Genomic DNA, 72,089 nt, shown 5'->3' on the forward strand with positions numbered 1-72,089 from the left:
TTTCTTATTGTCCCTAGTGATAAACAATTTTATTTGGCATAAATGTATGATTGAATTCAGTTCCTTTATCAATGTAATGCTATTAAGAGTTGTGAATCAATTAGAAATCAAAATAACAAGACCATATAAGAATGTGTGTGGGTTTCACTCAAATTTTATACCAGTCTGTGGTCTTATATAGGGTGTTAAAATGTCCATGGTTTCTAACATAGTTATTTCAGTGATGATGGATATTGTAATGATAGATGTGCTCGGTGATTGGGGGAGACTCTTATCTAGGAAATGGTGTGCTTCCATTGGAGGACATCTATAAATGTATTTATCATATGCTACTATACATATTATAGATGGAGTGCCATCATCATTTATAAAGAGCCACACATGCTTGAGCATGTGGAAGACACAAAATCTTTTCCATTCCCTCAACCTGCTAGAAAACCCAAAGGTAACATGAATCGAAAAGACTTATATATCAAACAAAATCACTTTGAGCCAAAGGGCCATGAAAATTAAAATAAGTTGGATCTTTCGAAAATGTTTTCCAAGTTAACAACACACATGTAAACAAAACAAAAAGGACAACATTCCAAAAAAAGAACAAGCAACAACTTCAAAGTCAAGGTAAATATTTTCAAGTAGCTGAGTTTGTCCTGGTCAATAAAAATCCCATTCCATTTAGGGGAAAAGGAAAGGTAGGAGTTGGATACATTTTCATTGTTAAACTTGACCTTGAACTCCTACCTTCCTCATTAGGAGGCAACCACCTTACTTTGTTCAATGGAACCTAATGTAATTTAGATAAGTAGTTGCATTGAATTTATGTGTTTCATATCGTGTGATAATCCTACTTATTGCATTTATAATGTTGTTGTGTGGAATTCTATATTAGATTGCATTTAGTTCGTTTTTATTTTTAGTATGGATTTAATATATGATATAAATGCTAGTGTAATGATTGTCACCTTGTACACATGCTAGAAAATAAGTTGATTTAAGTGTGTACGTAATTTATCTACAAGCCCAATCCCAAGGATTGTTGGGGTTCTCATGAACTGCTCGTTTGAGCATATGGATCATGCACTCTATGGTGAGCACATGTCCCTGTGTTGGAGCCAAATGTTACCCACCAAAATGGGTGACCCTATAGAAGAATTTTTTTCTCTTATCTTAAATAGCTAGCCAACAATCAACCCCACACATTACTTTGTGATGATGATATGCCACACTCCTTTTCCATGTACATTAGTCATGCACCTCTCACCATCCGAAATTCCTCTTGAATAAAGGTGGACTACCACTCGATAAGGAATTTAACCATTTTGCACTTGAGTGTTTTTACTTAATGTTTTGGGCATTTTAACCTAGATAATGGGGTGATCTAGATGATTGTCTGATATTGATTTTAAACTTGTTCCCTTACCTTACTAGGGTGGTTAGTATTTTTCCATAGTCTAGTGGGACCTCCTATGAGGCCTTAGGGTTATAAGAGGGACACTACTTGGAAAAAATGGATTGAAGTAGTGTGTCCATTACCCTTTCCATATTTAAAATTTTCGATCCATCATTCCCTTATACCACCTCCATCCTTCGAGTTAATTTTCATTAGACCATTGGTTCATTTGGATTTGGAACTCGCATAGCCACTTCATTTAGTAAGGACAAAAAACTTTTCCCTAGAGGTTTATGCAACTAAATGAATGAAAAATCATAATATGGCCACAACAAATGAAAAAGAAAACTTAAAATGCAACAAATTTCTAGGAAAAAAGATAACACATGGGAAAAATCATAGCGTGACCTCTACCCCCTTAATAAACCATCATTTTTTCCCTGAGAACATCATGCTCCATATCATCATAAGTGATCCTTGCATGATTGAAACTTGATGAACGTGAAACAAAATCATCTTAATGAGTTAAATAAATATTATATCATAAAGGGCAATCTTTTATCCTTGAACTATGCACCATAGAATCATTATGAAAAGGAAATAAAAGGTACACTAGAGGGGTGGAAAAAGTAGGCCAAGGAAAGAGGTAACTCATACATCCATGATTTCTACCTCCATTACATCTATACACTTAAGATATGGACTCTCATTAGTTAGCCCCCTAACCATGAGACTTGGCCATGAAGTATTTCTCTTTCATTTCCAACTATTCTCACAAATACCTATTAATTAAAGGGTTGACCTCGAAAATCCCATAGTGCATGTCCCCAAGGGCTAGAAGCACCTAATAGGGTTGATTACCTAGCCACCCCCATAATGGTATGGAACCATTTTACATGACATGATCTAGTTAGATATTTGAAGGTTATCCACGTTTGAAGTATTATTATGCCCTTAACATTTAAGTATGGTCCACTTAGATGCATTCATGATTATTGTATCTAACGAATGACTGCTTTCATTAGAGTTTGAGATGGTTTTTCTAGAGCAACTGCGGCCTTGAATTCACACTATTCATTTAGAGGAAATGTCATCCTAAAAGTGGCCTCATAAGGAAAAATAATTAAATAATAAATAAGAGTTATGAATTTTGGAGGGAAAAGAAGAAAGCTACATTTTTTAATTGTATTTTTGGCTTATCTCCTTACATGTTTACTCAAATTTCAAGTTTAGACACTCGTTGGATGCAAAACTAAACTCCACATCCAACAAGTACCCATTATGCATACTTTTGAGAAGACCCACATTGATAAAAAATTTAGATACATTAAATAAGAGCGTTGAACAAAATTTTTAATGTATATTTAGCTTTTATTAATGTGGGTCTTCTGAAAAGTATGCATAATGGGTAACCGTTGGATGTGGAATTTAATTCCGTGTCCAACAAGTGTCGACACTTGAAATTTAAGAAAACATGTAAGGAGATAAGCCAAAAATACAATTAAAAAAATAATTTTTTTCTTCTTTTCCCTCCAAAATATTTACATGTACTTCTTTTTAAATTTAAAGGATCTTGATTGTTTTACATATTATGACATGGAAATTACTTGAAATTTTCATGGGCACTTTTAGGCTGAAATTCCCTCTAATGCCACTCTTACTCCACGTGATGCCCATGCCATGCTACATTTCTAGAGAGCATGATGACCTTCATGATGCAATATTTCCCTTATTTAGCATAACATTGGGAACATAGATGATCTTTCATGTTGATGGACACCCTAGAGCACCCATAATTGCCAGAATGTTGAGCTTACCTTTCATAGCATTAAGGATTCTTGATGATGCACCAATGGACCTAGCATGTCCCTAGGTTGGCCTTAACACTACTTGGTGGGAATGTCTTGATCCAAATCCTAGATGAGGATGATTATCCCCCATGATGATTGAGGAGGGATTGTTGCATCTGATGGAGCCCCAACATTGGAGAGAGAGTACACCACAATTCCTGCATGGCATCCATATAAATGAGGCAGGGCACCCAAAGCTAGATTTTGGACCATGGAGATGCTTTGAGGCTTGATTTAAGGACCCTTCTTCAAATTGAGATTGATCATGATTCTTGTAGACTCATCCAACTATTAGAGTGTACTTATGGACCATTTTGGGCCCTAAAGGGGCAAGATGTCAGGCTTGTTAAGTTCTTACAACTCACATGTGGGGGAATTTATTGGCATATTTTATTTTTTGATCTTTTTGGCATGGATTCTAACCCATTTACTTTGTGTCTACTCGAAACTAAACTTGTTTTCATTATAGGAAATTTCACCTAAAAGTGGCCTTCTATGAAAAAATAATAAAATAAGAGTTATGAATTTTGGACAGAAAAGCATAAAACTATTTTTTATTAATTGTATTTTTGGCATATATCTTTGTAGGTTTACTCAAATTTAAAGTGTAGACACTTGTTTCTTGCAAAATTAAATTCCACATCCAACGAACACCCATTATGCATACTTCTGAGAAGACCCGCATTCATAAAAAATGAAGATACATTAAAAAAATGTGTCCAACGAGTACCCATTATGCATACTTCTAAGAAGACCCAAATTCATAAACTTTGAAGATACAATTTTTATCAATGTGGGTCTTCTAAGAAGTATGCATAATGGGTACTCATTGGATGTGGAATTTAATTCCACATATAACGAGTGCCTACACTTGAAATTTGAGTAAAATGACAAGGAGATGAGCCAAAAATACATTTTTTTTTTAATTTTCCTTCCAAAATATTTACATATACCTCTTTTTAAAGGATTTTGATTGGTTTACTTATTATGTACATGAAAATTTCGTGGGCACTTTTAGGCTGAAATTTTCTTTGACAAGGTGATTTTAATGGATTACTAGAGGTGATAGACCTTCTATTAAAGGAGTATCACTTCTTTTCATTTATCATCATCGCACTTGTGGATTTAGACCTCTCTAAGAGAGCTCAACATCACCTATTATACTTTTCTACTTGAGGAAATATGATCTTATATGGGTTTTTTCTATTTGAGACTAGTTTTTGTATTAGAGACATCTTTCTGGGATTGAAAGAAGGCATGTTCTTGAATAATTTGGTAGTATTTACTACGTATCTTTTACGATTTTACATATAATTAAATATTTCTAGGATCTCTACTTATTCCTTATCTAAATGGAAACTTTTATTGGAAATTCTTCGTAAATTGTTGCATGTTTAATATATTTTCCTTGAACTCCCTACAAAATCTCCTAGTGAGCCTTTTTCTACTTAATTTCACCCCTCATAAGAAGCTAACTAAGGTTAGAAAGTCAAATATAGGTTTTTCTCCCTTTCTCCATGCAAAAATTTGATATCGCTATGGTTTAAGTTCCCAATACTTTATCACCCAAGTATAGAAAAGCCACTAGGATCCAATTTCCGATCAAAACTCTTCAAAACATTTAAATTTTTCCTCTTTTTCACTTTTTCGCCCCTTCCAGGCAATCCACAAGGGCTAGCACTAGGGTTGAATTCAAATAAGGCTTCAACTATTAAAATGTTGGGGCTGATTTGGCATCTTTCCACCTTGTTTGACCTTACAACTAGCATTTTCATTGGTGAAAATTACCTCATTAGGGCAGACATCATCAACTCTAAGAAATTTAGGGCCTCACAAAACCCTATTTTTTCAAATAGGATTCAACTTAGGGCTTCTTTAGGGTTTAGCATTCCATATTGTTTTCATTCCCTTAAAATAAATATTTTCCTCATACTTGTGTGGTTGTATGCCCTCTTATTGAATCATATCTTGAAACCTTGGGCCTCAAGTATCCTTTTCAAGGCATATTTGATGGTATATTGTTCCATAGCATAAATAATTGTACCATAATCCAAGTAAGAAGTAGGTTGACTAATCCTTTCTCTTACATCACCATAAGGATATTGACATAGAGTACCTTTTAGGTGATATATACCAGTAAACCTCCTATGTGATGAAATTTCAATAAGGAGCAAGAGATTGAGTGCTAAGGTGAGAATGGAAGTCTCCTCATTGTTATGTGTTAGTTTGGCTCTTGCTTTATGAGGCCTCTCACAAGGCCTGTTGGATTATGAGGCAATAATACCCAATGCATAATCTAGACCCAATCCACAATCTAGATTATTTACATACAAATATTTGATTAACATCAGTGTAATTAATATAAGTAATTCATTACAATTAAAATTTGTTGTGTAGATGTGGGGTTTGACTTTGTTTACCCTACTTACACAACTCAATGTCTAATCCAAGAAATACATATCTACATTTATAACTACATTGCTATTCAATCTTGACGTCCTCATTTCTTGGCTCTTAGGATAATGACAATTGTTATTCACTATACCCAAATATATCCCATAACCATTTCAACAAGACTCTTGTATATAGATACATAAGTGTTATATTTGATGAGTAAATGTGAAGAGTAATTATAATACATGTACAATTTAGTTTGGTGTCCAAAGCATGAAATAGGTGTTGAAATGAAATTTTTGGTCAAACCATAAGTATAATTTGTACTCATGATTTCCAAGACTTTAAGTGAAGATATTAGTGTGGACAATAGGGATCTCTAATGAGGTTGCTGAGAAATTCAAAATATAAATTTTGTTTTGATTGATTCCCTTAGATTATAGTAGTATGGGGTGATAATAGAAACATGCTAGTATACTAGTAGTAAGTACATAGATGCATTGAAGTAACACATAGGAACTCTTGATGATATGCTTGGTTTCTAAATGGGGATTTTGGCATCATTTGGATGTTTTGAGCACTAATTATGGTTGTTGAGGGCCTCAAAATCATTGCAAGAGGAAAACACACCTTAGGCACTAAATCATGGGGCTTTCACGTAGTGAACCTATGCATAGCACATATGTTTGTGGCATATTAAAGAATACCCCCAATTTTAATAAATATCAGTAAATATCTCCCAAAATTATTTTTTTGAACATCCTCCCAATACATATTTCTAATAAAAATTCCCCTTATTTTTACTAGATACCTCTTTTTATACCGCTCAATATATAAAAACCACACCATACTCATGTCATACTCCCAATCCCCTTGCAATATGTACAATATGTTGACTTTATCTTTCATAATTAAAAAACCCCTTTTATGAATGAATGAGGTAAGATATTGGGAAACAATTGAAGCCCCCATGACCTAAACATGGGTTATAAACACCCACAAACATTAAAAATGTCTCAAAACATCATGAATGACCTCTTAAGGGCATGGGAAATTATAAGGATCCATAGATCTTTTAAATTGGAGAAACCTTGAAAAATGTTACTAATTCTTAAAATTCTAGCCATAGAATGTTTCGTGATATATTTGTGTAAATGTTAAAATTTCTAAGTATTTTATATAGTTTCTAGAAAATTTTGACAATTTTCAAAGCAAAAGACTTTTATGCTATAAATTTTGGGCAAATAAAATGAAATTGGTGAATCATTTTTTGGAAACAAAACATGGAAAATTAGCTTATAGGTGAGAATTATGCACAGGGGCTTCACTCAATTAACCTATGAAATATCATGTGTGTTTTTTGAATAATAAACAATACCCTTAATTTGGCTACATATTGGAAAATACCTCTAAAAATCACATTATTTAACCCCCTACCAATACGAACCCAATACGACCCCCCAATTAAAAAAACCCCTACTTTCACTAGATATTGTAGGTATCCATTTTTTAATTAACATTTTTCATACCCCTTTATATTTTTTCATTAACTTTGAGCTCCATTTTTATACCTTCCAATATAAATATCCTTTACCCCCTATTATATGCTCAATATATTATGTTTTTTTTTCCTCAATATATATCCCCGAATATGAACGCACGTGCTATGGTATTTCTCCCCCACTAAAGCCCCCGTGAAATTATCTCCTAATATTTTCCTTGCTTAATGGTCTTCTCATTTCCTAAGGATTTTAATGATTCTCTAAGGATCCTTACATGGTCCATGATACTTATTAGAAATTTATAGGACTTAATTTCTTGTCTCTTATTCCTAAACATACTCACCTAAGGTACAACAATTGTCAAAGTGATTCCATATATCAATCATCAGTAGAAATTTCCCAATCTAAGGAATTTATGGTGGTTTAGGACCCCTTGTCCACCCTATGGGATATAAAATAAATAATTGGGCCTTAATTCATTGGTTCTGGGCATTAAAAAACTCCATCAGGCCATTAGATCCACTAAATCTATAATAAATTGAAAATTTTGCAAGTATATCACTTTTAGGGAAATAATTGCTTATATAGTTCATTTATGATAGTGTGGATCCATGTGCATGAGCCATGACTGTTAGAGGAAACCCTTAGGGTCCATGTCTCTATATTTTGACCCTATACCATGGCCTAGATGACAAGATCCATCCTTACTACATAAAATGCCAAACTCTTAATCCTACCACAGATGTAGGTGAAAGGTTATTCTTTACATGAACCTTTTGGAGCTTCGAGAACCTATATATGACTTGTGAATCATAAAATAAACTATTATGGCCTATCTCCCTAATTTATGTATATAAATGATATCTTAGGTCACGCTAACTCTATTATGTCTTAAGATTTAAGATTCCACTTTTCATACATAAATTATGACCTACCCTACATGATCCATCAATGTTATAAGAAACATCAAATTTGTCATGAGCTTGAACATGTAGATAAAAAATGTCCTTTATAGGGGATTTTTATTGGTTCTTACCCCTATGCATGTCTTCTGAGTCCTATAAGAAATTATTTGAGCATAATCACCAAACCATAAATCTAAAGTTCAGACTCATACATGGTCGAATAACCACTACAATAATTACCATATCTCACTTATAACCTAAAAATTACATATATAGGTTCTTTTTTAATGATTTAGTGTTATGTGGATGGTCCTTGAGTGTTAAATGTGAATGTTTTTTTTTTGTCAAGGTGTCTGTGATCCTCTAGGCTTGACCTGTGGCTTGAGAAACCGCGACATGGAGGCATCTAATCCATCAAAATCACTCGTGGGTCTCACATGGCTTGGGACGCACGAGCCATAAGTTGAATGGATTTTTTTCATGTATCCTCCCCTTGGCACATGCACAACCACCCCAGGTTTGATCCTAGGTCGCCTTGCTGACAAGGCCCTTCTTGACGTTAAACATGAATCTTATACATTGTTTCATTTGTATTTGTATTTTATTAATGAAGCATGCTCTAGGGTATAAGATTCATCTATAGAAAGTCCAAATGGATAATAAATGTGTATTATATGTCTGCATATTCTTTCACTTACACCATTCAAAGATGAAGAGAGAAGGAAAATGTGACATGCCCCACTCACGAAAGATACCTATCTAAGTTACCTTTAGATATTTGATGTTGGTAAACCATAAAATGTTGATACATCATCCATGACATACAAAATGTGAGGGAACGAAGAGCTTCTTTGAACAATGGACCACATATCTAGTTGTTATCTAAGGGTAAATATAAATAATAGGTTTATTTGTGTAGGGCATCATTACAATTGTACTAGAAAGCCCAAATTTGTCTCAACACCTCTGTATTTCTCATCATCTTCTTTCTCACAACCATTAGTATCTTGTATTTAGTACAAGATAATTAATTTTTTTAATTTATTATAAATTTACACCACAACAAAATCTTATTTCAATAACACATTAAAATAACAATTAAATATGTCATTTCAAGTTATTAAAAGGTGTGTTTGATTCTATAATAAAGGAATGCGCACTTTTATGAAGGGTTAAATAAGTATTTTAATGAATTAAAAATAATTTTATTTAAGCAAACTACATATCGACATTTTGATAAAGTAAAAATAATATTACTTAATTTAATTAAATATAACATGTTTTTGGCTATAATACATATTAATTTACTTTTCATGTTTGAAATTATAATTTAAGTTGCTTATAAAAAGTCCACAACATTGTACCCTCACCCTTACCACCTCATCAAATTGAGGTGATCATAAATTTGACCATACATAAAGCATGATCAATGCACTTTTATAATAACATTTGATATGCTTTGAGAAAAAAAACAACCATGGTTATAATACTTAGAAAAATGAGAGAGTGAGAATTGTTCATACACTAAACAAAAGTCACTCTATATATTATAGACAAGTAGAGGTTAGATATAGTTTATATATTATGGATTTCTAGTAATTTAGATCCTAAGAAAGTGGATCTGATTAACTAATAATAGTAACCTAGAAACTCACAAACACAACCTGTAATACACATGCAACACACATGTAAGCATTAATTATAATTCCCTCTCTTAATTATTACATTACAATTTATATTAAAATAATAAATTACAATAATCATATTGATCTTTGCCTAGTTGGTCTTCATTAGCACTTACACCTACTCTAGAATCTCATACACAACGCTCTTTCTTCACCATCAACTTTGAGCTACCACTTGACCCATTTAATATATATTTGCTTCTAACCATTATTGATGTACTTGTAGAATTGACAATATTGACATACTCCGATCATTAAGGCTTCGACCAGAAACATGTGAGTAACTGAAGAAGTCTATGTACATAAGTCCATTTATCAGATGCTTAGCTTTTGGATATCTATTAATTTCTAGGAAGGAAATAGAGATATTGAATGTATTCAGAAGTAAATCATACAACTTGACCTCTTAAACACACAAACATAAGAACTAATGTTCCACAGAATAAACCTTTCTAGCTTATATCAAGAAACACTAGCCCTTCTGCAAAACACACAAAATATAATCTATAACTAAGGCTACCAACTTATAACAAATTGTAATGATAATTAAATCAACATTATGTTCTCGGGGCTTCCAAAACTATTGGATTAATTATGTTACTATGTTCATTGAATAGTTTTTCATTTAATATTTGCACACTTCAGTAATAATAATATCATACTACAACATAAGAAAAGTACAACCCACACCACACAATAAATCTGGATATAGATGTTGCAACCATGTTCTCTCCTAGTTTGAGAACATCATTCAATGTTTCCTCTCCTCCATCCTTCACCAAGTATATTCTAAATATTGTCCCAATTGACAATCCACAATTGACGTTGGAAGAGCCATTGAGTGAATCAAAGACTACACAATACTTTCCCCAATTTGAATTCTCCATAAAAGTGGTCTCCTCATCCTCGTCTATAACTAAAATGCATGTGTGCCCATTTCTCACGCGATGCATGAAAAATAATTCATAGGAAAGCACATCTATATTCTTTATCTCTTCGCCTTGAATGTTGGTCTCTCCTACAAGGCCAATGAGTTTAGACAAAACCGCTTTGATGACTGTAGAGCGTACAAAGTTGCATTTGAGGAAAATGTGACTGAGAAAAATGGAGAAATCTCTTCATGATTCAGGATGCTTAGACTGCTCATTCAGAATGAATTGTGTTATGGTCATGAGATCTGTGCAATGGGCATCTCTTGCGTGATCCATGTTCTCCCCTTGAGATTCACTTTAGTACTACTTCCTCGTGCTTCTATGAAGAATTTTTTGACAATAACAAGAATTAGAATGTGTCAACTCCTGTTGTGTTATAATATGTTGCTCAAATTTGAGGTGTTCAATATACATAATACAAACAAGTGCATTTGAGACTTTATTTGACCACAAGAAAACAACATATTCTAGCAATCACTCATACGAAAGCTAAACACTCACAGACACTAACCTATGTACAATGATTTAAACTTACTGAATTAGAATGATCACAGCCCATCTCTTGAGAGAGTGAGGGTTGAACATACTCTCATACCTACTTAGAAAAATGGGAGAGTGGGAATTAGACACACAGAAATCACTTTATATTTCATAGATAAGTAGAGGTTACATATAGCTTATAAATTATGAATTTATAGAAATATAGATCTAATAAAGTGGATCTGATTAGCTAAAGTCACCCTATATTTCATAGACAAGTAGAGGTTGCATACAACTTATAGATTACAAATTTCTAGCAATATAGATCCTAAGCAAGCGTATTTGATTAGTTAAATATAGTGAAAAAGAAACTCACAATTACAAGTCACAATCATAACTTGTAATACCCACGATTTGTAATACACAAGTAACACACATGTAAGAATTAATTCTAAGTCTCTCCCTTCATGCTTACATCACAAATATTAAAATCACAAATTACAATAATAATACTGATTTTGTCTAATTGGTCTTCATTAACACTTACATCCACTTTGGAATCTCATAGACAATGCTCTTTCTTCACCATTAACTTCGAGCTATCACTTGAACCATTTAAAATATATCTACTTTTGACCATTATTCATGTACTTACAGAATTAACAATATTGACATATTCGGCTCATCAATGCTTCTACAGGAAAAGTTTCCAAGTAATTGAATCATTCTGCAGACATATATCCATATGTATCACATAGAGAATCATTTTTCGATGCGTTTCGACCCAACTAGTGTGGTTCATCGTCAGGACAAGTTGAGGAACAATCCTGAGCGATCAGTTAAATAGTGTGTGCAGGTCCTTCAACGGCTATATGAACGGGCAACGGTTAAAAAGACCCTTAACGTCTAGGGGAAAGGGTCAAGGTTCGTTAAATTATTCAAATAATATAATAATTTCTAATCATAATTAAAGAGACCATGGTTCAATTTATTACCACAATTATTAACTTCTAAAATAAATATTATTAATTTAATAATAGACTAGGGTAAATTTTATCTTATTTTCTATAAAATAAGATAAAATTTACCCTAGTCTATTATTAAATTAATAATATTTATTTTAGAAGTTAATAATTGTGGTAATAAATTGAACCATGGTCTCTTTAATTATGATTAGAAATTATTATATTATTTGAATAATTTAACGAACCTTGACCCTTTCCCCTAGACGTTAAGGGTCTTTTTAACTGTTGCCCGTTCATATAGCCGTTGAAGGACCTGCATGCACTATTTAACTGATCGCTCAGAATTGTTCCTCAACTTGTCCTGACAATGAACCACACTAGTTGGTTTAAAACGCGTCGACAAATGATTCTCTATGTGATTTTGCTGAAATCATTCTCACAATCAAAGTATGGATCACAGAAGTCTAAACTCTTTAATATCTCCACCTCTCAGATACTTGGCTTTTGATTATTTGCCAGTTTCTAGAAAGACATTCTAGATACCGAATCTATTTAAAAGCTAGATCTAATTAGCTAAAAATAGTAACCTAGAAACTCACAATCACAACCTGTAATACACATATAACACACATAAACATTAATGCTTAGTATAATATTTCATATATTTTCACAAACAACTTTAAGAAACAACCATTACTACTAGGGAATGCTATAGAGAATGTATTAACATATATACAAATAAAAAGAGAGAGTGAAATATTCTCATGTATTGATACCAGTGACACCATAACTATGATCGTTAGAAGGCTAACAAAATTATTGTTTGTATAGAATGATTCTTCACATAATGGGCAACCGCACACAAACATGAGGAATCACTTAAAGCACATTATTCGATTTTATTTATTTTTTCACCCCTACAACAAGGCTAAATTGAATAGCATTTGTTGCCAAATTGTAACCCAATCCTCCACATGCAAGAGGTCCACGTGGCAGGGTTCTCACAATCTTAACAATTATGGGCTTGATTCACGGGTGTCATTGTTCCTCAATCACAAGAGCTTTGAGATGCAGATTAATAATCGAAAATATGGGGTCATCCTCTACCCAACCAAAGCTGGAACATAAACAAAAAGAAAAGAAAAAGAACTCAAGAAGACGTTAAAGTGACATTATACAAAAGATAAAGCGTGAAAAGCTAAAATAGTAAATCACATGACATTCCTATGTTATTGAACTAATTAACCAACTATCTCCTATTCTTCAACATAAAACATGATTATAATTTTATTTAAACATTTAAAACAATTAATATATTTTAACCATTTTAATTTAACAAATCTAATATGCAATATGAAAAAGTGAGAATAATGATAAGGTAGTAAAAAATTGTTTATAAAAAAATAAAAAAATAAAAAAATTAACCATCCACTATACTTTTAAAATATATTATTCCTTCTTATTGATAATACTTTGGAAATTAAATAAAGTGACAAAAATGATTCTTAATTCACCTACTATTATATTAATCTACCAAATATAAATTTGGTAATATCACTCCTCGGGTAAACATGGCCCTCATCAATATTATCTTATTGAATTTATTTCTTTAAATTAATAATATTTAATTGTTTCATTTAATCTTTTAAATCTTCTTATTATTATATTTATACTTAAAACTCACCATCACTTTATTAAAGTATTTAATATATAAAATTTCACTTTAATATATAAAATTGAAATTGGTTAAGATATATTGTAACTTTCTTAATGGTAACCAACCAAACCTTGAGCGCATTATATATGAACCCTCGATGCATATCACTAATTTCTAAACATATTCGAAGTGCTAATGGATATATTTCATTAAGTAGGGGCGCCTGCCACGAGCTTGATGCGTCTCTTCGTTTGGCTCTGATAGCCAACTCCTTGTGAACCAGTGGTGAACCTACTCAGAACTTTCACGCTCTTACGGCCTCAACAACGGCTTCCTCGCCTAACAACGGCCTTGGCGTCCCTTCGTTCCTTTGGCGAACTTCCTGCGAACTTCGGATGAAAGCACAGAGACAACTACTACCGCAGCAGACAATGCTAAAGCGCAGACAAGGTATTCAGATGCAGAATGGTGTACTCATTTTATTTCAGAATGGATAAACTGATTACAAAGAGATTCTTTACAGAGATAGACTATCTTTGCATTTATCAGACTTTATGTCGTTCTCAAGGAACAAGCATTATCGAAGGCTACCTGGCGATAGATAGGCTCTGCCTCAGAATATGACACAACTCATTTACAGAATGGACGACTCTCTAAATGATTCGACCACTTTAGGTTCTCACCAGTGCCGAGCACACTGATGCGCAGGCTCCCAAATCACCTAAGGACTTGAGTTCTTCTTGTGTTGCAAGCAGACCAGACAGAATGTCCGCAAATGTAGAGCAGGAGATGCCCTCGACTCAAAACACACAAAGACTCTAACTGACTCAAAATGTGAATGCCTTGGTCATGAGCCTTACCCTCCTTTTATAGGAAATGAGGGGGGGCAAACATTACTATAGGTCATCCGTGAATTGTCCTAAAAATGGATGGTGGAATCATTTCTTTTCTGATAGTGCTAAGGCAACGTCTGCACAAATATTCCAGTCCAATGGATGGAATGATTTCTTTCGGGTAATGCCAGAGCATCATCTGAATATAGATTCTCATCCGAAAAGTAAATCTTAGAGAAAATAATTTTGATAGAACACAGTGGATACTTTTATCAAAGCCCACGAGAAAAGATAAACCCGACAAGACAAAGTGGATGCTTTTCGTAAAAGCCCACAGGAAAATAATGCATGAATTATTTACATAGTGGAGGCTTTAGTACAACAAAGCCCATGAGAAATATGGTCACAATTAAGCCCTTGTGATTGGTACTTGTGTTTACAATATGGATACTTTTATCGGAAAGCCCATGAGAACCGTCAAAATACTGTTAAATCAAGGAATCTACCTCTTTTATACAACATTTCGTCCCAGGCTTTTGTATAAATCCTGTGGACAATCATCGGTTTCCCTAGTACAATCTGGTATTGGACTTTAGTTAATACAAGCCATTCCATATGTTCTCTCATATATTCTTCTAGGGATTTATTATAGGGAGATGACCTGTAGGTCGTCCATTCTCTTTCTGTCATTTCTTTGACAGTATTGTAAGCAGGATGCATACATTCTGTATTTTGATGATTACATATATTACAATGGGTCTTACAATATTTTTCATGCCATACTGGGTCCATTGTGGTCCTACTTACACCATAATCAGTCCACCAGTCTCTGAACCACTTACATTGTTGATATCCTTGATAATGGCCAATGGTACTGAATTTTAATTTGGTGTAGTGGGTTCCTACCTTATCATCGACATTCAGGAAAATTGTAAATTGTGTCTGGAAAAATGATCTTGGGATCATTTCTTGGCCATCTAGCAGCAGGTTGTGTTCTAATATGTCTTGGCTCATTCCAGAGATCTCTTGTCCTGTATATGCAAACATATCTTTCATGAATTCTTGTGCTGGGTCCACCATGGTAACAAATAGTGGCAATGTCATGAAAATTTTTCTCTAATGCCCATTGTGCAATGTCAACATCTTGTCTTGCTTTGTCATATATCATATCATGAATCCACTTGCCTCCTTTAGGGTACAATTTTCTTTCTGGGACAAAGTGTTGAATGTCAATATGAGGCTGCAAGTTGGTGTCCAAGACTTTTGTGTTTCTCGGCTGCCAAGTGGGTCTTCAGTTTCTCTTATAGGTCTCCCAGTCTTGGTCATCTGGGATAGTCCTTAAGACTTCTTGTTTCTAGTGTTGGTCCCACTCAATGATGAACATCATGACATGATCTCTTGGTTCAATGTATTCTCTTCTTAAAAAGTTAGGGAGATTATTGTCTTTACCTTTGATATGCTCTACATGAAAATCAAAGTTTGCAAATAAAGCTTTCCATCTGGAAAACTTGGCTTCTCCAGCCTTCCTGATGTCTTTTGTTAACACCTTTTGCAGAGTACATGCATCAGTCCTTACTAAAAAAAGTTTATTAATAAGATAAACTTCAAACTTACTGATGCAGTTCCATGTTGCCTTGACCTATTTCTCCATTGTGGAGTAATTTGATTCAGGTGGGTTCCATACTCCAGAAGCAAACTGAACAACTTTTTCATCTTTTCCAACTTTTTGCTTCAAGACTCCACCCCATCCAATATTACTTGCATTTGATTCAACAATTTTGTAAGCAAGATCATCAGCAACATACAAGATAAGCAAGGATTTTACCTTTTCTTTGATGTTCTGGACTGCTCTTGTATGGAATTCTGTCCATTTTGGAGGATTCTTCTTTAGCCTTTTGTTTCAGTATCCTTCTGTCACTGGCACAGTCCTGGTAAAAATTGTTGACATAGTTGAGGTAGCCTAAGAACCCTTGCAGTTGGTTCTTATATGTTATGACATCTAGAAACTTGTCTGCAAACTCTAAAGCATGTTTCTATAGAGACATTTGCCCATTGCAGATTGTATGACCCAAAAATTTGATAGTGGTCTGAAAGACCTCTATCTTCTTCTTGCTAAGCACCAAGCCATTGTGCTTAACTAAATTATTAAATATGTTTACATGTTTAAAATGTTCCTAAATATTCTTAGAAAATATTAATACATCATCAATATATACAATCAGCCAGTCAAACTATGGCTTGAAAATACTGTCCATTACCTTTTGAGATTTTGATGGTGCATTCTTGAGCCCAAAAGGCATGACATTCCATTCGTAATGTCCTGCTGGTATAATGAAGGCAGTTTTTAATTTATCTTTTTCGGCAATGGCTACTTGCCAAAATCCTGCTTTCAGGTCGAACTTTGAAAAGATCTTAGCTCCAACTATCATTTTGATTAAATCTCCTTTGTGTGGTATTGGATAGGTGTCATCAGCTAAGACGGAAATTAGGGGCTTGTAATTAATGACTAACCTTGGGATGCCTCTGATTTGTTTAGCTCTTTTGTTCACATAGAACCCATAACAGTTCCAAGGACTGCCAGATTCTATGATCAATATTCTGCTAGGGAGCTGCTGAATTTCTTTCTCGCATAGATTTCTGTATTCTTTGTTCATTGGGATAACTCTGCTCTTACAAGGCTTACCAGCATATCTTTCCTTGTAAGGGAGTTCGACTGTGTGCTGCTTCCTGTGCCAAAAGGCATTGGGTTCCTCTGAGCATCATTCCTCTTCTAATTGTTTCTTCGATTCTCCAATTTTGGTCTTGACTTGGGGTGATTTAAGATGTTCTTCTACTCTTAGAGTTGATTTTAGATCTTTTAGATCTGTTAGTCTGGCTTCGGCTCTATCCAGATCTTGCACAGTGTGTACCATTGTAGAAATTCTGGGATTGGAGATATATGGAAGTTTAATTTTCTTTCTTGTCCCTTTGGAAGTGGAGACAGAAATAAAATATCCAGCTTTGCCTCCTTTGAGTCTGAGTGACCCATGAGGTTCTACTGATGCAAGAAAGACATTACCATGTATGCAGTCTACTGGAATGTCAGCTACTACAAATTTCAAATAAATACGATGGCTATCAAAACAAACAGATGCCTTGGGTACTTCATATCTGAGTTTTTTATTACCCAAACCTACCACTTCTCTTTCTCCAGTCACCCAATATTTTGTTGGAATATTTTTCATATTTAGAATGTTAATATTTGCTCCTGAGTCAATGAGAGCAATCATTTCAAACATTTTCCCTTTTATGCAGATATTTATCAGAACATGGTGCTGTTGGTATGAGATAGTTAATAGTCTCATATCTCTGAATCCAAAATTTGGATCTTTCATACCTCAGAAATTTGGACTTCTTGGTTACTACCATATGAGGCAGTATTCCATAGCTGATCATCATCTTCTTCTTTTGCAACATGTTTTTCTTTTCTCATTTCTGCAATTTGAGCTTTTATTGCAGAAATTTCTGTCTTGAGATTATAAATCTCTCGACTGACTTCTCCTAGAGTAATTGATCTTACTCTATCAGGTTTCTGTTGATGCTTTTGAAATGATTTTGTGTTATGTTCAAAAGAAGCATCAAGAAATAAAGATTTCTTACCTGAATTATTTGAAGCTTTTGCTTTGAGTTGATCCATAAAAGCTTCAGTCAGGCAGTTTTTCATCTCTCCATCCTCCATGGCACGGATCTGGGATAGGATCTTCAATTCTTCTTCTTCTGTTGCGGCCATAAGTACTTTTTCTTTTTGGGGCGTAGGCTTTTCCCCTTCTTCATAACTGGATTCACTGAAATATTCAGAATCAGAATTATATTGAATTTGACAAGCACATTCTTTAGGGTCAGAACATAAACAATCTGAAGAACCAGAGTCTGAATATTTTTCCATATAAGCATGGAGTTCTTCTGCAGATTAAGAACTCAAAGAATCATAAGAAGATTCTTCTATTTGATGCTATTGAGCTATATCTCTGATTGTGACATTCGATCAGCATTCTATGCTGTGAGCATGAGAACCACATTTCATTCACATGATTAGTCTTCTTCCTTCCTGTTTTAGTTGTTGTTTCTTTGGGCAAAGATTTGGGATTTCTTTCCCTTGTTTAGCTTTGACTCTTCACCCTCTGGACAGCGAGAGGAAGTGTGTCCAGTTTTCCCACATAGCCAACAAGTAATTTTGTTCCATTTTTCCTACTTACTGGTGTGTAGGTGAATATTTGAGGGATTATAATAATGTGTTCTGGGAACTTATTTATAATACCCTATTTTTGGTCTGGAGGCTTGAATTTTCCTCGGCTTTGAATATCTTCTTTTGGTTTTTGGATAATTTCTTCGGTTTTTATAGAAAGTTTTTTTAAACTCTCTTTTGGCTCTTTTCTTAGCCTTCCTTCGTTTTACCAAAGGATCATCCAATGTTAATCCATACTTGCTGTATATGGATTTTCTGTCAGGAAACCTGGAAAGTTTTTCCAGAGACTTATTTGCCTTTGAGCTAGTACAAAGATTGACCAGTGTCTTTGTAATGAGAGCATAAATCTCTCCCCATGTATATGACTCAAAAGGTAATTGAAAGACTTCCTGCATTCTTATATAATCAACAAATTTAGATGGCAGAGCTGCAAGATATACCTATTTCCATAACAGGTTCTTTGAGTCTTTTACTTCATATATCCTCTGCATCCAATCCCTATGGAAGTCATCATATTGAGACATTTTATGGCACTTTAAATTCATCAAAATAACTTCATTTTTATCAGCAATTTCTGTTTCACTTCCACACCAATGTTCCAGAATCATTGATGTTAATGCCCCTATCATGTTTCTGATAACTGAGCCATCAGAATTATGTATTACATCTCCTTTCTCATCTTTAAGAAATTCTACTTCCATTGTTTCTATGAGCTTTGGAGATGACTCTGTCTCCCACCACCTGAGGAGTGTCCCTGTAAAACACTAAATAATGGTCCTGCAAGCATCTATTTCAGATTTGCCCCTGAGACACATGAGTTTATATTCTGTATACATCATGTCAATCATTTGGCATATTTGGCCAACACTCATGTTATCTATATTCCACTCTCTGTGGGAATCTGCAAAGAATGTGTGTGCTTCAGGAAGTTTTCCTTTTCCTTCTATGTCAGGTGCTGGATATCTTGTGAACCTATGTTCAAATGGTTCATATATAGGAAAGATTTGTATCTCCTGGTCTTTGTGTTCTTTCCCTTTTTCTGGTTCTTCGTCCTTGAATAAGGATGCTATTGTGATTTTATTTGTAGCCTTAGTATCTGAAGATGACATGGCTACCTCTTTAGGAAATAGAGCAGGAAACTTATCTACAGATTTCACAGGATCCTGATTTCTTCTGCTTCTTTTTACAAGAAAGGAATTTGGAACTGGTTTCTTAGCTTTAAACAGATTCAAATTTTCAACTTTGTCTGTTAAACCAGTTATAAGTTGTTTAGTTGTATCCAAATCATCAACCAACTTTTCTTCGACTCCTTCTATTTTATTCAAAGAATCTCTTGCATAAGAACGAATCATACTAGATTCAAATTGTACATTATTTAAACATTTATTCACATCATTAATTGATACTTGAACAATATCAATTTGTTCCTTGACTTCTACAGATTTTGCAACATTCATTTCTAAGCCTTTTACTGCAGTAATCGTCCAGTTTAGCTATTCACTAGATTTTTGTATCCGACCATCAATGCCTAAAGCATTGTCATATTTCTGGATCAAAGGGGTAGCTTTGGCTGCATTTTGATTTTCTCCTATGACAATTCCTTTGTAAGGAGGGAAGTTCCTAGGGGTTTCAACTTTAGATCCATCTAGTGCAGTCCAAGCATGTTTGCTTGCTGAAGTGCTAGTAAAACCAGTAAAAACTTTTAGTGGCGCAATACTATCTTTCCATGAATAGAAAGATATCCAAGTGTTATTCATCTCCATATAATGCTTCCAATCTTCAGCAAACTATTTCTTCTCTATGGGTGTATAATTTTGATCAAACTCATCAGCCCGAGTATTAGTGTATAGATCCCAATTTAACATAGCTTTCATCCATTGGGCACTAATCTCGGATTTCAAGCATCCATCCATAAGAGAGAAAAATTTATGTATTTCCATTACTGCAGGCTTTTTACAGTCAGAAGGAACATGGCGAAATCTGCAATCTAGAATCAGGCCATGTGCCTGCTCAAGGTATCCCAATCCATATCTGGGCTTGGCTGGTCTCATTGAACACATCATTTCGGTCATCCTTGGATGTTCTCCTTCTTCAGTAACAATTTCATGCATCATGAGTACATGATCAACATCTGATTCATGCGGGAAAGGGATGTCTGAGCATTTGGGATTTGGGCATGAATTTACAGATGTGGAAGGTGGGGCTATACCAGTCCTTGGATTATGATTTGCATGGATGTCAGATTCTACCAGAGTAAGCAGATTTACATGTTCTTGACAATCTGGGCATTTGACCTCTAAAGAACAATAATTTACAAGCTGGGCTAATTCATACAAAGAATTATGTCTACAAGAAGATGAAGTAGAACAAGCTGTATCTACAGTGGAAGGATCTCTGTAATACTTAGATTGTTTACAGGCTAACTCTATACCTCGTCTGTCAATGGTAGATCTTCTGGGGAATGATATAACTGCAGAAGACATATTTTCTGTAATATCAGCGGAGGTAATATTCTTCGGAATGAGAGGCTTAGGATTATTTACAACCCAGTGTTCTGGAAATGTCAAGTCTTCCCAACGGATGGTCTGATGCTCAATCTTCTGGTTTTTGGCATCTGTGAGGACAACTATGCTTGACTTTTAGTCTCTGCTGGGTGTATGGCGGATGGCTGGCCAAAGGGTATTGGTGTGATGGAAACAACCTTTGGACTGGATGGCGATATTATTTCTCTTCTTTTTCATATCAAAACCAGTAGTCTGAATTTGGAGTTGTATAATCTGGTCTATGGTTTCGTCAAAGGTATAAACATAAAAATTTGGGTAACAGTCGAAATAGACTAGGCCATCAAAGAGAGGAGCAACAATCCCACCTATTAGGAATCTATATACTTATTGTGCGTCATATCCCTGACAGTACCAAGCACAAAAGTATTTAGGCATTTATGGGTTAAGGCATTGATCCCTACTCGAATGCATCCTAAGTGCAAATAGTTTGTCTTTAGTTTCTTTGCCTCAGCTTGTAATTCTTTAGGTTTCAACAGAGATATAGTCTGTATATTATCTTAATTCTCCTGAATTTGGCTCACAGACTCTTTGATTCTTATTCTAGTAGCGGCTATCAAATGGAAAGCTGAAAGATCACTATATACTTCTAAGGGAGCTATAGCTGGTAGTTCCCATCGAGCCGAAGGCTAGGGTTCTTCATATGAAAGTTTAGCAGAATTTAAAACTCTACTGGAACTAGTAGCAAACATATCCCGTAAAGGGTTTTCTTCAGCCTTAGAATCTCTTTCTTCTAATTCTCGGAAAGACACAGATTTCTGGAAAGATTCCATTCTATATGAGTATAAGGATTTGAATACCGACCTTATGAACCAGATGTCACTGGCTCTGATACCAATTTTAAGCAGGGGCTCCTGCCACAAGCTTGCTGCATCTCTTCGTTCAGCTCTGATAGCCAACTCCTTGTGAACCAGTGGTGAAACTACTCAGAACTTTCATGCTCTTAGGGCCCCAAAAATGGCTTCCTCACCTGACAACAACCTTGGCGTCCCTTCATTCTTTTGGTGAACTTCCTGTGAACTTCAGATGAAAGCACAGAGACAACTACTACCGCAGCAGAGAACGCTAAAGTGTAGACAAGGTATTCAGATGCAGAATGGTGTACTCATTTTATTTCAGAATGAATAAACTGATTACAAAGAGATTCTTTACAGAGATAGACTATCTTCGCATTTATCGAACTTCATGTCGTTCTCAAGGAACAAGCATTACCGAAGGCTACCTGGCGATAGATAGTCTCTACCTCATAATATGACACAACTCATTTACAGAATGGACGACTCTCTAAATGATTCGGCCACTTTAGGTTCTAACCAGTGCCGAGCACACTGATGCGCAGGCTCCCAAATCACCTAAGGACTTGAGTTCTTCTCGTGTTGCAAGCAGACCAGACAGAATGTCCGCAGATGCAGAGCAGGAGAGGCCCTCGACTCAAAACACACAAAGACTCTAACTGAATCAAAATGCCAATGCCCTGGTCATGAGCCTTACCCTCCTTTTATAGGAAATGAGGGGGGACAAACATTACTATAGGTCATCTGTGAACTGTCCTAAGAATGGATGGTGGAATCATTTCTTTTCAGATAGTGCTAAGGCAACGTCTGCACGAAGATTCTAGTGCAATGAATGGAATGATTGCTTCCGGGTAATGCCAGAGCATCATCTGAATATATATTCTCATCCGAAAAGTAAATCTTACGGAAAATAATTTTGACAGAACACAGTGGATACTTTTATAAAAGCCCGCGAGAAAAGATAAACCTTACAAGACATAGTGGATGCTTTTCATAAAAGCCCATGGGAAAATAATGCATGAATTATTTACATGGTGGAGGCTTTAGTACAGCAAAGCCCATAAGAAATCTGGTCACAATTAAGCGCTTGTGACTGGTACTTTTGTTTACAATATGGATACTTTTATCGGAAAGCCCATGAGAACCGTCAAAATACTGTTAAATCAGGGAATCTACCTCTTTTACATAACATTTCATCCCAGGATTTTGTATAAATCCTGCGGACAATCATCAGTTTCCCTAGTACAATCTAGTATTGGACTTCAGTTAATACAAGCCATTCCATATGTTCTCTCATATATTCTTCTAGGGATTTATTATAGGGAGATGACCTGTAGGTCGTCCATTCTCTTTCTGTCATTTCTTTGACAGTATTGTAAGGAGGATGCATACATTCTGTATTTTGATGATTACATATATTACAATGGGTCTTACAATATTTTTCATGCCATACTGGGTCCATTACGGTCCTACTTACACCATAATCAGTCCACCGGTATGTGAACCACTAAAATTGTTGATATCCTTGATAATGGCCAATGGTACTGAATTTTAATTTGGTGTAGTGGGTTCCTACCTTATCATCGACATTCAGGAAATCCCACCAGAGCTGCTTGTATTCTGCAAAATTGTACACCGTGTCTGGAAAAATGATCTTGGGATCATTTCTTGGCCATCTAGAAGCAGGTTGTGTTCTGATATGTCCTCGCTCATTCCAGAGATCTCTTGTCCTATATATGTAGACATATCTTTCATGAATTCCTGTGTTGGGTCCACCATGGTACCAAATAGTGGCAATGTCATGAAAATTTTGCTCCAATGCCCGTTGTGCAATGTCAACATCTCGTCTTGCTTTGTCATATATCATATCATGAATCCACTTGCCTCCTTTTGGGTATCATATCATGAATCCACTTGCCTCCTTTAGGGTACACTTTTCTTTTTGGGACAAAGTGTTGAATGTCAGTATGAGGCTGCAAGTTGGCGTCCAAGACTTTTGTGTTTCTCAGCTGCCAAGTGGGTCTCCAGTTTCTCTTATAGGTCTCCCAGTCTTGGTCGTCTGGGATAGTCCTTAAGACTTCTTGTTTCTGGTGTTGGTCCCACTCAGTGATGATCATCATGACATGATCTCTTGGTTCAATGTATTCTCTGCTTAAAAAGTCAGGGAGATTATTGTCTTTACCTTTGATATGCTCTACCTGAAAATCAAAGTTTGCAAATAAAGCTTGCCATCTGGAAAACTTGGCTTCTCCAACCTTCTTGATGTCTTTTGTTAACACCTTCTGCAGAGCAGATGCATCAGTCCTTAATAAAAAAGGTTTATTAATAAGATAAACTTCAAACTTACTGATGCAGTTCCATGCTGCCTTGACCTCTTTCTCTATTGTGGAGTAATTTAATTCGGCTGGGTTCCATACTCCAGAAGCAAACTGAACAACTTGTTCATCTTTTCCAACTTTTTGCTTCAAGACTCCACCCCATCCAATATTACTTGCATTTGATTCAACAAATTTGTAAGCAAGATCATTAGCAACATACAAGATAGGAAAGGATTTTACCTTTTCTTTGATGTTCTGGACTACCCTTGCATGGACTTCTGCCCATTCTGGAGGATTCTTCTTTAGCCTTTTGTTCAGTATCCTTCTGTCACTTGCACAGTCCTCGTAAGAATTGCTGACATAGTTAAGGCAACCTAAGAACCTTTGCAGTTGGTTCTTATCTGTTATGACATCTGGAAACTTGTCTGCAAACTCTAAAGCATGTTTCTGTAGAGATATCTACCCATTGCAGATTGCATGACCCAAAAATTTGATAGTGGTCTAAAAAACCTCTATCTTCTCCTTGCTAAGCACCAAGCCATTGTGCTTAACTAAATTCTTAAATATATTTACATGTTTAAAATGTTCCTGAATATTCTTGGAAAATATTAATACATCATCAATATACAATTAGCCAATCAAAGTATGGCTTGAAAATACTCTCCATTACCTTTTGAAATTTTGATGGTGCATTCTTGAGCCCAAAAGGCATGACATTCCATTCATAATGCCTTGTTGTTATATTGAAGGTAGTTTTGAATTTATCTTTTTCGGCAATGGCTACTTGCCAAAATCCTGCTTTCAGGTTGAACTTTGAAAAGATCTTAGCTCCAGCTATCCTTCTGACTAAATCTCCTTTGTGTGGTATTGGATAGGTGTCATCAGCTAAGACTGAATTTAGGGGCTTGTAATTGATGACCAACCTTGGGATGCCTCTGATTTTTTCAGGTCTTTTCTTCACATAAAACCCATAACAGTTCCAAGGACTGTCAGATTCTCTGATCAATATTCTGCTAAGGAGCTGCTGAATTTATCTCTCACAAAGATTTCTATATTCTTGGCTCATTGGGATAGCTCTACTCTTACAAGGCTTACCAGCATATCCTTCCTTGTAAGGGAGTTCGACTGTGTGCTGCTTCCTGTGCCAAAAGGCATTAGGTTCCTCTGAGCAGCATTCCTCTTCTAATTGTTTCTTCAATTCTCCAATTCTGGTCTTGACCTGGGGCGATTTAAGCTGTTCTTCTACTCTTAGAGTTGATTTCAAATCTTTTAGATCTGTTAGTCTGGCTTTGGCTCTATCTAGATCTTGCACAGTGTACCATTGTAGAAATTCTAGGATTGGAGATATATGGAAGTTAAATTTTCTTTTTTTGTCCCTTCTGAAGTGGGGATAGAAATAAAATATCCAACTTTGCCTCCTTTGAGTGTGAGTGAACCAGGAGGTTCTATTGATGCAAGAAAGACATTACCAAGTATGCAGTCTACTTGAATGTCAACTATTCTAAATTTCAAATAAATATAGTGGCTATCAAAACAAACAGATGCTTTGGGTACTTCATATCTCAGTTTTTTATTACCCAAACCTACCACTTCTCTTTCTACAGTCACCCAATATTTTGTTGGAATATTTATCATATTTAGAATGTTAATATCTGCTCCTAAGACAATGAGAGCAATCATTTCAAACATTTGCCCTTTTATGCAGATATTTATCAGAACATGGTGTTGTTGGTATGAGATAGTTAATAGTCTCATATCTCTGAATCCAAAATTTGGATCTTTCATACCCTCAACAATTTGGACTTCTTGGTTACTACCATATGAGGCAGTATTCCATGGCTGATCATCATCTTCTTCTTTTGAAACATGTTTTTATTTTCTCATTTCTGCAATTTGAGTTTTTATTGCAGAAATTTCTGTCTTGAGATTATGAATCTCTCAACTGACTTCTCCTAGAGTAAATGATCTTACTCTATCAGGTTTCTGGTGATGCCTTTGAAATGATTTTGTGTTACATTCAAAAGAAGCATCAACAAATAAAGATTTCTTAGCTGAATTATTTGAAGCTTTGGCTTCGAGCTGATCCATAAAAGCTTCAGTCAGGAAGTTTTTCATCTCTCCATCCTCCATGGCATGGATCTGGGACAAGATCTTCAACTCTTCTTCTTCTGTTACGGCCATAAGGACTTTTTCTTTTTGGGGTGTAGGCTTTTCCCCTTCTTCATAACTGGATTCCCTGAAATATTCAGAATCAGAATTATATTGAATTTGAAAAGCAGATTCTTCAAGGTCAGAACATAAACAATCTAAAAAACCAGAGTCTGAATATTTTTCAATATAAGCATGGAGTTCTTCTGCAGATGAAGAACTGAAAGAATCATAAGAAGATTCTTCTATTTGATGTTGCTGAGCTATATCTCTGATTGTGACATTTGGGCGACATTCTGTGCTGTGAGCATGAGAACCACATTTCATGCACACGATTGGTCTTCTTCCTTCCTATTTTACTTGTTTGTTTCTTTGGGAAAAAAATTGGGATTTCTTTCCCTTGTTTAGCTTTGACTCTTCACCCTCTGGACATCGGGAGGAAGTGTCTCCAGTTTTCCCACATAGCCAACAAGTAATTTTGTTCCATTTTTCCTGCTTACTAGTGTGCAGGTTAATATCTGAGGGATTATAATAATGTGTTATGGGAACGTATTTATAATACCCTCTTTTTGGTCTGGAGGCTTGACTTTGCCTCGGATTTGAATATCTTCTTTTGGTTTATGGATAATTTCTTCGGTTTTATAGAAAGTTTCTTTAAACTCTCTTTTGGATATTTTCTTAGCCTTCCTTCATTTAACCAAAGGATCATCCAATGTTAATCCATACTTGCTGCATATGGATTTTCTGTCAGGCAATCTGGAAAGTTTTTCTAGAGACTTATTTACCTTTGAGCTAGTACAAAGACTGACCAGTGTCTTTGTAATGAGAGCATAAATCTCTCCCCATGTATATGACTCAAAAGGTAATTGAAAGACTTCCTGCATTCTTATATAATCAACAAATTTAGATGGAAGAGCTACAAGATATACCTATTTCCATAACAGGTTATTTGAGTCTTTTACTTCATATATCCTCTACATCCAATCCCTATGGAAGTCATCATATTGAGACATTTTATGGCACTTTAAATTCATCAAAATAACTTCATTTTTATCAGCAATTTCTGTTTCACTTCCACACCAATGTTCCATAATCATTGATGTTAATGCCCCTATCATGTTGTTGATAACTGAGCCATCAGAATTATGTATTACATCTCCTTTCTCATCTTTAAGAACTTCTACTTCCATTGTTTCTATGAGCTTTGGAGATGACTCTGTCTCCCACCACCTGAGGAGTGTCCCTGTAAAACACTGAATAATGGTCTTGCAAGCATCTATTTCAGATTTTCCCCTGAGAAACATGAGTTTATATTCTGTATACATCATGTCAATCATTTGGCGTATTTGGCCAACACTCATGTTATCTATATTCCACTCTCTGTGGGAATCTGCAAAGAATGTGTGTGCTTCAGGAAGTTTTCCTTTTCCTTCTATGTCAGGTGCTGGATATTTGGTGAACCTATGTTCCAGTGGTTCAAATATAGGAAATATTTGTGTATCCGGCCATCAATGCCTAAAGCATTGTCATCTTTCTGGATCAAAGGGATATCTTTGGCTACTTTTTGATTTTCTCCTATGACAATTCCTTTGTAAGGAGGAAAGGTCTTAGGGGTTTCAACTTTAGATCCATCTAGTGCAGTCCAAGCATGTTTGCTTGCTGAAGTGCTAGTAGAACCAGTAAAAACTTTTAATGGAGCAATATTATCTTTCCATGAATAGAAAGATATCCAAGTGTTATTCATCTCCATATAATGCTTCCAATCTTCAGCAAATTGTTTCTTCTCTATGGGTATATAATTTTGATCAAACTCACCAGCCTTAGGATTAGTGTATAGATCCCAATTTAACATAGCTTTCATCCATTGGGCACTAATCTTGGATTTCAAGCATCCATCCATAAGAGAGAAAAATTTATGTATTTCCATCACTGCAGGCTTTTTACAGTAAGAAGGAACAGGGTGAAATCTGCAATCTGGAATCAGGCCATGTGCCTGCTCAAGGTATCCCAATCCATGTTTGGGCTTGGCTGGTCTCATTGAACACATCATTTCAGTCATCCTTGGATGTTCTCCTTCTACAGTAACAATTTCATGCATCATGAGTGCATGATCAGCATCCGATTCATGCGGGAAAGGGATGTCTGAGCATTTGGGATTTGGGCATGACTTTACAGATGTGGAAGGTGGGACTATACCAGTCCTTGGATTATGATTTGCATGGAAGGTGGCAGATTTAGTGCATATGAAAAATCAATTCAATGAACTCCATAGTCGTTACCTAGGGGAATTGGGGGCGTGTGACTCATATGCTTGTTTTTACCATAATCCATCATTACTATATGAGCCATTGAGTTAAGAAAATTCCATGCGTACCATACCATCCTACAAGAGTTTGGCTTCCCTTATATGTTTAAAGCATGAGCCCCTTGATGACATATAACCCATGGCACAAAGAATCCTCCACATGCCATTCAATTCGTTATTACAAATAAACCATGTTCCACCCTAGTCCTCTTGTTAATGCATGAAAATCTAGGTGATTGGGAAATTATACCCTTTCATTTATGATAAAAGTGTTGAGTTCCAAAGTGATTTCTTTATTCATTAAGAGATCCACTTCTTGATTATTATGCCTTAAGACTTGAAACATTAAGTGATCCCTTAAAAAATTAACATAGATGGAATCCTTTTAAAGGTGATGCTTATCTTTAATTCTTTAGAAAAAAATATCTAATAGAGGTGACGTATTATCTTTTAAGAATCTCTCACAATTATCATACTACTTAGATTTAGAGATGAAACTTGAATAGGTCTTTGGAAAAGAAAAGTTTACATGTCCAGTCGAAAGAATAATCACAACTCTCTAGCTCTGGCTACTCTTAATTGTGTATATACATATTAAAATAGTTTAAAATAGATAATTATGTATACATATATAATTTAGATTGAAATAAAGAATTTTAATATTTTTCAAATATATTATTATTACTATTATTTATATTTATATTTATATTTTTTTCCCAAGGAAAGAAATTAGCATTAGTTTCAACCTGTGGTCTAGAGTGAGGTTGGTTGAAGTTGGTATTTGTTGATATGACGCTAGACCACATCTATATTCATGCTTGAAGCCAATACAACGATATTTATAGACACAAATCCATTACAATAATATTTATCAAGACATTATAGCTCATCATGACACTTGCAAGGATTTGAACCAAAGTTACAAAGATAACATCCATTATGCCCAACCACCTAAAATAGCCCCCAATTAAAAAAAATATCATTATTTGATTTATATACATTTAAAAAAATCACAATATAAAAAAATGCATAAATTAAAAATAAAATAAGTAGAAAAGAAAATATAAGTATTATAATGTTCACTAATTCTTTTCCATTCCATAAAATTGCTACGCTAATATTACATACATAAAGAAATAAGGACCATAGAGAACCAAAAGAACAATTTCTTTTATTAAATCAAGTCCATGCCTAAATGCTCATACAAAATACCTGAAAGTGTTTGATTATATAGCATAATAACTACTACTCAACTACAACAGACTCATAATGAAATCAACGAGTTCTACATAATCCACAACATTTTATTAAATTGAGTTATACATAATCTATAACATTCATTTCTCTATTAACTTGAGTTCTACACAATCTATAAAATTTATTTCTCTATTAATTCTAAGTTTTCCCCTTAATGGAGAAGTGGATTATTTATCACACCTAGCTTGTCTCTACATAACATAAAATTATGTTTCCCTAGAGGCTTATTAAAGATGTCTACCACATTATTATTTTTTCCCCAACCTCATAAAGTTTTATATATATATCTATATATATATATATATATATATATATATATATATATATATATATATATATATCTATATAGATATATATATATATATATATATAGATATATATATATATATATATATATATATATATATATATATATAGATATATATATATATATATATATATATATATATATATATATATATATATATATATATATAAGCCCCAAGGGTTAGCTCAGTTGGTCAAAAATTGTGCCTCGCCATTGGGAAGTCAAAGGGTCGATTCCGCTCGAAGCCCTTGGGGTCAAGTCTTGTAGTAGGCCGAGGGGCGATTAGCCTAGATTTTTTCGTGGACGTAGTGACCACTCACTGACCAAGGTGTTCGTGAACCACATGCAAATATATATATATATATATATATATATATATATATATATATATATATATATATATATATATATATATATATATATATATATATATATATATATATATCTACATGTGTGGGGTTCACAGACCACAAATATCGGTGACCGCTACATCACAAAATATTGTACCAAACAATATATATAACCACAGAGCCTAAACCAAAGGGTGTGTTGTAGCTGCTACAACACCCTCCAAAATTTTGGCTTACAGTCAATCTTAGAGCATTCCTTGGCCTTGAACATTGTTGTTGCAAACATCGAAGCTTATTTCATGAGCTTTCTTGAAGTGTGTTGTTCCCTTTTGCATGTTGGGTAAATTGTCGTCTTTTGGCATGTTTGGTTGTCGCGTAATGTGTACAATCCTATTTTGATGCTTTCAAGGGTCTATCTTTGTGTATATGAGTTTTTCTAACTATGTAAACATTCATCTTTCTCATTCACAATGTTCTGAGCACTATCGCACAAGTGTTGTCATGGTCGTCCCAAAGTCTACCTTAAGTGTTGCACTTATCATAAAGTTGTCACACAGAGGGAAATGATTTGTTCATATGTTTGGATTATCTATGTTTTCATGTCATTAAAATATTCTAAGTGTGTGATCACAACCAAAGTCCATCAGCATTCACACCAATCTCACTGATCTCACACTTATCCATTTTCAAAAAAACTTCCCGATCGAGCAACCTAGCTTCACTAAGCGTCTCCTAAGTTGCACACTTTACAATATCAGTCCTCTAGCTGTGGCCTTGCTACTTGGCACTATTCAATGCATAGTTCCTGCCTCCCAGGACTGTTGCACTACGTAGTTTCTATGTCCAAGCCCTGACCTTGACCTCCATAATTGTGTAGGGATGTCCCCATCCCAAATTAAATTGCGCACTTCATATCCTCAAGCCTTAAGCTCATACCCTAAGCCCTTGAACTACACAAATATGTAATTTTCCAACCTTTCTTAACTCCCATAACTGCGCAGTTAGCTCTCCAAGTGCCCATTCCCTCATCCTGTCCCACTAGCTTTGGAAATTGCACAGTCTTGTCCCTCAAACCCACCTGAACTGCACATTGTACAGCCCCAGGGCTCTATATTTTCCCTTAGCTATTGGAAATGTGCACTGTGCAGTCACTAAGCCCCTCTTCCCAGCTTATCACTTGTTACTGACTTAGCTGGTGGATCAGAATGCATCATCTTAGACTAGAGGATTTTAGGATTGACGTTTTCTCGTCATGAGTGAATTGCACAAACAATTACCTTATCATGTCATGACAATATAATGTAGAAGGAGAAGAAGGGGGGGAGCATGCTTAAAAACTCTCTTGTAGCTGAAATTACAAGTTGATCGATCAAGAGAAGAAAAGGAACACTAGTTTGCGACCACTATCTAAGACTTGAGATCATTGAAGATTCCTCATCACCAAGCCATGCATAGGTGAAATGAAAGCATATTCAAGAAGACATCCATCACTCAAAAACAACAATGGTCTAACATTTCTACACCATCAATCAGTCCATGTCAGCAGTGTCATGTCATGACATGAGTGATCATATGCCACATCACCATTGTGGATCATGTATATTGTATTCAAAATGTATTGTAAAGTGGAATTCCAAAGGGCACACATGGAATGTAAATAGTCATGTAAGTTGGGAAGTCATAGAAAGTCAAAAAATCATGAGGGTATTCAAAGATTCACCCTTGGTTATATATACTCCCTCATTGTATGAGAAAAGTAATTTCACCTTGGGTCCTCCCGCAAGACATTAGAGAGATAAGCTAGTTATTTGAGGAGTAAGGAGTGGCTCCAATGCTCCACTACTGGAACTAGTGATGTACATTGTAAACATGTGTCTTGGAGCTTTTACTTAATAACAGAAGCCTTCAAGGCCAACATGTTCTTCATGAATGGATTATGGATATTTGTAAGACTATTCTACAGATGTTTGAATTTCATGTTTTCTTTCACATGTGATAAGATAGTTGAACTATTTTGATTATTATAGTGCTTATCTTATTAAGAATTTGTTGTAATGGTTGGTATTATTGTCTTATCCTTGTGGATTGTTCTGCAGGATACTAGACAAGTATTTCTTCATTTGTTGGTTGTAACAACCATCACATCCTCTATTGACTATTCCACTAGATGTTAGATGGATCCTTCTGGTTCATGTGTGTCTCTTCTTTGGTGGTACTACTACTTTTCACTTAGAGGCTCACTTTTCTCCCCTCTCCGCAGTAGAAAAACCTTGACACATTTACAACTGAACACTCACCATGCACACCTTCTTTCTTTTCGCAGACACCATTGCATCCCTCTCTCTTGCCGGCAGTTAGAGCCAAGGCAAATATTTAAGGATTCGACAATTAGGCCTTTATACTGGATGGAACTCCTACACCAAACAGTGTGAGGTATAATTAGGACTTCACATTGAGGAGATCCCCTGAATGTTGGCGGTCCGAGCATCGTCAACATGTATGGTGCTAGTAGGAGGGAAGCTAGATTTTTATGGCTAATAACCCCACCAACTCCAATCTTACTTCCTCTAGTCAAGGCACTAATACTCCCAACAACTCCCTTGTGCACGTTCCTACAGTTGGTAATTCTTCTCAGCCCAATACTGCACAACCTTACGAACTCACATACGAATAGCTCTGGGCCATCCTCCTCATCACCCGCAAGTTTGTGAGTGTCGTTGGACTGGTACCTGGAATAAAAACTCTTCCATTTTTTTGAAAAAGAACCAAACCACCCCTACTGGGATAATGGTTTCAAAAGTTGAAGAGTTGGTTCTCACCACCCTTGAAGATTTAGCAGACTCTGAAAAAAACATAGGAAAACTAGAATAACCTCCAATGTTCAACGGTGGTGATGATGATAACACAGTGCTCTCACATGATACTTTATGTGGGTTTGGAGGAGAAGAGGAAGAAGACCAATCAGACCATGAAGCATAAGGGGAAGATGATGACGAGGACATGGCAGACCAAGATCTGGATTGGATGTCTTTGGGCTCACTTGCACTATTAGGTGTGTTACATAAGATGTCAAGGAATCCGTAAAATCTCCTAACACCGTATGACTCTGACAGAGCAGTAAAGGAAAAGGACCATCTAGAAAAATTATACCTACATCTGCAAATGCTTGAGGTATGCTATGATGATGTTGCATGTATACTGTTTCCATTTACCTTAAATGGTAGAGCAGTTGTGTGGTATCATAGTCTTCCTCTGAATTCCATCTATAATTGGAGGGGGTTTAAGAAAATTCTCCTTGAGAAATTTACTAATGAAAAGACCCCCACCATGTTATCTAAAGAGATGGGAAGTATCAAGATCGAGCAAAAGGAAAAAGTGAAAGATTTTAGTTAGAGGTTTAACCGCATTTTGAAAAAGTTCTCAAAAAACACTAAATGTCATGTCTCCATCGCCATCGATTAGTTCACTTCTACCTTGTCGACCAGCATTGCACAGTTTGTAAAGAGAACTGTGAAACAAACATTGACCAAAAATTATGAAGATGTAATCACCGTTGAAAAAGAATTGTGTGCAATTGGAGTCATTTCAAATGATGAACCAACTAAAGAATCTAGGGAAATAGTTAAAAGGTCTCGGGCCTCTATAAGTAACTCCAAAGAGAAAGAAGCTAGTGATCTTGAAAGCTTGACCCATACCATAAATAATCTATCAAATGATTTGGAAGAACTGAAGAAAAGTTCAAGTGAGACCATTGTGAGCTACAAGCCTCCTAAGTTCAACTTGTTTAGAAGGATTGGAACTTCCAGTAGTAGTAGCAACCAACCTGCGAAGTCTACACAGAGCTCTAATGTTGTATTGAATATTGAAAACATGTGCACAAAATAATATTGTTCGTATCATCAGGAATATCATTCCAATAAAACTTGCCCATAGTGGAATAATGCCATGAGAATTCTTTCTATGCATCTTGTTGATGTGGTAATGGTTGAGGATCATACTGAGCCTATAGAAGAAAATATAGAAGCTGCTGCAACTAAAGAGACTCCGATTGTGGGGCATGTAGTAAACATGTTCAATTGCATACTCACAACCCAAAAGAGTATTTTCGAAAAAAAAACCTTTGAGTGATGGCTCGGCATAGAATCAGACCAATCGGTACAATTTGAGAAGCCAAGGGTCGACTACTACACCAGAGTTGACAAAGCAAAAAATCAAAGAAAAACTGTTAAGAAAGATCATTCCACTCTTTAGCTCGGCGCAAAACACTCAGAGTAAGTCTGGTAACCCAGCTACAATGAAAATTTCTTCTGTAAGTAATAAGAATAAGACCAACATTCTGGAAGTCACAAACACGTTACGTCCCAAGACACTTCGACCATCCTTCCCACTGTGGATTACAACATAGTTGATGACATAAAGAAGTTTCATGTGAAAATTTCAATTTTTGAATTAACAAAGATCACAATCTAGCGGGACATCCTCTTACAGGAGCTTGGGCAGTCCACTGTAGGTAATGATGCTTCTACTGACAAGGGATATGGTACGTTTTTTGGTTCTCTCAAATCTGTACTTAATGATTTAACAATGGATGCAAATACTCTCTGCCCTCCTATTCTATTAAATTTTTGAATCTTTAATTTCAATGTACACAATTGCTTGGTTGATTCTAGTGCATCGGTGAACATAATGTCATTATCTGTCACCAATAAAATCAATGCAAAATGGGACAAAATAGATGCACAAATTATTCAGCTAGACATAACTAATGCCCATGCAATGGGTGAACTCAGAGATGTGATCATTCGTTTATCATCTGATGAGCGAGTCCACCAATGTATCAACATAGTGATTGTAGACATTCCGGAAGTATATGGAGTATTGTTGAGCAGAGACTAGTCCAACAACACTACAAGGGTACTTTGCCACAAACTAGTCACATTTATGGCTTCTGTATAAGGACAGAAATAATCAAATACAGGTGAATTCAAGAAGATACATGAAACATATCGCCACTCCCTTGAATGGTAGAATGAAATTGTGGCTTTCGCAAAAATTATCTTCAGCAATTTCTTCCTGGAAACCCAACTGGGGTGCTATCTTGTACAACCATCCCTAGTCCTACCAGATACACAGTTGGAGTTCCTTCCTAGTCCAACTGGTGAAAATGACATTTGTACAATTAGTAATAGTAATAATAATACTAGTGTAGTCCCCAATCCTTGTACATATCATATGTGGACTTTGTACTTTGATGGTTCCAAAATGAAAGAGGGCTCTGGAGCTGGTTGCATTTTAATAGACCCTCTACAAAGAAAGAGTTTGATCTCTAGCCACTTGGAATTTGAGTGCACGAACAACATTGCAGAATATGAAGCACTCATATTAAGCTTGCAAAGAGCCATTGACCTCAATGTTGCCATCCTAAAAGTAGTACGTGACTCAAAAATTGTGGTGTGATAGGTACGCAATACCCTATATTGTGTGTCACCTCACATTAGAAGATACCAATGAGAGGTATGACATCTAATTTCACATTTCCAAGATTTTAATATCATTTATGTTCCAAGAATGCATAACACAACTGTGGATGCATTAGAAAATGATGCTGCTAGTTTGTCACCATTGGGGGATAGTTCTTCTGTTGAAATTCTTTATAAGACATCCATCCCCGACAATATCACTAATTTACACATTTTTTATGATGACCACTAGATACTATGCTTCGTGGAAAATGTTGATATTTTCAAAGATGCAGTGATCAATGAGGACGAGCACGACAAGGCATTGCAGGATGCAGCCAGTGAAAGTAAAGGAAATCTCATCCCAAATGGTGTAGTATCACTGGAAAAGTTGTATTACCTACAAAATCACTTCCAGGGACCTATTAATCCTAAAACCCATAGTTCCACGCAGTCGCATGAGAATATTAACTTGGGAACATAAAAATATCTTAAGTATTTCAATCTTGGTACTTGTTGTACATCACAAGAGCAGCAAGCCTTTATTCACCTATTCAAGTAATATTGATATGTGTTTGCGTGGACGTACGATGAGCTTAAAACTTATGACATGTGAATAAACTAGCCAATAAAAGAAGGGGCCAAGCCATTCCAACAAAATATGAGAAAAGTACATCCAACGCTTGAGCCTCTCATTCAGAAAGAGTTAAGGAAACTATTGGATGCTCAGATCATATAAAGAGTGCGAAACTCAACTTGGGTGTCAAATTCGGTCTTAGTAGGAAAGAAGTCCAAGGAAATTCGCTTGTGTGTTGATTCCCAAAATACAAATCACACCTTGGAAAAGGAAAAATACCCCATGTTGTCCCTAGAACAAATATTGCAAACAATATTGAGGTCATAAATGTTTTCTTTGCTTGACGGTTACTCAAGTTACAACCAGGTTCTGGTTTTAGATCCTAACAGACTTAATACCACCTTCCGCACGAAGTGGGGCACATTTGCATTTAGGCGAATGTCGTTTGGGTTAATTAATGTTAGTGCAAAATTTCAATGAACTATGGACATCTCTTTCTGTAGGCTAATTGGATAGAACGTAGTGGTCTATATTAAGGACGTAACAATATTTTCCAAACAGAGGTCAGATCAGATATGCCACTTAAAGAAAATTTTCGAGCGATGTTGCAAATACGAGATATCCTTAAATCCCAACAAAAGTATCTTCGTGGTGTCTGAGGGTAATCTCTTGGGAAAATTATTGCCAAAAGTGTGATTAAGGTAGACCTAGACAAGGTCAAAGAAATTATGCAGATTCCCTTCCTAGTGAAAAAAAAGTCCATGCAGTCCTTCTTGGGGAAAATCAACTTCCTCCACAAGTTTATCTCTGACTACATTCGGACTTTTAAGCCAATATAGGGGCTGGTGAAGAAGGATGCAATTTATAAATGGGATAAAAGGGAAAATGATGTGTTTTCCCATATTAAACAGGCTATCACAAAAGCACGTGCACTGTATTAAACTAGACTTCAATAAATATTTTTTTCTCTACACCTTTGTTTCTAACACTTATCTCGTTACTGTACTCACCCAAAAGGATGATCTGAACAATAAGAAACCTATTTCTTTCATGAGCCCGAGTTTGCAACAACCCAAACTTAACTACCATATTGTGGATAAACAATCTTATGCAGTATACAAGGCAGTAGAGCGCTTTCAACCCTATCTATTGAAAATATATTTCATTATCTTTGTTCCACACCCATGAGTTAGATCACTACTCATTCAACAAGGGTTGTGTGAAAGGAGAGTGAACAAGATGATTGGCTTGCAAGAATATGATCTAGAGATCAAGATAGTTCACATAATGAAGGGCCATGGTCTTTGTCGACTAACGGCAGAAGTAGTGAACACAAAGGAAGAAGAAGAATATCTTGCAATATGGGAGCAATAAATTGAGATGTACAATGTCAATAAATCCTCCCCCGCTACTAGCACAAACTCTTGGTACAATGATGTGCACCAATACCTTAAGCACGACATCATGCTCTCCCACGTTTCCACATGATAGAAGAAGGAAATTAGACTTAAAACATTGTCCTACCAGCTGGTGCATGGGGTGCTTTTCAGAAAGCACCACAATGGAGTACTACTCAACTATTTAGAAGCACATGATTCAGGAAAGGTATTGTGTGATCTCCACAATAGACCAGCTGGGGGAAACTTTGCGGGCAACACAAAGATGCATAATATCACACAGGTCAGCTTTTATTGGCCTAAATTATTCATGGATGCTCATTCTTACGCCCACAAGTGTCAAGTCTATCAAAGGTGTGCCGATGGAAACAAGAAGTCAACCACTCATTGCATCCCATTACAGTGGAATAACCTTTTCAACATTGGGGCTTGGATATTACTGGAGAAATTTTTCCGCATTCATCGAAACAACACCCCTACATTCTTACTGTGACATATTATTTCACATGGTGGACAAAATCAGTTCCACTCAAATAGGTGAATGATCAGGAAGTCATTAGCTTTCTACAACAAAGAATCATTTTTAGGTCTGACATTCCTAATTCACTTGTTTTTGACAATGCAACATACTTCTCATCGCTTATACTTTACGATTTTGCATTAGAAAATGGTATTATATTGAAACATTCAGCTAATTATTATCCAGAGGGGAATGGTATTGTTGAATCCATGAATAAGAACCTAATCCGCATGATCAAAATGACCATATTCTTTGAGCAACAAAACTAGCACTCTGCTTTGGTAAATGCCTTATGGGCTGACCAAGTCATGCTAAAGCCTTCCCTCAACACCTCCCCTTACTTCCTGGTATACAGAAAAGAAGCCATCCTCTCACCCAACATATACTTTCCTGCCCTCCAACCTCAAAAGAATCCCAAGGCAAGTCGTGTCTGTTAGTGCAACATAGGAGGGAGACCCTTCACAAGCTACTATAAGGAAGGTTGAAAGAAAAATAAAAAATTTCAGTTCACCATTATTGTATCAAAAGGTTCTTCGAAAAGAAGTCTGTAGGGAAGAATAACTTTAGTGTGGGTGACTTTGTCTTGAAGTGGGATAAAGCCCATGAGGACAAAGGAAAACACACTAAGTTTTAGTCCCTATGGAATGAACCACTCACCGTACATGAAAGGCTTGTCCCACCCACTTATCGTCTTCAATCACTTGACAAGAAGATTGGCTCTCTCCTTGTCAATGGCCAAGACTTAAAACATTACTTCCAATGAATATATGGGGTTGTTCCCTACACTGTGTACATAGCCTTTTCTTTCTTGTTTGCTTGATTTTTGTTTATTTTTTTCATGTGAATAAGTGTTTTGCATGTGCATGTTGTGGCTTCTTAATAAATGTGTGGCTAAACTCTAAATATTCTTGTGACACTTCAACATTTGGCTAACCTTCTGTCCATCTTCCTTGTGTTAGTTGTATCTTTTGGCCAATGAAGTTTTGACGGAAAATATGATCATTGATGAGGAGAGTTTTGGTCCAACCATGACCCCATGTCTATTCTGAAAACCTCATGCCTACACTCAATCTTTATGTTTCAGTGATTTCATGCTTATCTAATTAGTAGAAGTGGAGAAGGGGAAAAATCTAAATGAGAAAACCTAAATCATAGGTCTCTATATGCTTCTTTGAAGGTACAACCTATTCTACTCTCAATAAGTTGGGATCACTCTTCTGCCCCAAAATAAATAAGTTTCGATGCACAATTCCTTTAAAAGAAATAAATAAAGGTGAAAGAAGAGAAAGAATTTCTGTGGAGAGAGGTGAAGCAAGAAACTTTGCTAGGGTATTGTCTAGGATCGCTGGCAGCGGAGCAATCTTTGTGTTTTACGTGACTCCATCAAGGTATTGTTTAGGCCTGTTGGTAGCGAAGAAAAACGAAAGGTGAAAAATTATTCTCTGAAAATCTTAAGCTCACAGACTACACTACCTTTCCCAACTCGAAACATTGTGATATCGTTAAATTTTATGTAGTGTTCAACCGAAAAGGCATAAATGGGAAAATCTCTATTCATGGGGTAAGTGGGAAGACCAAAGTAATCAACATGATGAATCAATACTCCTTGAAGAACTGAGGCCCTGCACATAAGAAGTTAACCTAGATAGAGAAGTTGGAATTCAACTAGTGTGTCACTAAGTGTTGTAGATTGTACAAAACCCTCCAAAATATTGGCTTACACTCAATTTTAGAGCCTTCCTCAGTCTTGGACATTGTTGTTGTAAACGTCGAATCTTATTTCATGATCTTTCTTGAAGTGTTTTGTTCCCTTGTTGGGTAAACTACTGTCTTTTGGCATGTTTGGATGCCACGCGATGTGTACAAGGATATTCTGATGATTTCAAGGGTCTGTCTTTGTGTATATGAGTTTTTGTAACTATCTAAACATTCGTCAGACTCATTCACAAAGTTATAAGAATTGTCGCACAGGTGTCGCCATGGTCATCCCAAAGTCTACCTTAAGTGTCATAATGTTGTCACACGGAGGGAAATAATTTGTTCATATGTTCAGATGATCTATGTTGTTGTGTCATCACAATATTTTAAGTGTATGATCACAATCAAATTTCATCACCATTCACATCGATTTCATTGATCTCACACTTAGCCATTTTTAGAAAAACTTCCTACCAAGAAACCTAGCTTCACTCGAACTCTCCTGAGATACACAATGTGCAGTCTCAGTCCCCTAGTTATAACCTTGTTGCTTGGGCTTTAGCAATGCGTAGTTCCTTCCTCCCATGACTGTTGCACTGCGTAGTTTCTACGTCCAAGCCCTAACCTTGACCTCTAGAAATGTGGAGGCATGTCCCCAACCTGGCTTAAACTATGCACTTCGTATCCTCAAGCCTCAAGCTCATCCCCTGAGCCCTTGAACTATGTATTTGTGCAATTTTGCATCCTTCCTTGACTCCCATAACTGTGTAGTTAGCTCTTTACGTGCCCATTCCATTATCTTGTCCCACTAGCTCCAGAAACTGTGCATTCTTGTCCCTCCAACTTGCCTAAATTGTGCATTGCATACTCTCAATGCTCAAGCTTTTCCCCTGGCTATTGGAACTGCACATTGTGCAGTCATTGAGCCCCTCTTCCCAGCCTGACACTTTTTCTGGGCTTAGTCGATGGATCATAATGCATCATCTTAGACTGGGGGATTTTCGGATTGATGTTGTCTCGTCATTAGTGAATTGCAAGAACATGTACCTTATCATGTCGTGAAAAGATGATGGAGAAGGAGAAGAAGGAGGTGAGCATGCTTAAAGACTCACTTGTAGCTAAACTTACAATTGATCAATCGAGAGACAATGAAGGGACACTAGTTTGCGACCACTATCCAAGACTTGAGATCATTCAAGATTCTTCATCACCAATCCATGTGGAGGTGAAAAGAAAGCATCTTCAAGAAGACAATGAACAGTAAACAACAACAATCGTTTGACATTGCTATGCCATCAAGTAGTCCATGTCAGCAGTGTCATGCCATTTCATGTCATGAGTGGTCATATGCCACATCACCATTGTGGAATGTAAAGAGTCATGTGGCTTGAAAATTCATAGAAATTCAAGCAATCATGAGAGTAGTAAATGAGTCACCCTTGGTTATATATATATTCCCTCATTGTATGAGAAAAGGAATTTTCACCTTGGCTCCTCCTGCAATGCATTAGAGAGATATGCTAGGTCTTTGAGGAGCAGGGAGTGGCTCCAATGCTCCACTACTAGAGCTAGTAATATACATTGTAAACATGTGTCTTGGAATTTTTACTTAAGAAAAAAAACCTTCAAGGCCGGGACGTTCTTCATGCATGGATTATGAATTTTTGTAAGAATATTCTACAGATGTTTGTATTTCATGTTTGCTTTCACATGTGCTAAGATAATTGGCCTATTTTGGTTATTTTAGTACTTATATTATTGAGAATGTGTTGTGATGGTTGTTATTGATTTCCTATCCTTGTGGACTATTCTGCGGGATATTAGACATATCTTTCTTCATTGGTTGGTTGTAATGACCATCGAAGCCTTTCTGGACTATTTTGGTGGATTTTAGATGGATCCTTCCAGTTCATGTGTGTCTCTTCTTTGGTGGTACTATTACCTCTCACTTATAGGATCATTTTTCTCCCCTTTTTGCAATAGAAGAAGCTTGTCACATTTACAACTTAACACTCACCAGGAACACCTTCTTGGTTTTCGAAGACATCATTGCATCCCTCTCACTTACTGACAGTAAGATCCAAGCCAAATATTTAAGGATTCATCAAGAGGGCCTCTATACCAAATGTGACTCCTACACCAAACATTGTGAGGTAATTGGGACTTCACATCGAGGATCCCTTAAATGTTTGCGGGTCCAACACTATCAACAAAGTGTTGAGATAATTTAACTCGTGACTTCTCAATAGAAAAGGTGCTTCAACGATGGGAACTCGACCAATTGGGCTCACCCTTGGGGCTAGTTTTCCACATTATCAATTGTATTATAAGAGATCAAATTAATTTCCGTTGACTACATTTTTTCTCATAAAAATTGATGTTGTGTTCCAATTTGTTTTGATCTTTCATGATAGGCTGGGTTGTTGTCCTACTTGATAGAGATTTGGTTATCACACTTGATGATTGTTGGCCTTCTTGTTTTGCTCCCATGTCTTTAAGAATTATTCTTATCCAAATTCCTTGACAAGTTGTATTGCATAAGGCATTGTACTCAACTTCAGTGGAAGAAAAATAAAGAGTTGGTTGTTTCTTATTGCTCCATGACACAATACTGGATCCAATACTACATGATTAACTCAAGGTGGACTTCTTGTCATCTAGATCTCCTGCTAAATTAGAATTTGAATAAATTGTCAACTCAACATTCAAATGATTATTATACTCAATACCAAAATTTTATTTCTCCTTTGAATATTGAAGATCTCTCTTAGCTTATTTCTAGTGAATTTCATGTGACTTAGCTATTAATTGAATAATTACACTACTAAATACGAAATATTTGGCCTCGTTATGGTTAAGTAATTCAAACTTTCCACCAATTGCTTATACAATGTGTCATTCACTTCTTTTGTTTCATCATCTCTACCGAGTTTAACATTTTGTTCCAGTGGTGCATATACTACTTTACATCCATTCATGTTAAATCTCCTAATTAATTCCTATGTGTATTTACTTTGTGTAGTTTCTACATTTTTCTCTCCAAACATCAAGGCCTAAACAATAATGCAACTTTGCAAGATCATTTCGAATTCCTATGGCAGATTGCTTTTGATCTTTTTCAATTATCCTAGTAGCACTTTGTGTTATGATAAGAACATTAACATATACATGAATTAAAAAAATATGTCCTTTTTCATCCCTCTTGATATAGATAATTGGATATCCTTTACTTTTAGTAGAACCCTATTAAGAGAAGAATTTATCGATCTTCACATACCAGGATGTGGGTGCCTGTTTGAGTCCATATAATTCTTTCTTTAATTAGAAAACAAGATGTTCTTCTCCCTACCTTACAAAACCTTATGGATTTTTTTTTTCTACGTAATGCTAAATCTATTATATTAACAAAGAGGTGGTAAATTTACAACATGACTGAATTCAAGCACCTTGCTCCTGCGAGAGGCAGTTCTATCCAGCACATACATATTTGAAAAATGTCTGATATTGTTTCCCACACAGGGGAATAATCTCTGAAGCCTGAGACAAGTCAAAAACTCAAAAAGAAAAGACCATAGGAGAATGAACACTGAAACACGAGACAATAACAAAAAACCATGACCATTCCGCCTTACATCCTTGCCCTGTGGACAGGGGCATTCTGTAAAAAGAGAAGCATGGATGGCCTTCCTATTCATCAATGGGCTCTTCAGTAATTCGGCACCAGCCCATATCAGGTGGTTCCTCTAACTGTGTCACGTTCTGGGCATCAGTGCCCAAATCTACCATCATCGGCTCCCGCGCGCTGCTTCTTTGCTCATTAGTTTCCCACTGAGGCATGGTCTCCGTAGCCAGCTGAAAAGATGAAGAGGGGTCCTGGATAGCCCTCGAATTTTCTGCTTGTGTCCTTAAATCAACAGCTAAACCTTCCTCTTGAAACACCACAGTAAAATAGGCTGTGATCCTGGGCCTATTGAGAGCACTGTCAAAGGTGAAAATGGTAGAGCCTATGGCAGGAATTAGACCAGGTCGTGAGTCATAGGCTCGAGACCTTCCTCTTCTACTACAAGAAGAAATCCCTCTTCCTGGAGGATGGTTCAAGTCACTGGAGAATGAGTCCGTTGGGGCTCTTCTCGCCTGCCCTCTGCGACTGCCTGCTCTAGGTCTCAATCGAGGCATCTTGCAGATGAAAGTGGCCCAAATCTAGAGATTTTCCTGTGGGGCGATAGCTTGGATGCGGCGATGCCTCCCAATTGAGGTTCCTCTACCAAGAGTGAACGTGTTCTTTGGGTTTGCCAAGTCCCTGTGCTTTTGCATTAACCAGAACCAAACACAAATATCAGATGCCAAGAGAAAAGAGCGGGAGGTCCGACTTGCAATACCCGAGCGATATTCGGGGAGGGGAGTGACTAGCCTCACCGAGAGGACCAAGATAAATAGCACCTGGGTCCAATTCCCTACCTTCCCTCTGAGTTTCTTATCATGCGCAGAGGAGTGCCGGCAGAGCGGCAGCGCTAACGAATTTACCATCCCCCTCGTCCTGCCTCCGGTTTTAAGGTTACAGGCTTTGTCTTGGGAGTCGCCTCCCATTACTACTCCCTTGATGGCTTGAGCCCTCCGCTGCACGCTGATGCGTGTGATACTTAATTCCCTCACAGTGAGCCTGACGTTCCAGCCGAACCATTGATGTAATGTACCCTGAGTGATGGCCATGCAGGTGTGCCACGTGCTTTGAAGTAATGCCCTTCCACGTATCCTGTGCAAGTCGGGCAAGTGGTGATCCGCCCCGCCCATCCACTGTCTTATCATGTTAACTCTCGTCGCTAACACCTTCATCCGGGGTACAAAACCTTATGGATTAAAAAGATATAATTATTTATTTAATTCACCATTCATTTTAGCTCTAAGTGCAAAGGTTTCTTCAGAATTTATGCCTTCTTTATGTGAATAACCCTTTGCTACCAGTCTAGATTTATATTTATCAATAATTCCATTAGCATTACATTTATCTTTTAACAACCATTTTGAACCTATGGAAACTGTAACCTTAGAAAATTCTATCAATTCCCATGTATCATTTTTATAATAGAATCATATTCTTCTGTTATTGCATTTCTCCATTCAACATGTTCATTAGCTTCTTCAAACTTCATAGGTTCTATGACATTCACCACTTTAGTAATCAAGGCATAGTATTCATACCTTACTGGTGGTTGAAATTGGCATGATGACATTCTTAGTATTTCATTTCTTTCGTCCCTTCTTCTACTTTTTGGTGACAAATGCCTCCTCTAGATGTTTGTTCAATACTTAAGGTGTGCATATCAACTTCTTCCTCTTGTTTATGCTCATGTTTTTCATCATCTTCCTCTTTGACATCGTCACAATCATGGGGAAGATGCCATGCATCATAATTTTATTCCCTATGGTCTTCATTTTCATATTCATGAAGAAAAACATCTCTACATACAAAAAAAATATGTATAGAAGGATCAACCGTCCTATATGCTTTATGATCAGAAAAATAACCAATGAAAATACACTTGATATATTTGGCATCAAGTTTCTCCTATATTCTTTTGGAACATGTAGAAATTTTATAGAATTGTAACTACTCAAGAAATTTAATCTACAATCAAGAGACACAATTCTACTCTACTAATCTATGAAATGAAATTCACAATTTAGAACAACATGCATAGACATTTACCAAGGAAAAACACAAATACACAGTTTTTTCTAGGGGAACCCAACTGGAAAAAAAACCCTAAAGTCTGTTTGCATTAATCAATGACTTGAGAAACTATTCCAATTGCTAGCTCTAGCTCCTAGCTCAACCTGCAAAAGAATAATTGTTCTCCTGCTCAATGAACAAGCTCTGGCCAACACTTAGCCAAATATTTTCTCACTAAGGCCTTTATTTCCTTGCACAAATCCTAAGGAAACTAACCCCTATTCTTTAATAATTTCCTCCAAATTGATTGCGCGATCCCAAATGATTGATCACTCATTGCATGCAACACCTCTACCCTCAACACAAATTTACAATTAATATTACACTACCATGAAATCTCCACCACAATTGAGAAATTCGAATTCCTTGCATGCATGAACTATTTTTGGTTGATTGATCAGTTAACTCGATTATCTCTATGTTATACTGCTATCCCACTGCACAACTAACCTCCAACTAGTTATATTAGATGTTAGAACTAGTTTAACTGAGTACAACTAGAAATAATTGAACTAGATTGTTATAAATTAGCAATCACACATGCATAACTGAACTCCAAGCCCTCTGAATCAAATTTACTGAGCTAACTGAGTGATAAGAGCCAGGTCACCTTAGTCAACTACCTCTAAGTTGTATACTAATGGGGAAATTTCGAATTTTCTCAATTTGACCAAGGCTAAGCCAAATTGAGCCTTTCTTGTTGCACTTCTCAACACTCCCTCTTAGCAATAAAGAGATTATCAACCACCCCTATCCTGCAACTGTGGAATTCAAAATACCCTCTTTGCAAAGCCTTTGTCAAGATGTGAGCATCTTGTTCCTCAGTTAGTATGTACTACAACAACATTATCTTCCTCTACACACAGTCTCGAAAATGATGATACTATATATCTATATGCTTGGATCGATCATGAAATAATGGATTCTCAAAGAGCTTAAAGCAACTTTGATTATCACAATAGTTCATAGTTGGATCCATCTCCTGACCAAACAGTCCCACAAGTATCTTTCTCATCGAAATCACCTCACATGCTACTTGACTTGCAACCATGTATTCAACTTCTGTTGAGTTGAGCACCACAGACCTTTGCTTCCTATTGTACTAGGAAATTGTTGCAGACCCAACAATGAAAATTACACCTAATATATTCTTTCGGTCGAATGGACTCCCTGCCTAGTCTGCATCTGTGAAGCCGTGTAGATTCACTCTCTCTGTCCATTTGTACCATAATCCATACTGGGTACTGCCTCTAAGGTACTATAAAACATGCTCTACTTCCTTCCAATAAAATTTGGTTGGCCTTACCATAACTTGGCTTGGCTAGTTGGCTGCATATCACATATCTGGTCATGTGTTCACTAGAGACATCAATGAACCCACAAGATGCTTGTAAATGCTAGCATCAACCTCTTCACCTAAAGTAGCATTCTCCATCCTCTAGTTTGTAGCTCCAGGAGTTTCCATGGTCTTACAACTCTCCATGTGAAAATTCTGAAGTATCTTGGTAGCATACTTGCGTTGAGACACAAAAAATTTCCCATCACCTTTCCATACTTCTAGCCCAAGGAAGTAGTGCATGAGACCCATGTCTTTCATGTCAAGTCCGCTTACAAGGTCCTCCTTGCAAGAACTGATCAACTGCTCATCACCTGTCAATGTTAAATCATCAACATATAAAACAATGATAATCCATTTACCTTCTACCAAGATATGATAGAGGTTTTCATCTGCTTCACTTTTGGTGAATCCCAATCCAGTGAGATAACTATCAATATGAGTGTACAAAAGCTCGGGGTGCTTGTTTGACACTCTATAATGCTTGCTTGAGTTTGCACACATGAGACTCCCGATCAAATGTATCAAGAACTTTTGGTTGCTCTATGTATACTCTCCTCAATAACACCATTGAGAAATGTTGTTTTTACATCCATCTAGTAGATCTTCCACCCCACTTACACAGCTAGTGCAAGAACTGATATAATGGATGAATACCTTGCTATGGGAGAAAATCTTTCCAAATATTCAATTCCCACAACTTGAGAGAATCCTTTGGCCAAAAATCTAGACTTATACTTCTCTATGCTTCTGTTTGTTGCATGCTTAAATTTGAAAATCCATTTCGAACCCACATCTCATTTTTTTGTCGATCTTGAGATTACTTCCCAAACATTGTTCTTTATGATGAATTCATATTCTTCCGCCATTGCATCAACCCAAACTGGTTTCTGAATTTCTTCGTCAAAAGAAAATGACTCAGTATTTACAAGCTCAGTCATTAGAGCCATGTAGTTAGTGTACCTCTAAGGTGACCTCCTTTGCCTGTGAAAATTTGAAGGAGCTCCCACATTCTCCCTCACATCGTGCACCAGAATTTCAACTTCCCTGGTTCTTTTAATACATTTTGTGGATGGTTCTACTTTAGTGGATGTCTCCACTCAGCCTCCTCTCTACTCCTCCATTTGTGGTTGCTCCAAAACTTCCTGAGGCTCCTCCTTTTAATCTAAAATCTCCTCTTTTAGTGGTATTTGAATCTCCCTCTCAAGAGAGCATCTCATTACTTTCTCCTCATCAAACTTTATGTCCCTTTGCACAACTGTCATCTTGAGGGAAGGTAAGTACACCCATAATTATGTCGATTTTCAGTGTAACCCATATAAACTACCAACTCTGTCGTCAGCTCAAGTTTCTTCCTCAAATATTTGGAGACATGGCAGTAAACAAAGGTTCCAAAATTTCTGAAATGAGACACACCTAGCTTTCTCCCTCAAAATGCCTCCTTGGTTGTAAGCATACCAAGAATTTGATGAGGAAATTGGTTCTACAAGTAGACTATTGTGTTACATGCCTCTGCCCAAAAATGCAGTGGAAGGCCTTGGTCATGTAACATATCTCTCACAACTCCCACAATGCTCCATTTCTTTCTCTCAGCTACTCAATTCTGCTATGGGTTGTGGGGAGTTGTAAGTTCTCTTTGAATTCCTTCTTTAGGACAAAAATCTTTGAATTCATTTGAAACACACTCACTTCCATTATTTCTCCTGAGAGCCTCCACCCGTTGTGTTACTTTCCTCTACCCACAAATTCAGTGGCAGGCCTTGGTCATGTAGCATATTTCTTGCATCTCCCATAATCCTCTGGTTATTTCCCTCATCTACCCCATTTTGTTGTGGGTTGTGGGGAGTTATCAGTTCTCTTTGAATTCCTTCTTTAGCACAAACATCCTTGAAGTCATTCAGAACATACTCACTTCCATTATTTCTCCTAAGATCCTTCAGCTTCTTTTTGGTCTCTTTCTCAATTAGTGCCTTGAATTCTACAAATTTTGATAATATCTCATCCTTCTTCCACATGAATAAGATCCAACACATTCTTCAGAAATCATTAATAAGAATAACATAGTATTTATGTCTGGCAGTGGAGGTTATTGAAAATGGTCCACAAGCATCAGAGTGGACTCTCTCCAAGACCGCGTTTTCTTTGTTGTCTTCATCATGGAATGTGGATTTTACATACTTCCCCAAGGTATAAGAATTGTAGACATCTTGTTGCTCAAGTGATCCTTTAGGGAGGCCAATCATTATTTTCTGCATAATTTTAAGTGTGCCATGGTGAAAATGACCAAGTCTTATGTGCCAGAGTTCACTAACATATTGACTCTGCACTTTCTATGCCTTACTGCTCAATGTAACACAATCTTCCACATCTAGTTTGTATAGGTTCTTCACATGAACCTCGATCAAATTCACCTGCCTAATAGCTATGTGTCTCATAAAGGCTTTCCCTTTATTAAAAATAAAATCATAGCCGCGATATTCCAAAACTACTACAGAGATGAGGTTCTTCTTCAGGTCTGGTACAAACATGACATCTTTGAGGAGAAGATGGAATCCCAATTCCCTCTTAAAGGTTACTATACCAATCCCAATAGAACTATACCTTATGTCATCCCCAAGCTCAATATGCATCTAGAGGTCTTTCTCCTCTTGGTCACTAGAAAACTCCCTACACTTGTCACATGGAACGAGGCACCTGATTCGAGGTACCACACACTCCCCATCACAATGTTGGCCATGCATGTGATTAGGGTGAAGTCCAACTCGAACTATGAAGCCAACACTTCACCTACTACTCCTCCTGATTTTTTCTTGCTAGAATTTTTGTGTGGACACTTTGTAGCATAATGCTCGAATTCATAACAATTGAAGTATTTTGTGTTAGAAAAGTATTTCTTCTTGCCACATTAGTTGGAATCTAGTTTTGTTTGAGATTTCTTCCCTTTTCCCTTCTTGTCCTTCTCAAACAATGAAAAAATGTATTATCCTCTCTCTTGGATGAACCTCCATCTCTAGTATTTCGTCTGGTTTCTTCTTGTACCAAATCAGGCCATAAGCATTCCCAATTTGGTAATATATCCTTTCTGTTCATAGTCCTCATAGCAGTGCCAGGATTTTGGAAGGTCCAGAAGAGCTAGACTCACCAGGTCATGTTTTTCAACATTCACACCAACCCCTCCAAGCTGATCCCAAACTTATGTAAATCTAGTGTGATACCATGGAATAGTATCATTTTCCTACATCTTAATGTTTCGAGGTTTGTCTTTCAAGGCCAATTTTCTATGGTCATTACTACTTTCAAATAGCTTAGTAGGTGCCTTCCACATGGAACATGGTGTCTCTTTTCCATGGATATTTGAGATAATGTGGTCTCTCACTCCTTCCAGGATTATTCTCCTTGCCTTGGTGACATATTTATTACATTGGGATAGGTTTTGGCCATCAACTAATCCTGGTTATGGAATGGATATCCTGACATAATCCACCAATCCATTGTCATCAAGCACTGCCTCCATGTGATCCTTCCATGCAATGAAATTTGAGCTTCCTTCCAAGGCATACTCTAATCTCAATCCATTGAACACCATTCTCCCAACTCTGAGGAAATCCTACTACACTGAAGCTCCAAATTCGAACCTCCTAAGGAAGAAATTTGAAATTATTGTTCTAATGTGAATTCTTCTCTGTTACAATGTAGAAATTTGATAAAATTGTAACTGCTCAAGAAATTTAATCTAAAATCAAGAGACACGATTCTAGTCTATTAATATGCAGAATGAAATTCACAACTTCGAACATCATGCATATACTTTCAATAAGAAAAACCACAAATACACAATGTTTTCAAGGGAAACCCAATTGGGAAAAAACCCCTCAATCCTATTTGCATTAATCAATGAACTAAGAAACTATTACAATTGCTAGCTCGAGCTTTGAGCTCAACCTACAAAAGAATAATTGTTCTCCTACTTAATGAACAAGCTATGGTCAACACTTAGCCAAATATTTTCTCACAAAGGCCCCTATTTACTTGTACAAATCTTGAGTAAATTGTCCCCTATTCTTTAGGAATTTCCTCCAAGTTTATTGCACAATTCCCAAGGATTGATCATTGATTGCATGCAACACCTATACACTCAACACTAGTTTAAACTTGATGTTACACTGCCTTGGAATCTCCACCACAATTGAGCAATTTGAATTCGTTGCATGCATGATCTATTTTTGGTTGATTAATCAGCTAACTGGATTATCTTTGAGTTAGACTATTGTCCCACTAGACCACTAACCTCCAACTAGTTCTACTAACTATTAGAACTAGTTTAATTGAGTACAATTGAAAATAATTGAATTGATTGCTATAAATTATCAAACATACATGCATAACTAAATTCCATGCCCTCTAACTTGAATTTAAGAGTTAACTAAGTGAAAATATCCATGTCACCTCAATTAACTGCCTCTAAGTTGTTTGTTGATGTGGAAATTTTGAATTTTCTCAATTTGACCAAGGTTAAGCCAAATTGAGCCTTTCTTGCTACACTTCTCAACATAACATGTGAAAATGATTTACTTCTAAATATTATTAAATGAATTATTGTTGGCTTATAACCATAACTAGCTTCAAAGGGAGTCTTATGATTTAAACTTTTTGTTGGATTTCTATTTTTTAAATAAACAACAATGCTACTAGCTTTAGCACAAAAAACATTGGTAAATTTTTTACCTTTCATCATGCTCCTCACACATTCCACTAAGATTTTCTTCTTCCTTTTAACTACTCCATTCTTCTATGGATTATGTGGCACCAAGTGATGTTGTACAATGTCATGGTCTTTGTAGTATTTGATAAATGCACCTAATGTGTATTCCCCCCCTTGATCAAATAAGAGGATCTTGATGTATTTTCTTATTTTCTTCTTAACCAAAATTTTAAAATCTTTGAACTATTCAAATACATCACTCTTATTTTTCATTAAATAAACCCAACTATATTTTGTGGAATCATAAAAAATACCAAGAAATAATGTGCTCCTCCTAATGATCTAGTTTGCATATGCCCATACACAATTGTATGCACAAGTTCAATAATATCCCTTTTTCTTCCATCTGCATGAGAAGGGAACTCTTCCCCGTGCATCTTCCCTAATGAACACCCTTCATATGCCAAATATTAATTCCTTAAAAATGGAAGTCCCTCTACCATTCTTTTGTTTTTTAGTAGCAACAAGTCATGATAATTAAGGTGGCCATACCTTCAATTCCAAAGAGCTTCTATTGTCACGGTTTTGAATGTCAACACCTGATGAATTTTTCTTGTCACATCAATCTTTTATAAGCCTCAAATTCTCACTCCTCTTGCTATTATGTTGTAGTTATCTTGTGTATCCTTGACAACATAATGTGAATTATAAAATTCAACTTTGAGATTTTGATTTGGAATAGTGGACACATAGATTAGAGTCTTCTTGATTCCAGGGACAGACATTGTTTGTCTTATATGGTCATTTGGTAAAGTTACACATACATCACCATAACCTTTGATTTCATGAGATTGAGTATCTCCTAGATAGAAGTGAGTACCATTGTTATTTCATAATAGGTATCAAGCCATTCATTTTTTCATGTGATATGAATTGAAGCACCATAGTCAATAAACCATAGATTGTCATCATTAATTTTTTCCAATAAGGAAACATTTGAAATGAATAATTTGAGATTATTGAGATTATCACTAATTGAGGCTTCTTGATCAACAAAATTTCCTGAATTCCTTCTATGCTTGGACTCATCAAATTTAATTTGTATTGCAATCTTTAGCAATGTGGCTAGGCATACCACAATATAAGCATACATCCTTCCTCTTCATATAGGTATTTGTCGTTGGTGGTGTTGTGCCTTGATGTGGTTTTGGTCGTGACTTTCCTCCTTTGTTCTTATCACATACCTTTACTTTGTATAGTTGATTCCCTTTGGTAACCAACACCAAATATAAGTTTTGAGATTTGCATTGAGATTCTTCCTTATATCTTCTTTTTGCATGAGAATACATGTTAATTCATCAAAGGTAGGAGCTTTTTTCCTAGATGAAATTCCAATGATAAAGATATGATTATCATCTAACATCCCATTCAATATAATTGTTACTAGATCACTTCTAGAAATCTTTTCACCAACAACAATAAGCTTATTAGAAATTTATTTCACTCTAAAAAGAAAATTACTAATATTTTCATTTACCCCCATCTTAATTGAGAAACCCCTCTTCTTTAACAATAACACTCTATTATTATGGGGAGTTTCATACAACTTTTTAAGTGTTTGCCAGGTTGCTTGAGATGTAGTACAATCCTTGATATGTGGAATAACATTTTCCTTTACATACATTTGAAAGAGTACCTTGGCCTTGTTCTCCCTGTGCTTCTGATCTTGAATTGAAGTTGTTGATGTTTCCAATTTGATTTCATCTCTTAATAGTATTGACCGGACATTGGATCCTTCCATTAACGTCTACAACTTAAGTTTCCAATTTGTGTTTTATTCATCTACCTTTATAGACTCATTTAAAAAAAAAAAAAAAAAATCTTTTTAAATTAATAAAAAAAATACCAAATATCCCCCTACAAAATACCATGCACTATATCGCAATTGAAAAGTATCAAATTCTGCAATATAAAGAAAATAGACAAATACTTCTTTGCTCCCCATAATTCTGCTAGTTTGTTTCTCCCTTTTTTTCAATAATATCTTTATATTATACTTAATACCATGCTTAAAAAAAATGTAAAATACCAAATACTTGTTTTCCATTTATCAAATCCATCGACAAACTTCTTTTTCCTTCTTTAAAAATAGTTTATTTTCTTCTGCCTCCTTCCAATAAAAATCCAACAAGTAGTGCTCTCTCAGCATGACATTGCACACCCGAAGAAATGCCTTCACCCTTGTACTGTTCACAGTCAACTTCTTCATCGAACATATTTGGAATTCGAATCTCATGTCTATCTATGGGCTTTTTACTACTCTAATTGCTTTTTAAAATTATTTTCAAAATTTTGGCTATTTGATTTTATCGGAGATGAGAGTTAATTAAATTTTCAAATCTTATCCGATATATTATCGTGCGAAATTAAAATTTTTAATACGATAAAAGTAGCACGAATAGTTTGTTCATCGAGATAATTTAGCTTATACATGTTTTTGGTCTTTTGGGTTATATTTTTGGTAAATATGAGAGAATTTTCAGAATTTTAACATATTAATGATTAATATTTTTAAATCTTACAGATTTTATTCATATTTTTTAAATAAAAAAATTACAATCCATTCAAAATTGTATGAAATTTCAAGTAAAAGAATTAAAATATAAATTAAATTTCACCCTAAGTAAATATTGATAAATAAAAATTTAGGTTGATAAAGGCCAGCAAAATAAATAAATTTTAGAGTTCTATTTTTTCATTTTTTTCGAAAAAATTATCATCCAAATTCACTTAATTATTGCTTTCCACATTCCCCACTCCTATAAATATTTCTTTTCACTATCTGTTATGCACTTGATTTGTGAGAATAACAGAATGCCAAAAATAGGAAACAATATTGCTAGAAACATATAAATATCACATGAATTGAGACACGCTGCAAAGATATTTTATTATTCAGAAGCAAATTACAATGTTCATTTGCCTCTTTCAGGGGGAAACCTCCAACTGAGTAGAGCTCCATTACAATAAGACTTTATGATTCTTCCCTTGTTATCTAAGATTATTTATAGCTTTATGACATCTAAAACCCTAAAAACTAGTCATCCCTTGTATAATACGGGTTAACCACTTAATTTATTAACTACGACCTGTTTATAGCTAATTGTGGTCCTTTTCTATAATGCACGTCAACCACTTACAAATATTATTAATGTGGATAACCACTTATGGGATTTATCTACTCAACTAACTAACTATGACTCTTAATAGGCAGCTTGGGATGATTACATATGATAAATGGGTTACGGTTGGACCCTAACATGCCCTCCCCCATCAAAAGTATCCTTTTCCTTAAGGCTGAAGTGGAGGAAAGTGTTGAAGAATAATGATTAGTTCCCATGTCGCATCTTTTGGAGAGTTGTCTTTCCACATGATGAGGACTTCCTTGATCGTGCAATCACAGAGATGTATTTCAAGAGTATCAAGGACATGTTCAGGTCAGAGCCAAAGTGAGCCTTCCTCATCTAATTCTAGAAGACTTGTTTGAGTAGTTGTTTCTCACAACTTTCTTGAGGCAAGATGCATGGAAGACTAGGTGGCTTTATGAAGTAGTCGACAAGACCAATTTGTAAATGACTACTCCTATATACTGAAGTACTTGATAAGGCCCATATAATTTTGGTGCTAGTTTGTGGCAACCCTTTTCTTTGAGATATGTCTTCTTATGAGGTTGGAGTCCTAGGAACACTAGATTACCTACTTTAAATGACCACTCAGAACGATGTTGGTCATCCTATTACTTCATTCTATTCTAAGCTTGATGTAGATTACCTTTGAGATGCGCGATCATGACAACTCGGTTTTGTAGGAGCTGATCAACTGCCTGTACTTTGGAATATCTGGGGATATAAGAAAGTGGTGAAGGTGGGAGTTGGCCATACACTACCTCATATGGTGTCATCCTGGTGACTTCATGATAGTTAGTTTTATACCAGTATTCAGCTAAAGGAAGCCACTGTATTCATCAATGTTGGTTGTCTGAAGTGAAGCACCATAGATAGGTCTCCAAACATCTTTTGACTACTTCTATTTGACCATTGGTTTGGGGATGATAAGTTGTAATTAGTTGGAGTTACGTGCTATGTAGCTTGAAAATTTCATGCCAAAATTTGTTGGTGAAATTGGGGTCTCAATCAGACACAATGGAAGTCGACATGCCACACAGTTTGAAGATTTGGTCGATGAAAACTTGAGCCACCAATGTTGGGGTAAATGGGTGTGTTAAAGCGCAAAAATGAGAATATTTGGAAATTCTTTCAACAACCACCATGATGATTGATTTGTTTCCTGAATTTGGGATACTTGTAATGAAATCCATGGAAACATTTATCTAGACAGAAGAAAGAAGTGGCAATGTTTGTAAAGTTCCTAATATCTTGATCGTTTCCCGTTTATTGCACTGACATACATCACATTCATCTACAAAAGTAATAATGTCATTCTTCGTGCCAGTCCAAAAGAAAGAGAGGGGTGCTCACGGATAAGTCTTGTGAAAGCTCGAATGTGATGAGACCAAAGCGCAGTGAAGTTCTTCCAAGATGTTGGTTTTGAGGGTGGAGGTTAGGGACAACACTAACTGATCCTTGTAGTGAAGCACCTCATCCTTCCAAGAGTAGTCCTCTAAGTAATTAAAATCTTCTCTTAATCTATTAATGAGGTTGGATAAAGAGGGGTGGGAAAACCATTCATGACGGGCTTCTTCAATCCAATCTAGTATGGGTAGAGAGAGGGATAAAAGGGTGCCCTAATCCTCAAATTGGTGTGATAAGGCATCAACCACTACATTGTCACGCCCCTTATTATAAATTCTCTCATAATCATATCCCAACATTTTTGCGAGCCATTTATTTTGTTATGGAAACGATAGATGTTGGTCGAGGAAATATTTTAAGCTATGATGGTCAGTATGCATTTAGGAATGATGCCCCAATAAGTATGGTCACCAAGTATCTACTTCATTTAAGATGATTATTCTTTCTCATATGTAGATTGACCCAAATGATTGCCACTGAGTTTTTGACTCATGAAAGCTAATTGTCCACCTCCCTAAATTAATATTGTGTCGATACGCCTACCTGAAGCATCACATTCAATCATAAAAGGTTTTGTAAAGTGTGGTAGGACCAATACTAGAATGGAGCACATGGCATGTTTGAAAGCCAAAAGGGCATGCTGAGCTGCATCAGTCCAAAGAAATTATTTTTTCTCGAGAATATTAATGATGGGTTGGGCAATGCATCCATAATTTTGGAAACGTTTGTGATAGTAGCCCGTGCGACCCAAGAATCCCCTCAAACTCCTTAATTTTTTTGGTTGGGGCCACTCTTGTATTTCCTAAAACTTGTTCATGTCAACTTTCACTCTTTCACGGCCTGCAATGTGCCTCAAATACTCTACGCCTTTGATGCCAAAGGAACACTTGAATAATTTGAAAAATAGTTTATGATCATGGAGTAGTTGCAATACATGGTCAACATGTTCAAGTTGAGTGTCCCATGTTATGTTGTAGATGATAATGTCATCAAAAAATACCAAGAGAAATTTTCAGAGATACAGTTTTAAAAGCTGGTTCATGAGGCTCTGAAAAGTGGATGGGGCATTACAAAGACCAAATGGAATGAGCAAGAATTCTTAATGGCCTTCATGAGTTTAGAAGGTTGTTTTGGGAATGTCAACTTCCTTCATCCATATTTGGTGATAGCCTGAGCAGATGTCCAACTTGATAAAAAATTTGGCACCATGAAGTTCATCAAGTAGATCATCAACTACTGGGATATGAAATTTGTCCTTGATAGTGAGATTGTTAAGTGCCCTAAAGTCTGGACACATGTGCCATTCGCACTCTCTCTTTAGAACCATGATCACCAGAAATGAATAAGGGATGGTTCTGGGACAAATAACACTAGCTTCGAGGAGTTCTTTGATGATTTTTTAAATTTCATTCTTTTGGGAAAAAGGATATCGATAGGGGCATACATTTGTTGGCTGGGTACCTGGGAGAAAAGGGATGCTATGATCATGTTCACCCCTAGAGGGTGAGATCTCCTTAGGTTTGTCGAAGACCCACTAGTGGTGATCTAATACTTGTTGCATATCAAGATGAATGGGAGGAGGCATGGATTCAATGGTGTAAATGACATTAAATTGTGTTACTATCCCATGATGGCCATTTTTTAAAATTCTCTCCATTCAACGCGAGTTTATGATAGTAGGAGCACCTTCCTAGAGTCCCCGTAGTGTATGAGTGTGGTCGTTCTGCTTAAATATCATATATAATTCTTGGATCCATCTTGATAGGGCCCATTGTGCCGAGGCATTCAAGGTCAAGGAAAATGTCACAATCGCCCATTTCAATGGCAAACAAGTGGGTTTTTAGGTGATAATCCCCCATTTGAAGCTTAATGTTATCATAATAGCCTTCATATTTCACGGTCCCCCCATCAGAGATAAATATGAAATTAGATACTACCTTGAGAAAAAAATGAACTCCTTCTTTCATCTATTTTTTCCAGCAACATTTTTTTAACCTTAATTGTTTGGGTGGGGCCTGTATCTGGGATGGGATGTTCCTGTGCGATGAAATTTGGATGATGGGATTGGGAATTTAAAGTGACTTTTACCTCTATGGCATTATTGCATGCTTCCAATCAAGTAGTTGGGTGATGCATTCTAACATGGGATTTGATGGCTTCCTTTAAGCCACCAATGCAACATTCCAAGTAAAAGGCATCTCCTAGTACTTCAATCCAAATAGCCAATTGTTCAATGGCTACAATGTAGTCTCATGCTGTACCCATTTTCCTAAGCTTAATGAGACGACCTAGAAAGTGAGATTCTCAATCAAAGCAATCATAAATGGGTTTTGAGAACATGTTCCAAGTTGGCCTCCCTAGATAGCATTTTGGATGCCACTCCCACCATTTCCATCACTCTTGGTCTAAGTAAAGAGCTCCCAAATGTAGTTTAGTCTCATCTTCCTAGATATTTTTAAGGCGGAAATATTGTTCCATTTGTGCCACCCATATTGTTGGGCTAGAACTGTAAAATTTGTACATGTCCAGCTTGGGTGTCTGGGGGCTCGAATATTGGTGAGCCCCATGGAAATGAATGTGATGGTTGGATTCTCCATATACATGCGCATCAGAACTAGGTTCTTCCCTTATGGGTTTGTGAAACATCTGCAGGGCATTCAATTTTTATGTGAGTTTGTCAAATGGATATCTAGAAGCCATCAATTTTTTTCAGGGCTTCGATTGTCTCCACTGCCTTCTTCGCAACCATAACCTGAGACTTGGTACTATACATACACTAGACCTGGACGAATTTTGAGTTTACTTAAGAGTAGTATGGTTGGAAATAGCACAAAATCAGGAGTCTAATGATTTGGGTCACTTGAAGCCATGTCAGAAAAAGTTTAGAACCACATGAAAATTGGGTGCTTACAGGTGAATGGTACCACTACGATCAACTCGTCGTCTTGAATATTATAGGCTAGGTGTCTTGCAAGCATCCCATGATGGCACATAATTTCTTTTTTCTTTTACTCTGAAAGGAGTTTTACTCCTATTTGATCAATACTACAGTGGCCAAAATCCAAAATGCTTGATACTATGAAATATTTTGCAAAGATATGGCATGGACTGTAGTAAATGAAACTCAAAAGTATTAGCAATACAGAATGTGTTGCGACAATCTAATTTGGACTATGGCAGCCAAAAACCTCACTACACAATGATTCTGAAATAGGATGTGAAAACCCGAACCATTGACTCTGATCTGTACTATGGCAGCAGAACCTCAACTACTGGATATGATCTATATAGCCATAGCCAAACCCAATTGATAGGTATGATTTGGATGAAAAGGTAGGGAGCAATCTTTAGATAGCTGTTACACTAAAATTTGTCACCATGACTATTTGCAGTCAGTATGGCTCCATCAACTGTCATACTGTCCTCCTTGGCAAGTCTTATACTTCTGCTCCTCATGTCAAACTCCAAGAAAGAGAGAAAGTCCTCAAAAAGTCAATTAACTCTGGTTACACAGTTTCTCTTAACCTTACCTGCATGTACGCACCTCAAGTTCACAATACCTGCGTACTTGTATGCTCTGTCTGTAAAGGGGTAGGTGCGTACTCCTGTAAAGGTCAAAAGGCGCGAGTTTCTGTAAAGGGGTAGGTGCGTACTCCTGTAAAGGTCAAAAGGCGCGAGTTTTACTTCAAAAAAGTTACTTGTGGTCGAATCTAGAGCATTCTAGAAGATGGTTTGACGTGTATTCAGTGCCTCCAGATGGTTCATGCATCCCTATGAAAGAGGAACTTATCCCATCAAGAGGGGAGCTATCCCATTGAAAGAGGGGCTTATCCCATTGATGGTGGACCTGATTAACTTCCTCCAAAGCATTATAAATACAGGCATTGGGCCAGAGCGAGAGGAGGTTGAAAGCTGAACATTCCTAAGGGTAGATGCTGCTAAAATTTGGACTCCCTTATAGAGCTTGAGAGGAGAGATTCCCATCCTTTCTTAGCTTCATTTGGAAGTGGGTGAGCTAATCAAAGTAAAGGAGAACTCTTGTTGGACCCTGGGAGGGACCTGCACAACACCAAGGCACTGGTTGTAATGGTTTCTTTTGTTTCCAATTAATACAATTAAGTTCATTTTTCTCATCAAGTTGTTATATATAATTTGTTTCATATACTCCTTGGTCTTTATGATGAATATGTTTTATTATATGAGTTATTCAGGTGCTATGTAATCGTTTGCTTGTTAGAGAATGCAGGTTTCAAAGAGAAGGAGGAGCTCATCTGGATCGGAGAGGCTTGGCTGCTACAAACAACATTGGACTAAAGGTATGCTTTAAACACCTGGTTGCTTGTATTTTAAATGCATATTTAGGGAAAGATAGTGCTTGATTGTTTTGTTTGTCACTAGAAAGCCTTAGCTTCTAGGGAGGTTGGTTTTGTCCGCAAAATTGACTCTTTCCGCATGACAAAATGGCGTCTCCCGTGGGGAATCCATGGATTTGATTGATTTCTCTTTTAATTGATACTTTGATTTGAGAAAAGTTGATTTCTTTCTGGTTTTTGACTGATTGACTGTGAATTTGAGTGGAATAGCTTAGGGTTAAGTTAGATTTTATTTTTCTTGGTTTTGAGAGCAGTACGCACCCTCTGCGTTAAGCACAGTGCATACCTGTACGCACTGCAGCTTTGTACACAGAGCGTGGCCGCACCTGTGCAAACAGGTTGCCTGCGTACCCTGTCAAAAGTTGAGAAAATTCCAATTTTTTCCTTTTTTCCTCTTAGATTTTGTTTATAATTTGTTTTTTGCTGCCCAGATCCACTGGTTACCTGTCAAAAGTTTTCATCTAAGCTTGTTTTGTTAGCATCAAGAGTTTTAGTGAAGTTCATAGAAGTTTTAGCCCTAGGTTTGATTTTTGCATTGGTCTTGTAGTGACTTTGGCTTTAGAAGTTGTAAAACCTTGGATATCCCTGGTCTTTTCAGTCTTCTTAGGAGTCGGACCTTTCATAAAATCCACCTTTGTGAGAAACCTACCTTTGTGTTGTCTCTTTGCGGAATTTCGAGAAAGCTTGTTTGTTAAAGATGTGAATTTCATTCTTAAGAAAAAGAACAAAAGATTTTTATTTTTGTTTTTGACTGGTTTATGATTCTGCATGAACTAGTCCTTGGTTGAATTTTAACTGAGTAAAACATCCTGGAATTATACTTTGTAGGCTTTTACCTCATTAGATTTGCTTTTAGGTGAATTTCTCTTAGATTTGCTTTTAGGTAAAATTGATTTGATTGTCATAGATTTTTTAAAATTGATTTTCGTTAAGTAGTTTTACATGCTTTGTTAATATAGGAAAAATACCAAAATCTCTTTTGAAGAAAGTTTGTTTTAGTAGCATTTGAAGTTTTTGAAAAGAGAAAGGAAGTTTTCGTGAAATAATTAGTGGTCATGTGTTGTATGCTTTGGAAAAGATAAAGAGATTGTTTCTTTGATTTTCGTTGCCAAGAAAGTTGTTTTTATAAATTTTGCATTCTCCAACTCTCTTAGCTAGGGAATTCATTGAAAAAGAAAAAAGTTTAAATCATCTTAGGTGCATCTTTTTAGTGGATTTGAGTCGAGTCTACACACCATCAGTTTCATCTCCACTACTTTTTGTCCTAAAGAAAAGCCATAAAAATTAACGCTTAAAGTAAAATTTACTTAGTAACTTTTTATTTACTAGGGATCTGAAACACCAATATAGATCAGGCTAGTGTCTTGGAGTAGGAGAGTAATTAACTCTCCAAGACAGCAAAACCAAACAAGTAACTCATCTTGTGGTAGGATAAATCCAATAGTTACATTTATGCTCTGGGAAAGCTCCTCTTAAAGGAGAAGCACGAGATCGTGTCCGAACTAGTGAGGGGATCAATCCTCCTTCATTGGGAACGACGCCAGATACGCACGTACTACAAACGGTAAACCTCAGATTGACCATTGTTGAGGAGCCTGGGGTCACTTGTCGGTAAACCTTGGATTATTGTCAAGGAGCCGGCAAGGGGATCGAGTTTGATACTCTGCCCTTGCGTGCTATCGGATCGTAGACTGTTCCCCCAGGTATATTTGTTGCTGTTGGTGACCTTAGTGACCATTATCTTTAGGGTTCTACCCAAGGTGACAGTGGAGGGAAGATCCCACTGTACCTGGAGCAGACGTCGGCTAGACTCACTTGGATTTTCTGGGGGGTTCACTTCCCTCGAGACGGTTAAAGTGGAGGAACTTGTGCCAGTCTATTCATTAAGCAGGTTGCCGGGGTAACTGTTCCACCCGCCACTTCTGTACTGGGTTCTGCGATGTTGGATTTCATCACCAACTAGTGTTTTCGGTCCAGAAGGTTACTGTTTGTGTATGGTTTGACGCCCTAGATTCTTTAGGCGTGTGATTCGAATTTGTTTGGTTCTTTAAAGACTTTAGGCGGTTTGCTTTGAGATTTTACTTTGTTTGCATGTGCAGTAGTTAAAAGTTTTTAACTGTGGCTGAATTACCGAGACAGTCCTGTAGACTTTAGGGCCAGTCTCCTGAGATTGTAACCGTGGCCGATTTGTTGAGGAAGTCCCGTAGACTTCGGGGCCAACCTCCTAAAGACGTCCCAGGTCATTACGAAGGTTTGAAAGTCCTTGTAACTCCTAGTGGCAGTAAAGTAGGTTCACCTGAAGAAGGAGAGTCTTCGTTGGTAGTTCATCCTGATTACCAAAGTCTAGAAATAGGTTATAATCCTGAAGCTATTGCAGTTTCCGAGCTTGCTGGTAGTTTTTCATCTACCAGTGATATAGGCGAAGAACCTGAGATATCTGAACCTGTTACTCCAACTTCTAGTGTTCCTGATTCACCTAGGGTAGAAAGAGTCATCACCGAAAATCTTCCTTCTGGTTTGATAGCTATTGAAGAACTTGCTCCAGAAGAAGAAATAGGCGTCCCTATCCCTGAAAATCAACCTACTATTGATCTAAGGGAGCGTGAATCCATTTTTTACAGTCCACCTAGAAGTACTACTTGGTATCTTTCTTTAACTAATTATTTGGACAACTCAGGGTTAAGTTTTTCTCCACCTCATGCTCCTTATCCACCTGGAGGTATTTATACTCCTGTAAATATGTCAGGTCAGTCGTCCATGTTTACTTAATCGCCTTAATCTTTTTTGTATGGCGGTCCTTCTGTTCCCTCTGGGTATCAGTCACTTTCTGGTACTTTTGCGGGAGCATCTCCTCAACCCATTGAACATGGGTTATTAACTAGAAACAATGGTAATAAACCGTTGAGCATAGGAGACATTTATATGATGTCAGGTTCAATTCCCAGTTCTCAACCTCAAGGTGGCCAGTTACTGCCTCGGGGGCAGCCTCAATTAACGCCTGGGGGGCAACCTCAAGGTACAAAAATTGCGTCTTGGGGGCAACTTCAAGGACAGTATGTACCCGTGGTGCAGTACATTCCTCAAGGTCAACCCTAGCCTCAATATGTACCCCAAGGTCAACCTCATTATCAATTTATACCTCAAGGTCAACCCCAGTATCAGTACTTACCTCAAGGGTATCTACCCCAAGGTCAGTACTCGAGTCAAGGTTTCCAACCACCCCAAGGTTAATCTTATGTTCAAGGTACGGGAAATGTACCTTTTAGTTATCAATCCTACCCTCAATCCGGTTATGGATCTCAATATCCTCAACTTGTTATGGATCAATACCCCGGAATGAACATAGTGTGGGATCCATCACAAGTTCAACAGGTATTGCAGCCAAGTGTACAGTTGTCGTCTCAAACTGGACAACCCTTAGTTTCTGGTTCACCCCAGCAACCAGTCCAGTCTAATGTTCAAACTTCTGTACCTTCGGTAGTTTCTCAGTCTAGGCCTATTGCACCTAGTACTCCATCTCAAACGACTGCTGCAACTACCGCAACATTTGTTCAATCTACCCCACTTACTTCTGGAGTATCGACAACTCCGGTTTCTACTGTCTCTGTATCTACTCCTCAGACATCTTTTCCATAGTCTGGATCCACGATTCAAACTACGGTTCAGATGCCTGTAGGACAACCTGGTTTGAGTACGGTTGTCACAAGTCAACCACAATTCACTTATCAACCATACTAGGGACAGTACCAATACGGGCTTGCTGTCCAGCAGCTAGTTTACCAGTATCAACCGTATCCTGGGTACACTTATAAACAACCACAACAACCCCAGTACGGTCCGGTTAATCCTGGTTTTCTGGGAGGATACAATATCCTGAACGCGATTCCTATTCCTAGTTATCCTGGATATCCTCCTCCTGGGACTGGTCTCGTGACCCAGAGTTTTAGGGATCCTAATCAGCAATTACCATTTATCGCAACTTTGGATTTACCAGACTTGTCGCGCCTAACGAACGATCCAATAAATTATCTTCCGTTTTGGCCACCAATGCCAAATAAGTTGCCTAGTGACATACCCAAGTTTGAAGGTAAGTCTGGAGAGGATCCGTCAAATCATGTGATGACTTACCACCTCTCGCGTGCCTCTAATTCCATCTCGGATGATTCGATCCGCTTATGTCTTTTCCAGCGTACTCTCATTGGTCTCGCGGCCAAGTGGTACATTGAGTTACCACGGGCCTCTTTTTATAATTTTAGCCAGTTAGCTACCTCGTTCTTAACTCATTTTCAGTTGCCGGTCAGATATGATAATGGCACGGAGTTACTAACTTCGTTAAAGCAATCGACGTCCACATATATTTCCGATCATATTCATGAATGGAGACGTCGAAGGCGGTTAGTGAAAGTTTTTATCCCGGACCAAATCTTAGCTGAATGGTTTGTTAAATCATTGTTACCGAAGATTACTGAAGACGTAGCTAAGGCCGGAGTAGTTACTGAGGAGCAAGTGATTGCTCAAGCGCAGTACCTTGACTTAGTTTATACTCAGTCAGGTACATTACACGAAAAGATCCCAGGTCTTCCTAAGTCAAATCAAATCACTGCTGCTCCTTCGGGGTCTCATGCCGCTGATGGTATGATTGGTATGGTGAACACTAAAAGTAAGAAGAAATCCTCAAAGAATTCTTCTCCTATTATAACCTTACCAGACTCCCCGACAGGAGAATCTTTTGCTGAAGTTTCCGCTGATATTCACGCTGTAGAGTCATCTATGGCTAAATCAAAATCCGGTGGGAAAAAGAAAGGCAAGAAGAAGAATAAAGCAGACAAAACTCCAAAGGAGAAAACTGAAAAGTCAGAAACCAATGACGAAAAATGAAAACCTCGATATCCTTGTCTTATTTGTGAAGATGATCATTTTAAAAGATTATTGCCCTCATGTTACACTAAAAAATGTCACCTTGACTACTTACAGTTAGTATGGCTCAAATCAACAGTCATGCTACCCTCTTAGGCAAGTCTCATGCCTCTGTTATCCATCTCAAACTCAAAGAAGAGAGAAAGTCTTGTAAAAATCATGTTTATCTCTGGGGTCGCAGGTTCTCTCTAGCCTTACCTGCGGGGACGCTGACCATGTTCACAAAATCTGCGTCCATGGACGCTCTGTATGTTAAGGGACAGGTGCGTCCCTCTGTAAAAGGCAAAATGCGCGAGTTTTATCTTGAAAAAGTTACTTGTGGTTACTTCTAGAACATTCTAGAGGTCGGTTTGATGAAATGGATGCGCCTCCAGTTGGTTCATGTATCTCTATTAAGGGGGAACTTATCCCATCAATAGGGGAGCTATCCCACCCATAGAGGGGGATGATCCCATTGATAGTGGACCTGAATAACCTCTTTACAGCACTATAAATAAAGTCATTGAGCCAGAAGGAGGAGAGGTTGGAGCTATACATTTTCTTTGGGTAAATGCTGCAGGATTTAGGTCTTCCATTAGAGCCTTTGTGAGGAGAGATTGTCTTCACTTGATTCTACTTGGGAGAGGGTGAGCTTTGTCAAAGTAGAGGAAAACCCTTGATGGACCCTGGGAGGAACTTGCACAACACCAAGGCCAGGTTGTAAGAGTTTCTTTGTTTCGTTATTAATACAAACTGGTTTATTTTTCTCAATAGCTTATGTTAATGAGTTATTTCATGTGTTCCTTGGTCTACATGTTGAATATATGTTTTATTATATGAAATGCAAGTGCTTGGTAATTGTTTGATTGTTTGTGGTTGCAGGAATTGACTTGAAGGAGGAGCTCATCCGGATCGTCAAGAACGGACTTCAACAACAGCGTTTTGGAATAAGGTAAGCCTAAACACTTGTAGTTTTCATGTTGTAAAAGGTGTATTTAGAGAAAGATCACTCCATTTTGTCTTGTTTGTCATTAGAATGTCTTAGACTTCTAGGAAGGTCAGTCGTGTCCGCACCCCTGACAGTTTCCGTGTGACACCTCATCGGGCAGAGGTTGTGAAAATCGTCAAAGGTTCCCCAACTCCTGCTGTTTTGAAAGACCCATTTCCAAAGCAGGAGAGTAAGATGATAGGTTCTTCCTCGAGTGCTAGTGAAGAACCCATATTGATGATGTCTCATGTAAGGATTGCGACTCGATCGCAAGATTATGGTAGTAAAAGTCCTGTTGATGGCAAAGAAGCAGAATCTTCTCATTCTAATCCATCAACCTCAGCTCCCGGTTCTGATCCACTACAGATCGAGAAACCTAACCCGAACTTAGTAATCAAACCGCCCGCCAAGGGTATACTTCGAAAGTCTGCTTTCAATCCACATGCGAGAGCGGCCCAGAATTATAACATTGTTGAGGACTTAGCTGTTTCACCCTCAGCAATGTCGGCTTTGGAAGTGCTGCAATCATGCCCAGCACAGCACAAATTACTTTTGTCGGCTATAGGAGCTGTTGATGTTCAGGACCCAAACCTAATAATCTTTGATCTAGGAAATAGTACACCGCATTTGCCTCATCAAATGGCTTTCCAGATCCCAGTGATAGTCAAAAACAGGCCTATTCATCGGACTGTAATTGATGAGGGAGCTTCCACGTGTATTATGTCGATACAGTGCTGGAGATCGCTTGGTTCTCCTTCACTAAATCAATCCCCAACAATTCTTAAGGCCTTTGATGGCCGTGGGTTTCATCCGTTTGGCATTCTACAGGATTTGCCTATAGGGGTTGAAGGAAAAACCGTTAGTCTAGATGTGGAGGTGGTTGATGCCCCTCTAGACTACAACCTTCTCTTGGGTCGCAGTTGGTCTTACGCTATGACAACGATCGTTTCATCGGTCTTCCGAGTAATAAAGTTTCCACATAATGGCAAGATCGTAACAATAGACCAGCTGGCTTACTTTTCATCCGACCCATCCTCTTCAGAGAGTATTCAGCATGTCGGTAAAACGACTATCCCATACAAGGATGTTGGAGTAGGATTAGTTAAAGATGCTGGTTTACTGGGAACTTTTCCTTTTCCTCCAATCAACGCATTGTCTTTATTTGCATCTATTCATATGATTACATCAGACACCATTGTTTATGACGATCCTTGGATCGTTCCTTCTGAATCTGATATAGACTCATTTGATGATTCTATGCCTTTGAGTCCATATGAAATTGCCTATGAAGTCGTGCAGTCTTTTACTGACCCGCGTTCAACCAAAATCGACCAAATGAATGTGGTCCGTGAGGAATCACTTTTCACGTCAACCTCGGAGTTAATAGCGTTTCCCGAAGTTGTGTCATCTGACGAGCAACTTCGTGAAGTCCTGTGTGTAGACAATTTACCATGGGAATATCTCCATCACAAATCTTCATTTTTACCTGAGGATGATCGTTTTGAAAATGATTTCTCATCAATCTTTATAGCTGAATATGTCAAAGAAGCTCAGAATCCAATGAAACATCCTGATTCAGAGCTGAATTTGAGAAACATCTCTCGCACTATTCCCATTGACATTTCAGTCAAGCCTGGAATTGTTGAGAACATTCATATAGGTGCCTCGTGTTCAGATGACGAAATTCAGACATACAAGGCCCTATTTCAAGAATTCTGTGACGTGTTTGCCTGGTCCTATGAGGAAATGCCAGGAATTGATCCCGCGATTGTTGTTCATGAGATCAAGACTTACCCGGACGCTAAACCCGTCTAGCAACGTTTGTGTCAGATTCACCCACGAAAAGCGGATGCAATTAAAGCAGAAGTCGAGAAGCTGTTGAAAGCAGGTTTCATTTATCCGATCCCGTTAACGGATTGGGTATCGAATATTGTTCCGGTTAACAAAAAACAGGGAACAATAAGAATATGCATCGACTATAGGGACATTAATCGAGCTTGTCCAAAGGACAACTACCCAACACCCTATATCGATCAAATAATTGACGATTGTGCCGGCAGTGCAATATTTTCCTTTATGGATGGTTTTTCCGGTTACAATCAAATCAATATTCTACATGCCGATCAACCAAAAACGGCTTTCATTTGTCCATGGGGGACATTTGCTTATTGCAAATTGCCCTTTGGGCTTAAGAATGCCGGAGCCACTTTTCAAAGGGCGATGTCTTATGCGTTTCATGACATCAAACACATTGTGCAACCGTATCTCGATGATTTGCCCGCTCATTCATTACATCGAGCTGACCACCTTGTCCATTTACGAGAAATTTTCATGAGGTGTAGGCATTATCGTATTCGGTTGAACCCACAAAAATGTGTCTTTTGTATAGAAGTGGGACGATTGCTGGGATTTGTAGTTTCAAAAGCCGGCATTCGCGTCGATCCCTCGAAGGTAGAAGCTATCATCAAATTGTCTCCTCCAAAGTTTGCAGGGGAAAGCAAACTTTTTACGACGATTCATTCCTAACTACGCCGAGGTTACAAAGGGTTTTACCCGGTTGTTGAAACAGAACGCTCAATTCTCTTGGGATGAGATAGCTCAGAAATCTTTTGATGCACTCAAGCACGCATTGACCCATGCACCGTTGCTGCATCCTCCCAACTACAACCAGGATTACTTTTTGTACCTCGTCGCCGCTCATTCCACCATTGGAATGGTCTTAGTACAGGAAGATGAATTCGGAACGGAACATGTGATATATTACCTTAGTCGGACGTTAAATCCAACTGAACTCAAATATTCACATGTGGAGAAATTGGCATTGGCAGCCGTTCAAGCTGTCCAACGTTTTCGTCACTACATTCTACTCCGTAAAACTACAGTCATTTCGGATTGCAACCCTATGATCTACATTTTGACTAAACAATTGCTAGGGGGCAAGTACTCTAAATGGATCGTTATCCTGCAAGAGTTCGACTTGGAGTTTGAGAAATCTAAGTCTAAGAAATCTTTAGTTTTTGCAGAGTTAATGTGTGACTTCCCGCGTGCTGACACGGAAACTGTGGCAGAGGAACCCATTGCGGATGAATCTTTGTTTCTCATCAGCACTTTAGATCCGTGGTATGGAGATATCATTGTCTATCTCCAAACCCAATCCTTTCGGCCCGAAGTTTCAAAGTCGGAACGTCGGAAAATTCGATTCCAGTCCCAACAGTACAAAATTATTGGAGATACTCTTTATCGCCGTGGGGCGGACTTGGTTTTTCGACGTTTCTTAAATCACGAAGAAGCTGAAAGGGTTCTGAATGACTGTCACTCTGGAGCGTGTGGCGGTCATATGTCTGAGTATGCCACAGCCCAAAAGATATTGCGCGCTGGCTACTTCTGGCCGTCCTTGTTTAAATATTGTATTATTGCGGTCCGGAAATGCCACAACTGTCAAGTGTTTGATCGAAAGATGCGTGCTCCACCTGCTCCTCTCCACCCTATAATTGCCGTTGGTCCTTTTGCCAAATGGGGTATCGATTTTATTACATGTAACCCTCACTCGGCCGGGGGGCATGCGTATATCATCCTTGCGGTAGATTATTTTACTAAGTGGGCCGAGGCGATGCCTACATTCGAGGCAGACGGCAAGACAGCTGCCATTTTTGTATTCAATCACATTATTGCTAGATTTGGTATCCCACAAGCGATAATCACTGACCATGGGCACCATTTTCGAAATGTTATGATGACAGAACTTACAGGCCAGCTTGGTTTGCGTAACGATAGCTCAACTCCTTATTATCCACAAGCGAATGGTCTGGTTGAGTCCATCAACAAAGTTTTAGTTATCATGATCCGACGAATCATTGGTATTCATCGGTTGAATTGGCACAACATGTTATTTTCCGCGCTTTGGGCATACCGAACCTCAATAAAAACATCAATAGGGTTCACTCCTTTCCAACTAGTTTATGGTTTGGAAGCTGTGCTACCCATTGAATGTGAAATCCCGTCACTGCAAATGGCCATCGAATTACTTCCAGCTACTTCCGAAGAGGAGAAGCGTTTATTATACTTAGCTCAACTAGATGAGACTCGACGTGATGCTGCATTGGCGATCGAGACTCATGCAAAACGTATGAAAGCTCAGTATGATCGAAATGTGACCCCTCGAAATTTTTCGGAAGGAGACCTAGTGCTATCATATGATCAAGCTAACGATAAATTAGGTGCTGGAAAATTCGTTCCTATGTGGCATGGGCCCTATATTGTCAAGCGGAAGCTAGCAAAAGGGGCCTATGAGCTGGTAGACTTTGACGGGGACTCTTTGGGTAAACCCAGAAATGGACTTTACCTAAAGAGGTATTATGCTTAAATGATGGGTATGGAGAATTTTTAGTTAGGTTAGTTTTTCTTTCTAGCTAGTGTGTTTGTTAGTTTAAACAGTGTGCTTAGCTTAGAGAGTGTGTTTTTCATCGTTATTCTGCTTATCTTGGTTTTACCCTTGATGTTTGCAGATGTCGATGCCTCTCCAAACATACATTGGATTTGCTGATGGTGCTTGTCGTAGTACACAGAATATCTCTTCCGCAGCCTGGGTTATCTATTCACCCTCTGACGAGTTAGTTTCTATGCATGGGGTGAGCCTCGGTCAAACAACAAACAGCATTGCAGAATACAGTGCAATGATTGAGTTATTGTCTGAATCTATTTCATTTGGGATTCGGAGTTTGATAGTGAGGTTAGATTCTGAACTCGTTGTATTACAGCTTAATAGAGTGTATGCCATTAGAAATCTAGTGTTATTAAGGTTATTTTTGAGAGTGCGTCTCTTGGAACGTGAATTTGATTACATTGAATATCAACGTATTCCAAGGTCTTTAAATACATTAGCAGATGCAATTGCTTCTCGAATGTTAAATAGACATTTGCAATAATCATACATGTAAATTTAAAAACATTTCATCACACATG

This window comes from Pinus tabuliformis, chromosome Q (assembly GCF_031772625.1).
Source record: "Pinus tabuliformis cultivar Carrire ecotype Pingquan chromosome Q, CPIR1, whole genome shotgun sequence".
Taxonomy (NCBI): Eukaryota; Viridiplantae; Streptophyta; class Pinopsida; order Pinales; family Pinaceae; genus Pinus; species Pinus tabuliformis.